This window comes from Rhinopithecus roxellana, chromosome 17 (genome assembly GCF_007565055.1).
Source record: "Rhinopithecus roxellana isolate Shanxi Qingling chromosome 17, ASM756505v1, whole genome shotgun sequence".
Taxonomy (NCBI): Eukaryota; Metazoa; Chordata; class Mammalia; order Primates; family Cercopithecidae; genus Rhinopithecus; species Rhinopithecus roxellana.
In genome coordinates this window covers 48,954,385-49,026,473 of record NC_044565.1, presented here as the reverse complement: position 1 = coordinate 49,026,473, position 72,089 = coordinate 48,954,385, and the positions used below count along the sequence as shown (strand labels likewise).

The following is a 72,089-nucleotide window of genomic DNA, read 5'->3' as shown; positions in this document are numbered from 1 at the left end:
CATCTTTTTTGCATGTATTCCATGAATATATCTAAATTCATGCCAGATAAATGATTGAAGAAAAATATTCTAGGTCTGCATTGACCTTCAGAAGATTCAAACTTCTGCAAGAATCCACGCTTACCTGAAATCCAAGTGTGCATTGGGCACTGTCACAGCTATGGGTCTTCTTTCATCAGTGCCAGGCAAGGCTCAGGCACCCGTGAATGACTCGTGCTCCTGTCCCAGTTTCATTTAAATCTGTGCCATAAAAGAACATATGGGTTGGGCACGGTGGCTCATGCCTGTAATCCTAGCACTTTGGGAGGCCGAGGCGGGTGGATCACCTGAGGTCAGGAGTTCGAGACCAGCCTGGCCAACATGGTAAAACCCAATCTCTAATAAAAATGCAAAAATTATCCAGGCGTGGTGGTGGATGCCTGTAGTCCCAGCTACCTGGGAGGCTGACGCAGGAGAAATGCTGGAACCCAGGAGGCAGAGGCTGCAGTGAGCTGAGATCACACCACTAGACTCCAGCCTGGGAGGCAGAGTGACACCATCTCAAAAAAACAAAAACAAAAAAACAAAAACAAAAGAACATATGACACACCTGTATGTGATTGTGTCCTAATGCAATTAGTTTCAGGGCTTAAGTGATTTCTCTCTTTGTTTTGTTTGGTTTAGTTTAGTTAGTTTTGCTATTTGTCTAGCTTTTAGATTTATATGTTGGCTATGAGAATAGGCACTATGGTTTGGCTACAAGAGAAGTTTCATATTGCTGATGATGTGTTTAATTTTTAAATGAAAATTTTATCATTTATATTTTAGGCTTTGGCAACAGATTTATACATTAAGTCTTGAGAATGCAAACTTAAAAAGAAATTGCAACTACCTATCTGTAATGAACCAGGATATTTTAATCTTGTACAGTCACAGCAAAAATCCAGGATAAATCAAATGCTAACAATCAGACTGGGCTATCATCCATAACTCTGATTTCAATTAAGCCAAAAAACTGCCTCATGTTGTAATTACTTGATATTATAATAAGAAAAATGTTATAAATTTGAGCTTATAAAATATATTTGCATTACAAAATACTGATTTTATCTTTCATCTGCTTTACATTTTACAGATACACTTAATAGCTCATTTGAAAATAGAATCCTCTTTTCTAAAAGTTTGAAAAATATTAAAGGAAACCAATATCAGACCAAGGGTAGTTATCATAATCCGTGTGACTTTTCAATACCTAAAGCAGAAATTGCTGGTATTATAACAACATGTTCATAGCTTCCGGGAATTCATGTTCTAATTAATCATTATTTTAGCTTTTCACATGTGCTCATGTGCCATGAGTTATTTCCAGTTGAACCAGGATTGGGGATTTTCCCTGGGAAATAACCATTTATTCATTGCTTCCGTTGTTACATCGATGATCATAGCATGACAGAGACCACCAAGACTTACCTGATTCAGGTCAATTTAAATGAAATTCTCATCTCCTACAAATCATTTTTTACGAGATTTTACCTTTTTTCTAACCTTCGCTTTCAAGGTATCATATTCTAAAATCTGAAGATTATAGAAGTCTTATAGTATAGAGAACAAGAAGTTGGATTTCCATTAGAAGCACTCTGAATTTTATATTCCCAACAGAGATCAAGGAAGACTGTATCCCCTCCTAGGAGAAATCATGAGTATTTGGGTGTATCTTTTTGTCACAACCTTTGGGGGTGGGATTTATTGGCATTTGTTTGGATGCCAGATGCCCTCCAATTTATGGGACAATTATGTGCCACAAAGACTTCTCTTTATTTGATGCAATTTTCAAATCACTCACCTGATATTCATGTGAGTGGAAAAGCTTTTAAAAATTATTTGAATCTAGAATTTAATTCTAGTTTACAAATATAAACACACAATTTTCTTTGCACAGCTTTAATACCTACTAATTTTCCAAGAACACAACTACTTTTTAATTCAAAAGTAGAATATGCTTTGTGTTATTGGGGATTTTACCAAAAGCCAGAAAACTGAAAAATCACAGCCTCACTGAGACACTGCTGGTGACATTCAAGGGCCCTCTACAACTCCTGTATCATCTGCAATTGTACCTGTCAAATTCAAAAGAATTCTGAATTTGCGTCAGAGTATTATGTATCTCTATACACTTATTATTTTATATATTAATTTCCTTTTATGTCTCCTTAATATTATAGTTAGGTTAAATAAAGAGTTTTAGGGTTAGGTGCGTTGGCTTATGCCTGTAATCTAAACACTTTGATAGGCCTAGGCAAGAGGATCATGTGAGCCCAGGAGTTCAAGACCAGCCTGAGCAACATAGTGAGATTCTGTCTCTTAAAATCAATCAATAAAACAATAATAAAAAGAAAGTTTAAAAGACAAAAAACAACAAAAAAGTAAAGAGCTTTATACAATTGCGTATTGATTTTTAACCTCAAACACAGAAATGCAAAGGATGGAGTTGAATACATACGCACACTCTTCCGTTTACTGTACGTTATTATCGCTGGTCATGCAAGATTCTCGTTTTATTATTTATTCACTTTGATCTTCATAATACATTTCTACCTCCCGTTATCAACAATTTTAATATTATATCATAGGTGTCTTTCTTTTTTAAAATGGGTATTTTTGAAATAATTGTAACTGTGTCAGACTGCTCCCTATTCTTCTTACATTTTCATTAAGTACCACATTTTTAAGACCCCTCATGAGATTATAGGACACCAAAGCACCCAAATTGTGCCCCAAACTGCTGCTCACTCCTCCACAATGTCTGTCTGCAAATGAACCACCTCCTCCCAGGAAGTCGCAGCTGGCTGGCATCACTAACTGTGTTCAATAAACATCCTTGTGCAAGTCTTCTCATGGATATGTGGAAGGATTTCTGAGGGTTATGTATGTGGGGAAAGAATTTCTGGACTCATAAGACACATCTACACTTAAGTTGATTGATTACTATCAGGTTGGTTTTCAAAATGGCTGCACCAACCTGTATCCTCCCTAGAACATATTCCTGTATTGGACATCTCTGTCAACCTTTGATATGATCACCTTTTACACTCTTTGTGGTTTTCTCACCAGCCTAATAGGCTTGGAGCCATAACTTTTTGTATGTCTTATTTATCTAATTATTAATTACTAAAATGTTTCTTCATGTACTTGTTAGGAATTCCTTTAAAATTCAGATATTAATCTCTTGCCAGTTTTAGACATTTAAGTTATTTTCCCTCTTCTCATTTTGAACAGAAAACCTTAATTTTGAGGTAATCAGATTAACCAATCTTTGCCTCATATTTAGTGCTCTGGAAATTGTTGAAAGTTCTCCCTTTCCCTTAATCACACAAACACTGCCTTCCGTTTTTAAAGGAATGCTGTGGTTTTGTCATCAGCATGTAGGTTGTGCAACACAGTTGTGAGCCACAGTCCTGTTGCTCCCACCCCTTCATAATTTTGATTCCTTTGGCCTGTCTCTCGGTCCCTGCATCAACCTAACCCTGCCAGCATTGCAACAGCTTTGTGAGATGTTTGGATGGCTGGCCAATGACAGTGAGCCAATGAGAGTCCATAGAGTTGACCCAAGTACAGATGAGGCAGCCTCAAGTCCTGAAGAGCTGTGTGCATGTGAGTTGTAAAGATAGACCTGGGTGTTCCTGTCTCCATGGAGTCTTATCTAAGCTCTGTAGCAACGTGGCCCAGGCTTAGACAGCTTGAGCCCCAAGTGACCTCCTGGCCGATCGCCAAGGGCACTTGACCGTAGCTTTGGAGAGTAGCCCCTGTGGCTCTGTGCATCTCCTCTGTCATTGTGCTTCAGCAGCTCTGGTGATATGAAATGCAAAAGAGAAATGGCCATTGGTGTCTTCAACTCCCTACGGTCACCTCCAAGGAACTAATAAGACTCACCTTAAATTTTTGTGTCAGACCTCTCCTGTGATTCTTCTCACTCTCTCTCTCTCTGTCCCTGTTGTTAAATTCCCTCATTGCTGCTGAAACCACGTTTAGCACATTTTGCTACTTAGTTGCACACTTTGCCACTTCTTGCTTTCTGCCCTAGGGCTTCTCTGTCACTGCCAAGTGGGAGTCGCAAGGCAACTCCCCAGTCTTCCTGATGCCTGGACTAATCTAGAAGTCTGAAAAAGTTTATACCCCAGGGGGCAACCTGTAAACACAGGAGGATGGAAAATAGTTCATAAATATATCCTCGTCCAACCCTTGCACTGTGGGGGATCCCCCGGGTATCCCCAGTCACCACTGGGAGTAATCAGCTTGGTAGAACACCTCGAGTTTACCTCTACGTCCTTTCTTATTTTACTCTTTTCTGATTCTGCTTTCCAAAAATAAGTGACCTGCATCCATACCCTGCCTGAAGCTCTGCTTTTTGGGCTCTACTGGCTAAGACAGAGGCCTCTGGATACTGACCTTCATATTTATGTGCAGCCTTGGCCCCTGGCTTATCTGCAGATACATCCCATGATTGAGTCACATACATCAAATCTAACGAACAGTTCCCACTATGTAGCCTAAGTTAGACCTGTGTTAGATATTGATGATCTACCAGTGCCAATGAAGCATCCTTATCTCCAAGAAACTCTCACTTTAGTGTGGAAGACAGACAGGCAAATGGGCAGTTACAATGGGGAGGAATCCTTCATGCTATGATTCAGTAAAGATCATGTTCTTTCATCCTGAGCAACGGTAATTTCCACTCACCTCTGTGTGCAGAGAAAGACTCAGATGAGGCTATTTGCCAATTAGTCAGTTAAAATGGAGAAACAGAACATCTGACCAGTCTGCCCTTAGGCAGTACCCATCCATAAGGATATGCAGTGTCCCCATCCTGGGCTCACACAGGCACGGTACTCTTATCCACCAAGGCTCCAGGAACTCAGCCAGCACCCTTCTCATCAGAGTGAACAAGAAACTGCTATCAACTCTCACATTTCACATTCACGATAAAACCTATTTTCCTGGTAAAAATTTATCATAATATAGATGGGAAGACAGGCCCAGGAAGGCCCAGGAAGGAGGAGGGACTTCCCCAAAGTAAACTCGCAGATTAATCGTGGAGTTTAGACAAGAACCCTTGGCTACTGACACAACCTTCTTTCTTTGTTTGTTTGTTCGTTTCTTCATTCATTCATTCATGCAATGGTCTTTCTCTATTCATTTTATCCCTACTGACGCACAGGCAAAATCTCATAGCAACCGAGACAAAGCTCTTTCCCCACGGGTTGGTTGATTGACGCAATCATTCATATCTTTAGCAAGAATAAAGCTTCCTCAGACAATGAGATCAGAAGTCACACTTCAGTCCGACATAAACATCACAGACTCACAAATGCATGACTGTTATTTCTGTGAAACTGTGAGCTTCTTGCATGCAGGAACCATTTCTAACTGGCTGCTGTATCTGCACAGCTGCAGCGGCTGCACCACTGCTGCTGTCTTTCCCTTTCCCCTCTTGAGTCAACAAGAGGCCCTAAGGAGCTCTGAAAAAACCCTGTGGTACTGAGGAGAAGAGCTTGCAAAACCCTAGACAATAGGACACTTGTATCAATCAAGTTTCAAATAAGAAAGAAAGTCACTCTGTTTCAAAGAGAGGAGATCAGTATAGGAAATGGTTTACATAGGCAATGGGAGAGCTGAAAATCCAAACATGGAATGATGAGGTAACCAAGCAATCAGGCACAGGAAGCCACTCCCTAGCCTACGATGCGGAAGAGGAAGAAAAGTCTGCAGTTGTGGGACCACAGAGGTCAGTGCCACCAGGTGAAAATTTGGTTCATGGAGGGCATCTCTGGTAGGAGATGCAGTCACTATGGGGACTCCCATCTTACGAGAAAGAGAGAATGAGCTTGGCTTCTCTCTTCCTCCCACCTTCCAATGTCCCACTAGAGCTTCTCATTGTCCAAACTGAGCTCACCTGGGAGCCTGGGAAAGGTAGCTCAGAGGTTCACAGCAGAGCTGGGAAAGAGTGAAGGATGACATGCAGGAAAACAACCCAGCACCCACAGGTCACTCCTGGCCCCTTCCAGTTCAGACATCTCGGAATTGTCTAATCAGACCTAGCTCAGAGCAAGGATCCAGAGTTCATGGCTTCAGTAAGAGAATTGCCTTTCATCTTGGAAGAGGTGCCAGGAATATACGATTCCAGGCTCTTATGTTTTATAAGTTTGCTAAACAGATGAAAATATGCTATTCTAGACAGTGCTATAATATCCGAGGCACGTGCCTACACAATGGAGGAAAATAAATATTTGTATAAAGAAACAGATTTGGGTTTATAATCTTAAAAGGAAATTTTCTCAGCAAGTAAAAATATAGGCTAACGTATGTTATTAGGAAACAATGTACCTTTATTAAGTTCAGTGTCCTCCAAGCAAAGTCTGGTTTCTCATGTATACAACCATTTTAAATCTACAGTTTTAAGACGGTGTGACAAAGTAGGGTGGAATTTCAGAAAGAAGAAGAAATTTCAGACAGGGATGCAGAGTAAGAGTAGAAGGTGGAGGAAATGATATCCCTTGATTGGAAAGAGGCAGAATTGAGATGCCACAGCAGGTTATGCCTTACGTGATGTCAAGCCATTAAACAACAGTCACACCAGTGGACACACAATTTCAGTGGGAGAAAAAGACAAAGCTATATTGGAATGGTAGGAATGAGAACTGAATAAAAGTGGGACAGAGAAGTGCATGCACATGGACACATACACAACACTCTCTCGATATATATTTTTAATTGGTCATATACATGCATATATGAAAACTAGCATTTATTAAGTGCCTACTGTGTAACGAGTCTACATTAGATGAACTATGTAACTTAATTCTTTTCACAAATATGCGACGTACTTTCCCGATAGAGACATTGTAAATAACGACATTGGGAAGATAAACTAATGGCTTGTACAAGGTCAGGCTGTCGGCAATTCAAACCCGTTTTATATGACTCCAAATTCTACCCTTATCACTCTACATCACCACTTGATAGGCATCTGTTAATATTAATTGAAATAAGGTTTCAGATTTGCTCAGTCTCTTGGCATTAAACTATGGCTTAAACTAATTGTGTACTCTAAAGTAGATATGCCATCACATCCATTTTAATATTAATTGCTGTGGTGCTAATCTGTCAAAAATAAGAAAACTGAAAATCCACTTCAGTTGGAAATTGCAAAGCATTCTATCTAATATTCTAGATTTCACGTGCGTCCCTGTGAAGAGACCACCAAGCAGGCTTTGTGTGAGCAACAAGGCTGTTTCTTTCACCTGGGTGCAGGTGGGCTGAGTCTGAAAAGAGAGTCAGCAAAGGGAGATAGGGGCGGGGCTGTTTTCTAGGATTTGGGTAGGTAGTGGAAAATTACAGCCAAAGGGGGTTGCTCTCTGGCTGGCAGGGGTGGGCGTCACAAGGTGCTCAGTGGGGGAGCTTTTGAGCCAGGATGCACCAGGAGAAGGAATTTCACAAGATAATGTCATCAGTTAAGGCAGGAACCTGCCATTTTCACTTCTTTTGTTATTCTTCTCTTGCTTCAGCCCAGCTGGATGAATACGTGCAGGCTTGGGCTCAGAGGCCTGACACTAGAGTTTGAAACTTCAACATTTATTGAGACTACATACGAAGCTCTATGTGAAATGCTCTCGCATACGTTATTTGATTTAGTTCTCCCAACAACCCTTAAAAGGATGTACTAGCACCTTATTTTATCTTTTCACAAATAGGAAAACTGAGATTATTTCAAGCTCTCCCAAGAACCAAGAGCAAGTAGCTGACAGAGCTGGAATTTGGACCAGCCACTTGACACATCCAGTGGTCTCTCCACCATCCTCTGCTGCCAGATTTCCGAGTCAGTGCCCCCTTTGCCGGTTTGCTCAGACAGCCTGCAATGCCGAGGAAACTGCTAGAGGCTGCTCCCAGAGGCCAGCCCAGGTGTTCAACTCCTGGCCTTGCCTGCTGCACATTATGCTTACTAGAGGCTTTTTTTTTTTAAAGGCGATCTCACAAAATAACCCTATTATTAGTGTTATAATCATTATTATCATAATCCTTTCTCTGAAATAATTTCCGTAAAATATATTTACTAAAGGAGAGGAGCACTTGAAAAAAAAAATGCTAATCCATCCCCTACCACACAAACCCCAGATGGCCTTGTTTTAAGTGGAGGAAGACACCACAATAATAGCCACGATTACCATCAATTCCACGCAGTGGCAGATGTGAAAGAGATAAAGATGCTGGGATGCTCCCATAGAAGTTCAGAAAATCTTTCTGTTTTCCACACAATACAAAAGCATGAATCCGTGTTAAAGAATAGGTTCCATGCAGTCAGATTTTAATCTTTCTTGCATATCTATGCCCCAGATGGCCCCATGTTTAATGGGAGGAGAATAATAGTCACTTTGTGAGCAATTCAGGGGAAATTACAGAAGTATGGTAACTGCCCTGTGTACCTTTATTCAATTTTCTCTCATTTCACTAGCAGCATGAATAAAAAGGGTGGTGCATATTTTGAGCTGAGGGCACCATTTTGACTTCGAAGGAGAGGAGATTCAAACTGAATTTTGCTAAGACCCTTCTATCCCAGTTGGCTCATAACACGGAAGAATAAAGTGAGCCTGTTCCTTGGCCAATGCTTCCCCGCCTATCCTCACACACAAGGTACAAAAGTGAGGCAATGGTGTTTCCTGAGAAATGTAAGTTGGAGAAATTGCCTCATTTCAAATGGTCATTCTCTGGTATTATGTTACTTTGATGCTATTAAACTACCACACTAGCAGGACAGTAAAAGATAAAATGGTACAAATATGTCTTCACATCTCAGATTCCACATGGCAAATACAGCAAACATCAAAAGGTATTTTGCAGATTTTTTTCCCTCTGTCTTTTTAAATTGAAAAGCTTGATTTCCATGAGTACTGCTCAAGTAGACCATATCAGATTTTAGGAAAGATATTTTGGTCCCTAACCTTAAAATGCCTTTTTATTATCTAGGAAAAAAAAAATATAATGTTGAGCCTCCTTGCCCAGGCAGGAGATAAGGATAGAGGAATTGCTAATTGAGCATCTCCATGCTAGTACTCAATGGGGTGGTAGGAGTTGCACTGTTTAATATTACAACACCTCTGGAAAAGTATTACATTCCCTTACATTGCAGATATGATAGCAGAGTAGGGCCCTCACATAACTTACTGAAGACCACATCAGATTTAGAAAGTTGTATTAGCATCCAAGCCTTTTATTTCTCATGTCTGTGAAGTGTCAGCAATAATGGATGCAAAGATCAGAGAAGACCTTGAGTCTTGAACACTACAGCCCCTATGTCAAACATACTGATTATTTAGCTTAGGCATAAAATAACGTTCTCACAATCTTGGAGTTGAATAAAAGGCCTTAGAGATCCTTATTTTCCAAATGAGTAAACCAGGAGTAGAAAAAATTGACACTCTTTGCTAAGGCTGCACACCTAATTAGGGGTGTGTCCAGCTGAAAGTCCACTCTCCCTGATTCACAAACAAGTGCTGCTTCCAGCCATAATGGAATGGGGTACAGATGGCATAAATTCGATTCTGTCAGCAGAAACCCTAGAGCCTTCATCCTGAAAACTCACCCTTGGGAGGCAGGCTTCCTGTCCTGACCCTGTCGTACTCCATGGAGTTAGACAATTCTAGCAAAAGGCAGGCAATGATGGCTTGGGTTACACATTGGTGTCTGCTGTTTCTTTAAAGAGAGTCCTCTCTGTCAGTTTTCATCTTGCCAAAGGGAATGATTACAAAATACCCAACCATTGCACAGTCAGTTTTCTTCAGGGCAACAAAAACTCCACCATTAGTTGTTCAGCTGAATGAGGACAATAAAGGTCTTTTTGAAAACATAAGCATATTAGTTGGAAGTTCTTTCCTTCCTCTCCATGTTGAAATTCTACCCATTCTTAATAATGCTACATTACATGTCATCTCCCTCTTCCATTACATTTGTGCTATGCAATATGGTATCCACCAGCCACACGTGGCTGCTATACCTAAATGTCAATTAATTAAAATCGATAGAATTCAAAATTGGATTTCCTCAGTTGCTCTAGCCACATTTCTTTTTTCTTTTCTTTTTTTTTCAGCTTTTACTTGCTTTAACTTTTACTGTAGGTTCAGAAGCACATGTGCAGTTTTGTTATGTAGGTAAATTGCATGTCACAGGGGTTTGGTGTACAGATTATTTTATTACCCAGATAATAAGAATAATACTCAATAGGTAGTTTCTCAAACCTCTCCCTCCTCCCAACCTCCAACCTTAAGTAGTCCCTAGTATCTGTTGTTTCCTTCTTTGTGTCCATGTATGCCCAATGTTTAGCTCCCACTTATAAGTGTGAGTATGCAATATTGGGTTTTCTGTTCCTGCATTAGTTTGCTTAGGATAATGGCCTCCAGCTCCGTCCATGTTGTTGCAAAGGACATAATTATTTTTATGGCTGTGTAACATTCCACAGGTGTATATGTACCACATTTTCTTTATCTAGTTTACTGTAGATGGGCATTTAGGTTGATTCCATGTCTTTGTTAGTGTGAATAGTGCACAATGAATATACGTGTGCATTTGTCTTTATGGTGGAATGATTTCTATTTGATAATGGGATTGCTGGGTCAAATGGTGGTTCTGTTTTAAGGTCTTTGAAATATCTCAAAACTGCTTTCCACAATGGCTGAACTAACTTACATTCCTACCAGCGGTGCATAAGTGTTCCCTTTTCTCTGCAATCTCGTCAGCATCTGTAATTTTTTGACTTTTTAATATAGCCATTCTGACTGGTGTGAGATGGTATCTCATTGCAGTTTTGATTTGCCTTTCTCTAATTATTAGATGTTGAGCATCTTTTCGTGTGCTTGTTGGCCACATATATGTCTTCTTTTGAAAAGTGGCTGTTAAAGTCCTTTGCCCACTTTCTAATGGCATTGTTTATTTTTTGCTTGTTAATTTGTTTCAGTTCCTTATATATTCTGGACATTAGATCTTTGTTAGGTACATAGTTTACAGATATATTCTCCATTCTGTAGGTTATCTGTTTACTCTGTTGATAGTTTCTTTTACTGTACAGAAGTTCTTTAGTTTAATTGGGTCCCATTTGTCAAATTTGTTTTTGTTGCAATTCCTATTGGCATTTTTGTCATGAAATCTTTGCCAGGGCCTATGTCCAGAATGGTATTTCCTAGATTAACTTCCAGGGCTTTTGTAGTTTTATGTTTTGCATTTAAGTCTTTCATCCATCTAGAGTTGATTTTTGTGCATAGTTTAAGGAAGGGGTCCAATTTCACTTTTCTGCATATAGCGAGCCAGTTATCCCAGCAACATTTATTGAATAGGGAGTCCTTTTCCCATTGCTTGTTTTCATCAACTTTGTTGAAGATCAGATGGTTGTAGTTGTGTGGTTTTATTTCTGGGCTCTCTATTCTGTTCCACTGGTCCATGTGTCTGTTTTTGTATCAGAACCATGCTGTTTTGATTACTGTAGCCTTATAGTATAGTTTGAGGTGAGGTAACGTGATGCTTCAGCTTTGTTCTTTTTGCTTAGGATTGCTTTGGCCACTAGCCACATTTCAATACTCTATAAACACCTGCAGCCAGAGGCTGCCGTACTGAATAGCACAGACACAGAAGTTTTCCATTATCATAGAAAATTCTATTGAACAGTGCTGCTCCAAATGCTTAGGTCACCTTAAAAATCACTGTGTTGACACTTCGAATTATAACGTTTTAAAATGTAAAAGGCCTTGGAAAGCATGGAGTCTAACACTTCATTTTATGTAAGAGAAAAAAGAAAAACTTTGCTAATAGGTGAGGCTGCCACTGAAAAATACTATGGAAAAACCATCATGCCATGCCATGCATTCGTGTCCTGTAAGTAGAGCATGTTTCATCCCAGGTTTGGTTTCCAAAGTCCTTAGGACAAAGGAGCTGTTATTCATTTGTGTATCCTGAAGATCATACACCCTGCTGAGCACATGGTGGAGATTCAGGGAATGTTCGTTGATTGGTTTGAAAATGTTATCAAGTTGAACATTGTGACCTTATTTATAACTCATTTATCACAGTAATAGTATTTAGAGAAAATGAGACGCCATCAAAGTAAAGTATTTTAGCAAACAATCTGTTACTTATTCCGTCACTGCCAAGCTAGACCTAGTTTCCAGAGAGCTACGGATGGACTCTGAACAGGTATCCTATGTCTTCTCTGTGGTACCTGATTATGAATAGATTCCCATATCAGCTCTGAACAGGTACCAGGTGTGTCCATTTAAACTAAAAATAAAGTTATAAGCTCCTCACTGACTGAACAGACCCTTTCTTGGTAAAGGGAACCCCATAAAAACCTTAAAAAAATGAATTCCCAGCCATGACGGGAAAGGAAGTCAGATGTGCCTTATTATAGCCCTACTCCCTTTTGGAGTTCGGGTGCACTGGCCAGCATCAATGCTAAAATAGAGACTCTACAACTGACAAAACAGAGTCTTTGTGCAATAAAACACCAAATTATAAAGAAGACCTAAGGCTGTTTCAGACAAGGATTAAGTCACGTCTGCAGGCCATCAGTCCTGCTACATAGCATCCTTAGGTTAACTTAAAGCATTCCTTTCTGCTGACTCTGTTTTAGATAGAGCCTGACTTCTTTAACCAACTGCAAATTGAAGAATCTCTGAATCCACATATAACATGGAAGCACTTTGACTCTGCAAGATATTCTGCCATTTTGGCCAAACCCATCTACACCTTCCAGGCATTGATTTATGTCCTTGCCTGTAGCTCTTGCCTCCCTGAAAGGTGTAAAACCACTTTGCAATCTGACTGCCTTGGGACCACTTACTCAAAACTTCTCGGGTTTGTGTTTTCCCTGGGCTGCAGTCACTCGTATTGGCTCAGAATAATCCTCTTTAACATGTTTGACAGAGTTTGGTTTTTCTGCTACATTCGCCTTGGCAAGTGTTAGGGTGGCTTTCCCAGGCAAGGAGGAGTTCATTTGAATGGACAGGACACACGTTGAAAGGCACCAGCTAGAGCAGTGGAATTCCAGTCCAGGAGCTGGCAGTGCAGTTCCAAGGAATCTATCAAAGCAAACTACATGGGAAGGTCACACTTAGACGTTGAGGTCAGCAGAGGTGTGCCTCCCTTTCCCTCAGAATGCTGAGAGTTTTCGGGAACAAAATTCCAGTCTCTAGATCAAGAACTTCCCAGAGGGAGGCAGGACCATGACCCAGGCAGAAAATACGATCTAGCAAAAAAAATAAAATAAAATAAAAATAAGAAGAAAGCCCATTTTCAAAACTGTTTTAGCAGATCATTATTCATTTTGAAGAACTAGCTTGACTTAATAAATATGAATTTGCAGCTGCTTCGTCTCTATCCCCGCCTCCCTGCCTCAGCTCAGGGCAGGGCAGGGCAGAGCACAGGGGAGGCCAGGACACAGGACTGGCAGAGAACAAGGGATGGTGAGAGGGTTGGGGCCTCACTGCAGGGTGCTCCGGCCAGCGCCAAGGTGGGGATCTAGGTGTGGGGCACCCCTAGACTCCCCAGTAGGTGCCAGGCTTTGTAGAGAACTTTAGATTTTTCCCCTGAAGTTTTCATAATTTGAGTCTATAAAACAAACTGATAATAGACTAACAGAAAAAAGCAAATATAAAATACAAATATATTTTATATTTAAATACAAAATACAAATATATTTTATATTTAAATACAAAATACAAATATATTTTATATTTAAATACAAAATACAAATATATTTTATATTTAAATACAAATACAAATATATTTTTATTTAAATACAAAATACAAATATATTTTATATTTAAATACAAATACAAATATATTTTATATTTAAATACAAATACAAATATTATATTAATACAAAATATAAATATATTTTATATTTAAATACAAAATGATAAATATATTTTATAGTGTAAATACAAAAATATAAATATATTTTAGAGTTAAATACAAAAAGAGAAAGAGATGTATATTTAAAACAAAAGAGAAATATAAGTTTATATTTAAATACAAATACTTCAATGTCTTCTTTTAAAATACAATTTGTATAATTTCTTTTTTTTTCTGGTGGTCTTACTTGCTATGCCATAAACACACGAGGTAAAGGAAACCAAAAATATTTGACCCCAAATACACTTCTTTGACACATTTTGAGATGACTATTCAGTGAGCCTGCAGAGAAGAACAGCCCTGCAAAGCCGCCTTTTGTGGAGGAGATTTGCGTCGGATCTACGTTGGTGAAATAAACAGCCAGGCTTTCCCCTTGGTCTGGACCTATGAAAAACTAACTCAACCACAGGCTGCTACCTCTGGTTCTGAGAGCAGCTATATATATATATATATATTTTGTATTTAAATACAAAATATAAATATATTTTGTATTTAAATTTATATATAAAATATAAAATAAAAAATATATATTTATATATTTATATATAAAATATAAATATGTTTTATATTTAAATATAAATAAAAATACAAATATATTATGTGCACATATGAACACTGGAGTTACAAAAAAAATATGAAACTCAAAGAAAGGTCAGAATGGTTGAAGCTTTACAACATCCTGAGGTTACAGAAAGGCTAGTGTCTTGGAATGAACAAGACCAGTCATGGCAGAAACAGAAGAGGAAACATCTGGGGCAAAAGTGGGCTTGTTATGCAGATGAAACCTCACAGGTAGCTGCTCTCAGAACCAGAGGTAGCAGCCTGTGGTTGAGTTAGTTTTTCATAGGTCCAGACCAAGGGGAAAGCCTGGCTGTTTATTTCACCAAAGTAGATCCGACGCAAATCTCCTCCACAAAAGGCGGCTTTGCAGGGATGTTCTTCTCTGCAGGCTCACTGAATAGTCATCTCAAAATGTGTCAAAGAAGTGTATTTGGGGTCAAATATTTTTGGTTTCCTTTACCTCGTGTGTTTATGGCATAAGCAAGTAAGACCACCAGAAAAAAAAAGAAATTATACAAAATTGTATTTTAAAAAGACATTGAAGTAGTCAGCAGAGAAAAAAAGCAGGGATGTGTGAGTTCTTGTCATTGCTGTTAATGATTCTATTTTGAGGAGGGTCACCTTACCACTGTGGGTACTCAGCCCTTGCGGCACGTGATCTGGTTTTGGGTGGATGGAGGCCATGCCGTAGCAGCCAGGAGGATGGAGAGCACAGAACCAAACCAACTACCTCTACCTTCTGGTCACAAAGAAATCAGGATAGAGCTCTGACTACGCAGAACCCAGGGCTGGGTTCTGCTGCGCTGCATGTGGGATACCCTGATGCAGGCGTTCCTAAAGAATAGCAGCCATTCCAGAAATTACATCTCTCTCTGGCCTCCTGGCCCCTCTCTATGTAAAGCAAGCAGCAGATAAATGTTTAAATTGAGCTTTAAAGCCATTTCCTCAAAGAGTTAACATAATATGAACCATCATAAAAGGAAAAAAGGACCCATTTATACTCAAATTACACAGGAGTCGCTTGTCTCCATCTAGGCTCAAGAATATTTGCTCTTAAAAGCTATTTTTTCCCCAGAAACAATAGTGCAGGTGCATCGCGCTTCAGTGTGCAACATATTCATCCTGGGAGGCAGGAAGGTGATTTCACACCTGTTTCCTCTTTTTATTTGCTCCTGGCCTGGCTAATTTGCCCAGTGTCAAGATTGGTATGGCCAAGTCTGTCCAGGAGAATTACTGCTTTGCAGCACGATGTCCTCACTCTGGGCATTTGGACTGTGTGATTTGCCGCGTGTCTATTCTGAGTACATCTTTCTGTTTTTCATTGTCTATAAATGGAGCTGATTGGTAATAATAATCTAGAAGAGATTCTGTGTGTATTGAAATATCAGAAAGAGAGAGAGGAGAAAAGACAGTTTTAACTGGCGTATGGTATGCATTGCTAACGGGGAAAGGAAAGAAGAGCGATATTACTCTGTGCTTTGATTGGCTGAAGGTGAGTTACTGCAGAAGACGTCTGACCTTCACTTCTTATGCCTCAAAAATAGACTGCTAACAGTTCGAATATGCCTGCAGAAGAAAGGAGAAAGAAGATGAAAAGAAAATTACAAGTACCTAAATGCCTGTACTTCACTGGGCCTCCTGAATCAGGGAGGGAGGACTTTTCACATCTTTGCATATTAGAAGTTGTGCAACAAGCACAGGGTCATTTATATAACAAGACAGCATGCTGAGTACGTTTTCTAAAAGTACAAATTTGTTTTGTGTGATGGTGACTGCTCTATAAGCTTTCCATTTATTTCAACTCCATATATTCCTCTCATGTTTATCTTCTAATTTGCTCTGGAATAGGATGGCCACATAAATTACATTTAAAAATTGCTTGATTTGAGATAAATGTTAAAATAATAAAATTACCAGATTTATGTGAATTTTAAGAAATCGTATTTCCCTATCCATTACCAGTGGTTAACATTATTCTAGCATTTATATTTTTGAAGTATGATTTTATAATTCTAACAGGAAATGGATATCCTACAGTCTCATCAGTTTCTAAGTCAGCTCTTTGAAGGCACAAATTCCCTAATCAGACAAAAGGCTTTTAAGAAACATTTGATATTTTTGAGTAATGTGCAGGAAATTAATGACTATAAACTTATTTTCATATTTTATGCTGCTTATTTAAATATTTAGAATATGGTTTTAATTACCATGAAACTTTACTAAACGTCCACCTGTCAGTAAAGAAACTGATTATTTTGTGTAGATTTGCATTCTCCTGAAAAAGAAACAGGTGTGAAAACCTGCAGGTATTTATCCACCAACAAAAAATAAAGGATATCTGTGAAATGTGGAGGAAGAAGTAAACATGAATATAATCTTAAAATTGCAAAATCTCAGTATGTGATTCCAAACTCCAAGAACACAAAGATTCCATGGAAGAAGGGAAATGCCTTCTTATCCTTGTGGAACCCTCTCAAATATCAGGAATCTCCTTCAGTTGTATCTATCTATCTATCTACCATCTATCTATCTATCTATCTATCTACCTACCTATCTACCTAGTTATGTTTTTTGATCCCTAAAACAATCTTCCATGATTATTTATGGTAATATATTCCAATTTTATTGATGTAAGAGTTACAGTTAAATTAAGAATCCAGAGTGGAAGTTTCCTTTGAGCCTAAAAGTTCAAGATCAGCCTGGGAAATACAGTAAGACTTCCACTCTTCAAAAAAAAATTGAAAGATTAACTTTTCAATTAATTTAATTTTTTAATTTCAGGTTGCATGTGCCTGTAGTCTCTGCTACTTTGGGGCTGAGGCAAGAAGATGGCTTGACCTCAGGAGGTCAAAGCTACAGTGAGCCATGATGACACCATGCACTTCAGCCTGGGTGATGGAGTGAAGAACTAAGGTTGAGCAGTTTTCCCAATATCTCAATGATCATAAATGGACTTTCCTTATTTGCTGTTAAATGTCTGTGAAGTCTGCTGCCAGTCTTCTCTACCACTCCTCATATTGGTCAATTTATACTTTTCCTCCTTTTTTCTTAGTCATTCTTGCTAGAGGTTTATCAATTCCATTGGCCTTTTCAAACCACAAGTTTTGGATGTTATTGATTTGTCTCTACTGGGTTTCTGTTATTGTTCTTTTTAATTTCATTGATTTCTGCTCTTTTTCATTTCCTCCCTTTGGCCTGCTTTGTGTTTATATTGCTCTCTTATTTCTGGTTTCTTTGATTGACTTGAGCCCTTGCTTTTATTTCCCTCTAAATTGCATTCAGTGGGAGAGAGAAGAAGGTGTGAGCCTGCTCCATCTTGTACAGAACCAGAGCCCTAGAGGTTGGCTTAAGTGAAACATTAAGCAGCATGGAATAATCCTGAGCTTTGGAATCAAATTGGCTTGGGTTCCATTCACTACCTACCTGACCAACTGTGTGTCTTTGGAAAAGCTCTTAGAAGTCTCATTTTCTTGATTACAGTTGTTATAAAATGAGACAAAAATTATTATTTCTGGTGTTTCCATGAGAATGCATATAGGAGAATGTAGAAAAGCTATACATAATTGCTTGTTAGATATTTTTTATTGTTCTTACCCTTATAGTCTTGATTCTTTCCATGGTTCTGATCACAGAGGTTTGACTGTCCATACACATCACCATGACTCACAACAAATCTTGGCTTCTTCACTGCTTGCATCTTGACTTCTGCTACTTGCCTACTTATTTAATATTCAAATGTGTTCAGCAATTATTAATCATCTATTTCATGCCAGGTATTGTGCTAAATTTTCCTCATATGTTAGTTTTTAGTGTCAAATATATTCTTGTGAAAGAAGTGGTTATCATTACAACTTTTCTTTAGAGATTAAAAAAAGACAAGTCCTTTCCAAGGTTACACAACTTGTATGGTATGAAACTAAGATTCAAACCCATGGCAGCTTGGCTCTAATTCTGTGCTTTTCTTAATACACTGCAGCTGCTCCTCATTTTCACCCTTTACCTGTCTGGCTTTCTCAGCATCGGTCTATTGACATCCTCTAAGGGTTTAAAGACCCAGGATTGCTGACTCTAGCCTGGACATCAGTCTCCCTTTACCACTTCAGCTGTGGCCCTGGTGCTCCCACCACCCACCATCCAGACATCAAAGTGTCAAACTTCAGAAGCATGGCAGGCCCAGTGAATTCAAGGTAGTGTCTAATTAAACATGCACCCACTACTTAGGAAAATATATACTTTTTTAATTCCAAAAAGCAAACCTTTTCAACGTATTAAAATTAGAGATTTATATTCATAGCTCAATGGAGAATTGCTTCTTACTATCACCATTTCCATTTCCAGTCAAGGACAAATCTGCTTTTCCTAAAACATAATGTTAATTCCTATCATTCCTGTGTGCATTGTGGGTCTATCACAGATGCATATCCTTCATCATAACGCTTTTCTAAGTAATGAGTCTATAAGCCCCTCGACTCTCCTTCTCCTCAAAGTCTCCCTGAGCCAGGACAGACTTAAGAATGAATCATGCTCTACTTATCCCACTGGCATTTTAGTTCCACTCCACCCACCTCTGCAGGCTCTTTACCTTCATTAAAGTCAAGATGTCTTAACTAACAAGAAATGAGTAGAGCCAGGGCAAAAGATGAGTAGAGCCAAAGCTATTTCCACATGAATCAGAAGCAAGTGTAGATAGGGAGGATCTAGAGATGGGGGTGGGGTTGGGTGGGAGCAGTACTAGAGGCAGAAGGAAGAGATGGGAAGGGAGGTAGATTGAGGGAGACATCACAGACAGAAGAGAAGACCCTCAGCTGAACTCTGGGGTCCCTATTCTTCAGTCAGTAGCTTGGCTTAGGGCTCATCTTCTCTGGTGTCACTCATCTTCTCTGGTGACCCCTTTCCTCCTTTTTAATTAAGGGTTTGGGATTAGATGACCAGAGGGTTACATATGGTCCTTACATCCCAAGCTGTTCTGAAAATAACATGGCTTTATACATTTGCAAGTGTAATAAGAAGTCCCTCTTTCTTTCCACACTGACTATTGTACAAAAATTAAATTGAAATTTGGTTACTGAGAGCCTAAGCCACATTTTCTTTTAGTCACGTCAACATTCTACGTGATGCTTCGGTCCTCAGTCAGTTGACTAAACCCTAATGAACCCATGATGGACTTGAACTGTACTAGAATGACATCCAGATCCCAGGAGAAGGAAGGGACAGAGGGTGAGAATGAGTTTCCTGAAATATTGCTGAGCATGGAGTATCCTCCTATCTGCCTTACTAGCCCTTTCTTCATGGCCCCATGGCCCACTAATTGTGATTTCAGTTAGCCCCGTTTCTCAAGAAGTCATGGGCTATGATATCAGCATCCAATTAATTCCCTCATCAACATTTCTGGGTGGGTGCAGTGGCTCACGCCTGTAAGCCCAGCACTTTGGAAAGCCGAGGTGGGTGGATCACCGGAGGTCAGGAGTTCGAGACCAACCTGGCCAACGTGGCAAAACTCCGTCTCTACTAAAAATACAAAATTTAGCCGGGCATGATGGCACTTGAGTGTAGTCCCAGCTACTTGGGAGGCCGAGGCAGGAGAGTTGCTTTAACCTGGGAGGCAGAGGTTGCAGTGAGCCGAGATCACACCATGGCACTCCAGCCTGGGCAACAGAGTGAGAGTCTATCTCAAGAAAAGAAGAAAAAAAGTTTCCTAGGAACCTCCCCTTAGTCCCACTTTCTTATGCTAAACATCAGGAGGAAAATGAGTAGTGCGCTAGTAAGGTAAGTGACTGACAGACCTTAGTCTCCTTCCTTGCTGTTTAATTTTAATAAAGATTAATACTGAGCTAACATTTAATGGGATATCGGTTTCATATATACAATAAACAGATTTGGCTGCGGAGAGAAGAGGTATTTGAGGCATGTAATTATGTTTGTCGGAAAACCAGATTCACCTGGGAAAAGCTCCAGCTCAGTATCTGAGAGTTGTTTACTCCCTGCTTCAACCCCATACCCACAAGGTTATTAAAAGTTCTAAATATTCACCTTCTTGCAGCAAAATACTGGAGTTCCAGAAACAGTGATAGCTGAAAGAGTCACTCTCAAGTAGGTTTGAAATATTATATATCTTGAAAGAATCATCATAAATCATGGGCCACGCAGCACCGCCCTCCATTCAATGTATAGGCATTTTAGGCCAAGCCAGCCTGGCCTTTCTCTCCCAGGCTCTTTTTCTCCATCATACCCACAATAAGAAGACATACACGAAGGTGCAATGTTATGGACTGAATATCTGGGCTCTTCCAAAATGTATATGTTGAAGCTCTAACACCCAGTGTAATGGTGTTTAGAAGTCGTACCTTTGGCAGGTACTTAGGGTTAGATGACATCATGAGGGTGGGGCTCTTATGATGGGATTTTTATCCTTATAAGAAAAGGAAGAGAGACCAGAGCGCTCTCTCTCTCTCTCTTTCTCTCTGCTGTGTGAGAACAGTCAGAAGGCAGCCACCTGCAAACCAGGAAAAGAGAGCCCTCACCAGGAACAGAATCTGCCAGCATCTTGTTCTTGGACTTCCAGCTTCCAGAACCATGAAAAATAAATGTCTGTTGTTTAAGCTGCCCAGTCTACAGTATTTTCTTATAGCAGCCTGAGCAGACTAAGACATGCGGAATTCAGCAGGAGGCTAAAGTTCATGCTCCCACAGAGCCAACAATAGCATCATCTTCAAGTAGAAACATCCCCAAAATTCATAGTATCCCCATAGTAGAGACAGCTTTCTTTGTGGCCTGACTCAACTGCTTGGGGTGAGTCACTCAGCTCAGCTAGTAGGGACAGAAACATCTTTGTAGGTGAGGTGGGTAGGGGTGGAAGAGCTGTGAGTTCCGCTCACTGGAATCCAGTTGCACACCCACATATCTCAGCCTGGAAAGGCCTGCACCTCCCATGGCTCCAGCATGGAAAACAGCTGCTTCCTCTTCCTCCTCCTCCTTGACGTTTCTCTGTCTCCTTGTCTTGCTTCATAGCATCTGTGCTGCAAGCTTCTCTCTCCAAATGACCTAGGTACAAAACACAACCTCTGTGACTTTCCCAAAAGATCTCATATGGGGCCACAGCCCCCTGGTTCTCTAAAGGGTCACTTAAAAAATCACTGACGTGAGGCAGATTGATGAACAAGAGAAAAGGCATACACATTTATTCTACGCATATACACAGGAGCCTTCAGAATGAAGACCCAGAAGCTTATACACCACCTTGGGTTACAAAAAGAATCGGGGCTTGGATCCTGGTCAAACGGGTTAAGGGAGGTGGGAGAAGAAGCATAGAATTATATTGAATGGCAATACACATTACTAAGAAGAATGATTGGATCCTAGAAACAGAGATTAACTTGTCAATAGTTGTTGTGTTTTGTTTTGTTTTTTGAGATGGAGTTGGAGTGCAATGGTGCTATCTCAGCTCGCTGCAACCTCTTCCTCCTGGGTTCAAGCTATTCTCCTGCCTCAGCTTCCCAAGTAGCTGGGATTACAGGCACCCACCACCACACCTGGCTAATATTTTTTTGTACTTTTAGTAGAGACAGGGTTTCACTATATTGGCCAGGTTGGTCTCAAACTCCTGATCTCAAGTGATCCACCTGCCTCACCCTCCCAAAGTGCTGGGATTACAGGTGTCAGCCACCACACCTGGCCAATTTGTAAATAGTTATTTTTGTAATATCAGTGATCCTTGGAGACAGTGATTGTGCTTGTAAAAGGGTCTTCTCAGGTGTGCTTACATCTTGGTCTTCTTTGCAATAGATAATGAGATAACAGGGAGGGGAAGAAAAAACAATCCTTCTCCTTGGTGGGTCTGGAGCCTAGGCAGCTAAAGGAATGTCAGCTTCTTCCAGAGAGACAGTTGGGTGTGGGTGGGGTCAGAGAGACCTTGAGGCTTCTTCAGTTGAACATGTCAAGATGCCGTATTTTGGGGTATTGGTTTCTGTGCTGCAGCACTGGGTTGTCTGTCTCCCATTACTGAGAATAAACAGAGCAGATCACATGGTCACTAACCCCTGCTCTCAGGCCACCCTTTTCCTCCCAGCTGTCAATCCACACCCTATGCTGCACTCCCATAGCACTTAGGAGGTGAACTGAGTTTCAGAATGATGATGGGCAGGGTGAGCTATTATGGTCTGATGTTTGTGTTTCCCCAAAATTCCTACGTTGAACTCCCAATTCCCATTGAGATGATATTAGGAGAGGGGGACTTTGGGAGGTGATTAGATCAGGAAAATAGAGTCCTTGTGATGGAATTAGTGCCCTTACAAGGAGAGATAACAGAAAGCTTGCTTCTCCCTCTCTGCCATCTCCACCCTCCACCTGCAAACTAGGAAACGGGTCCTCCCCAGACCCTGAATCTGCCATCACCTTGATCTTTGACTTCCCAGCCTCCAGAACTGTGAGACACTAACGTTTGTTGTTTAAGCCACCCAGTCTGTGGTATTCTGTTACCATAGTCTGAGTTAACTAAGAAATGAGCTAAAGGGAGAAAAGCAAAGTCTCCCAGTTCTTTAACAGCAATGGACAGGAAGGATGGCTACCAAGCACCCACCATCTACTGAGCACTTGATGTGCATGAGATCTCTTGGGATCCATGTGGATTTCCTGTGAGGAAGCTGCCGTCATGCCCACTGCAGAGAAGAGAGCACTGAGACTTGGAGAGATCTGCGTATGTATGGGAAGCATCATTTGAACTGAGGTCTGTGGGTCTTGACAGCCCATGCATTTCCTATCACAGGACGCACCTGACACAGTCAGACATACTGACACTATCGGAGGGCATGATGTGTACTGTGAAGTGTTATTTATCTTCATTTGAAAGGGTCTGCTGATTCTCTCTCCTTCAGCCCCACTATAAACTGCCTTTCTTCATCTCTGACCAATTCAGCATAACAGGACGGTCTTGTCTTCTCCAGCCAAAATTCAGGCCCTGGTGATGTTCCTGATTTGTTGTAAGAGACTCCAGTACCCAGGACACTCAGCCTGGTTGATTCTATCACAGTTCATGAATTCACATCAAAATGTACCTTTTCCCCTATAATTAAGTGAAGGCCTGATCTTTTAGACTCATTTATGGCCTCTAGAGCCCTGTTTACAGCCTATAAACCCTTGAATTTCTAGGTGTTCTGAGCACCTATTAAATTTTTTCTTTTTTTAGATAGTGTCTTTTTCTGTCCCCTAAGCTGGCATGTCATGGTGCAATAATGGCTCACTGCAACCTCGACTTCCTGGGCTCAAGCGATCCTCCCACTTTGGCCTTCCAAAATGTTGGGATTGCAGACATAAGCCACAATGCTTGACCCTGTTAAACTTTTTAATTTCATGACGGCTCAGCAATAGAAGCTGGATCCAGTCCCCCATCCTGAGCTAGAGGTGAGGGCATGCAGAGCCTGTGAGCAGGAAGGGAGCACAGAGTGGGGAAACAGCGGGACACAGGGATGCAGGAAAGCACCAAGGGCACACGTGTGACTCTACTCATCCTCTGCTCTTCCCTGAATTCATTCCCTTTCTTCTTCCTTGAATCACTCGTTCATCTGAATGTGGCAGGAGCACACCACTGTGCCTCTTCTCTTCCCTTTAGAAGGCTCTGCCATGGAAGGCACACAACTAGAATGGGAGTCAAAAAAAAGTGTGCTTGAATCCTGGTTCTGCAAATATCTCCCTACCCAACCTCAAGCATGTGGCTTGCCCTCTCTGTCTGCTGAGACCATTGTGAATGCAAGTGAAATCCTCCATATGGCCTCTTCGCTTGCTGCTAATCCCTCTGTCAGCAAGGCTGTCACCATTCTCCAGTCATCCCTGCCTCTGAGCCCTCCTCCCCTGGCAAATTGTCTCCATCATCTTGATTTAGCAAGCCATTCCATCCACCATGGCCAGGCACCACACGGGATAGCAGATTTCCATCTTGCCACCCGGACTTCCAGTACTTCCAGGGAAGACTCTGTGTTAGGGTCTCTCCTTGAGCCCCAGCACCCTTGCTTTTAACTAGCAGGGACCCGTGACTGCCCTCTACTAATTAAGGTTAACCTAAAGTTGCCTCCTTATATATTTTATGTCCAGCCTAAATTTTTAAGTTCTCCATACCTAGTAAACAGCAACCTAGCTGGATGAATAAACAGACTTTAACCTACTCCTATGCTGATCACTGAGTTTTAGCCGATCAGCGGTGGCCAACTGTTAAAACCAGTTGAAGTAAGACAAACACCAAGCTGTAAACAATCCAATTGTTCTGATCTCACTTCCTTTTTCTGTACATCACTTTCCTTTTCGTCCATAGATCTTCTTCCACCACTTGGCTACGCTGGAGTCTCTCTGAGTCTACCTTGAGCCTATTCTAGCTTGGGAGGCTGCCTGATTCATGAATTGTTCTTTGCTCAGTTAAACTCTGTTAAATGTAATTTGTCTAAGTTATTTCTTTTTAACACCTCTAAGCACAAGAAGAGATAAATGAATGGTTGAAGAATGAGAAAATAGTATCTAGGTGCATGCCCTGCCAGAATCTCCATGCCCTTATGTTACATTTCTTGCCTTCAAGTCAAGTGTGGATGCTTCCAAGATGTAGAGAACCCTCTCGCTTAAAAGGAAATAGACTCGGGATCCCTGGGAATAAACAAATCTGTGAAAATGTCCTGTTAGCTCGATGGTATCCTTAATATCTGCTCCTCCTCCCCTGCCCTCAACCCGAGGTATCTTTCCACACTCTGCTCTGTCATCACCTACTTGAGAAGTCCTCCTGTAGCTTGGGTCTGCTCCTCCCCTGTCCTGCCCAGCAGCCTTCTCACCTACTCCTTTGTGCCTTTGTGATTTGTTTTCATCTGCTTTCCTCACTCCACTCTGAGCTAGGGGTAGTCATCATTTCTCCATGAAACCTTAATCACACAGCTTGGTGTGGATCTGCCCTTCACTATGATGCATCCATAGCATCCTGCACTCATTCTATTCTAGTGTTGCTAAAAAATTGCAATAGACATTCACCCAGTTACCTGTCCTTCCACCCCACTGCAGTCTCCACATGCCTGTCCTCTTGCCTGTTGTCTTTCCAGACCTCAGCAGAGTACTAGACACGTACACCTCACTTAACACATGCGTGTTTCTAAATGAACGCGTTCACAGGGATTTCAGAAGTCTTCCTGAGATTCCTTGTGTTTACTTCTAGCTAGCAAGAATCCTTCTAACGATGGTTTTTCCTGTCTCTTTTCCAGTAAATCATAAAATACATGTCTTTCAGCAGATCAAGTTCCTGATACATGCAAGGCTCTCTTTAAATGCCAAAGCAGTACATGAATGAAGGGAAAGTCTAAGTTCTGCCAAAGCAGTACATGAATGAAGGGAAAGTCTAAGTTCTGTTTCTGGTCCTTCTGAAAAGTACCTGGATGGTGTCTCAACTCAATGTAATCACGTTAGGCTGAGCATCACTGAGATGCCAAGGCATTCCAGGAAGAGTGTGGGGTTTACGTAACCTTAGGCTGAAAAATTTATCCTGCCTCAACCCTCATGTCCACCTGAAAGGGTGACATGTTGTTTCTTGTTGACCCTACATATAGATAATGATAAATCTGGAATTTTTGCCATGATACCAATTTGAGGGTCTATATTTTATGTTTACTTGATAACTACTTAATTCAACAAATATCTACTAAAAATATCAAATAAAATAGGAACACCAGAGAAAGTACCAGCTAAAAATATCTGATCGAGAGGGGATACGGTGGCCAATAAAGAGAGACATTCCCTCCCCATGTAGCACGTTCAGTCTTCCAGGGTAGCAGTCATTCAACAAGTAGGTATCAGCCAATGACCCAATTTTTAAAATAATAGTAAATAAAATTATCTTTAGTTGAACGGAAACTTACGATATTGATGACAATCTTTTAGAAAACTGAAATTATAGCTGAAGGTTTTTTGTGTGATTTTCTTCAATAAGGTGATCGTATAGTGTTCATACTGAACATCTTAATTATTAAGAACACCAGATAAAGCTAGGGAGGCTGAGGCGGGTGGATCATGAGGTCAAGAAATCGAGACCATCCTGGCCAATGTGGTGAAACCCCATCTCTACTAAAAAGTACAACAATTAGCTGGGCATGGAGGCATGCACCTATATTCCCAGCTCCTCGGGAGGCTGAGGCAGGAGAATCGTTTGAACCCGGGAAGTGGAGGTTGCAGTGAGCTGAGATTGTGTCATTACACTCCAGCCTGGGTGACAGGGCGAGACTCTATTTAAAAAAAAAAAAAAAAAAAAGTTTTACTCTGGTAAGATACAAACACATAAAATAATTCCATTAACAGTTAAAAAGATGGTGACTTGTTGATATTCATTTTGACTGCTCAAACTGCAAACAAACAGCTAAGGAGTAACTAGGACAGTTACCGTAATAATTGAGTCCTGTTCAAGATAAGCCTATGGCTTCATTTTTATGAGCAGTACCTAGAATTTTGAGAACATGCTTGAAATCCAAAATGATGATTTATTAGATATTTCAACACAGTTTTATGTCATTATTTGATATGTCATGACAGAAAATATGCTTAAAGAGTTAGGTTGATAAAATGGATTAGATTTTGCAAGAATTTGTACAATATCTTTTATTTTTCCTTGATATTTAGGAAGCAACTATTCAAAATAGACTCTTTTCTAAAGGAAATACATTGTTAAACTACATTTTCTTTTAAATATTAATTAAATTGAACTGAAATTATATTTAAATATTATGGAAAAGATAGTATAAAGCATGCAAATACATTTTTAAAAGGGGAGAAGACCACAATCCCAGCATTACAATAAAATCACATTCATTTTGGCATCTTTTCTCCAGTCTTTTATATGAAGAAACAATTTTAGATCGTGGTATTTATAGCAGCATGCTACTATTTAGGTTTTTATCTGAATAATTATGACACATTTTTAAATAATTTGAAATATCTATTAGAATCGTACAGAGAAATCTATTCCCTTCTCCCAGCTTCCTCAAATGGAAGCATCTTACATGACAGGAGCACCAGATCAATACCAGGAAATTGACCTTCATGCAATCTACTGATTACATTGCCTTATTCAAATTTCAACAGACTTTATAGGCACCTGTGTATGTGCCTATATATGTATGCCTGTGTGTATCACAGACACATACATGAGTGCCTATATATGTGTGTATTTTTTCTTTCTATATGACAGATTTTTTTTCGGGGGGGGATGGAGTCTTGCTCTGTCCCCAGGCTGGAGTGCAGTGGTGTTATCTCTGCTCACTGCAACCTCTGCCTATATATGCATGTATTTTCTTTATATATGATAGTGTTTGTTGTTTGTTTGTTTGCTTGTTTTTGTGAGACAGTGTCTTGCTCTGTCCACAGGCTGGAGTGCAGAGGCCTCAGAGCTCAACAAACAGTTCAACTTAGCCTGACTTATACTCCAGTCTGTTGAGAATTTCTTCTGCACAAACATCACATGGCCTAGGGCGAGCCCAAAGGACTGATGGGCAGCAGAGGAAGCAATAGCCAGGCCTTCTAGAAGTCAAGTCACTGCTATTGACAGCATTTTGAGGCACTTGATTGGGATAATACAATTGTCCCATTTTAACGTTTCCACTGTTGTGCCAAATTAAAGAGCTAACTCCTGCAAAGGAGTGAAAATCAGGTGGGATGGCTCAAGTTTCCTCTGTCCTTCCCTGTGTCATACCTCCCAGACAGAACTGGGGTCTTCAAAAGCTGAATCTCTGTAAGTTGTGGATTCCTCCAGTGCTTTGCTTTTTTTGTTTGTTTGTTTGTTTCAGACGGAGTCTTGCTCTGTTGCTAGGCTAGAGTACAGTGGCACGATCTCGGCTCACTGCAACCTCTGCCTCCCGGGTTCAAACGATTCTCCTGCCTCAGCATCCCGAGTAGCTGGGATTACAGGGATGTGCCACCACACTTAGCTAATTTTTGTATTTTTAGTAGAGATGGGGTTTCACTATGTTGGCCAGGATGGCCTCGAACTCCTGACCTTGTGATCTGCCCCCTCTGCCTCCCAAAGTGCTAGGATTACAGGCATGAGCCACCACGCCTGGCCAACTTTTTTCTTTTATATATTTATTAAATATGTATCAGCATTATTTAAGCTGTAAAAATCTGTAGTCAACAGTATCATTAGACTGTCTACATACAAAGTGATCTATTTGTTTTTGCATTTTAAATTCATATTAGGAACATTTACTCCTAACTATTCTACTATACCATTTGATATGTATATTATTAATCCAACTGAATGCTAGTATCAGGTCAATTTACTTTTCATAAAAAAAAAAAAAAATGTTTCTATCATGGGCTGACCCAAGTTTGGACATAGTGTGTGCTGTGTGCTTTTCCAGAGCGAATGTGGAGCTGGGATAAAGTGATCCAGTACCTTGCCCTATTTTACCTATCTAAGCTCTCCACAGCCTAAGGATCCAGTAAAACAGTAAATAGACTTGATACATTGGGGCATGTTTTGTCAATTTTAATTTCTGTGTTCCCCAAACTTTCATTTGCTTCCCATTTCCTTCAGAACTAAAGATATACGTTACAATAACAGTAATAACAATGGTAAATACTTGCATAGTATTTACTAATTCCAGGCACTGTTCTAAATGCTTTGCACAGTTTCACTCATTTTAACCTTACAACAGCCCCAGGAGGTGGGTGATAATTTAACTCCATTTTATAGGTGAGAAAAGTGAGTTGAGAAATTTGTCCCAGGTTTACACAACTAGTAAATAAGTCAGTTTGGATTCTCTATCACAATTTAGCTCTAAAATTTATGCTTTTATTAACTAAACTATACTACATCCGAAAAAGATATTCTTAGCTTTAAAGTACATTTTCCAGTGGTCCTTATACAACTTCCCAATCTCATCTCCCAGGACTGTGCTTCCCCAGCCCAGTGGAAACCATCCTCTTTAGACCTGATTTTTCTTCTGCAGCTGCCTGAGCTCCTTCATGATGCAGGCACGTCTCTTCCCATCCTGTTAACTTCTAATGGGAAGGGATTGGGAGAGATAAAATGAGACTCTTCAGAGATGTACTTTTGTGCTTTAAATCAAGTGTGATCAAGGACATGCCATAATAAAATTTCAAGAAGGAATGCCCCAGCAATTAATCGAGTGCAAATGAAATAGTTGTCAATCAGAAGGTGAAGGAAGAGCACAGCTGGGAAGACTTCCTAAAAGAAGTGCTATTTGGCCAACAATTTTAAGATAGAAAAGGAATTCACCAAAAAGCAGTGGGGAAGATTTGTGTATATGGGAAAAGTATTGCAGACATATAGAGCAGCCTTTTGTTTTGTTTTATTTTTATTTTTTTGTAGAGACAGGGTTCTCACTATGTTGCCCAGGCTGGTCTCAAACTCCTGACCTCAAGTGATCGTCTCACCATGACCTCCAAAAGTACTGGGATTACAGGTGTGAGGCACTGAGCCCAGCTGAGTAATCTTTGTCAGCTTGTGAAAGCACAAGCAAACCTGTGAGTAACCGTGTATAACCTGGATTCATTAAATGTATATGTATATTTATATATTTATACACATGTGTGTATGGCCTAGTGAGGCAGGAGAACAGGACCTGGAGGCAGGGAACCTAAGGACTTTCAAGAACTAAATCAAATGGAAACACTTCAGCTATGATAGGAAATATCCTCTGCATTTACATAGGGTATACACCAAGTAAATGGCTTTGTAACTTGACTTCACTATTCATTTATATCAAGTAAACAATGGAAACCTCTAGAGGGTATTTAAACACCAGAACATTCTGTAACAGGGCTCTTGAGCCCCTATGCTCACACCCACTCCCACCCTGTGAAGTGTACTTTTGTTTTCAACAAATCTCTGCTTGTGTTGCTTGCTTCTTTTATTGCTTTGTTTGTGCATTTTGTTCAATTATTTCTTCAAGACACCAAGAACCTGAACATTCTCCACCGGTAACACTGGTATTGTGACTGCTACTGTGTATGTGTGTATAATTATAGATGTACACATGCGTACTTCGTGTTTCCTCAACAACAGTCAGCATCTTCCTGTTTTTACTCCCCATGTCCCTTGGTCTAGCATGATGCTTCATATGCAAACAAGTGTATTAGTCCACTTTCAAGCTGCCAGAAAGTGTTGTCTGAAATTGGGTAATTTATGAAGAAAGGGGGTTTAATTGACTCACAGTTCCACACAGCTGGGGAGGCCTCAGGAAACTTACAATCATGATGGAAGGTGAAGGGAAAGCAGGGGCATCTTCTTCACAGTCATGGGGTAAGAAATTCAGGCAAGTCTCACATGGCAGCAGGCGAGAGAGAGAGAAGGGGGAAGTCCCAGACATTTATCAAACAACCAGATCTTGTAAGAACTCCCTTGCTACCAGGAGAACAGCGTGGGGAAATCACCTCTATGATCCAATTGCCTCCCGTCAGGTCCCTCCTTCAATACCTGGGGATTACAATTTGAAACGGGATTTGAATGTGGACCCAAAGCCAAACCATATCAACAAGGCTTTGGAACTTAGCATTTATTTTGGGAATAAGCTTTTATTCTCTTCATACAGCGTCCTTGAGTATACCTCTGAAATCTTTGAGTAAGAAAGCAGAATAATATGGGTTTTTTATATAAGTAAGATTCTGAGCCTCATGAGAAAATTGTATCTGAACTATCCACAAATATTCTGCTATTTTAATAAAACGGCATGCCTTTACCAGTCTACCTGCAAAGTAACTTTCAAGGTAAATCCTGTAGGCTATAGGGATTTTTGAATGTTCTTTTAACTGATTATCCTATTATATGCCCCCTCTTGCTGTGGCAATCAGTGTGATACATACCATCACAATTAAATATTAACAAAAAAATTTACAAGAAATAAAATGATTTAGTGGATGCTTCCTCTGTATAGCAGTTTGCAAAATGTATTCTGCTGTGGGCTTCTGAAATAGATATTTTATGAACAGGTATAAAATTCACAGGCCTGTCACATACAATTGCTACAACTGATTTGTTAAATGGCTGCCATTTTCCTTGGGAAAATATTTGTGTTGTTTTTTCTGCTGATAGTAAAGTTCCATGCCAGGAAGGCATTTGCTCATTCCTTGGAGCTGGCCTCACAAAACAATTCACAGCAAAATTAAAGCAACTTAAGAAGAAACTTGAAAATCAGAACAACCATGTGCTTAAGCAGGAGAAGATCCACTAATCTAAAACGGAGACAGAAAGCCCTAATTAAATGCCAAACCAAACCAACTCTTTTTTCCTTTTTCTTTCTTTTTTTTTTTTTGGAGAGATTTTTAGCCTTTTAGTAATTCTCTTATTCTTAGAAACAAAAGAGAGGGAGGTGCAGAGCATGGAGCTCTGCAGACAAAATATCCCAACTTCCACCTTCTATTCAGCAAAAGGGACTAGTAGGAAAAGAGGATTTTACTCAACTTATACATACGGATTGTTGTTTTAAATTACTGACAACTGTGCAGGAGAAAACCTACGTAGAATGCCTCCTTTTGACTTTCTCATTGGGAGCCTTCTCCTGCCAGTCAGATTCTGGCCCAGAAGTCCCCCCTGGCAGCTGTCACCCTACAGATTTGCAGGGATGAACTCTGTTACCGGGCCTCCGGTGGAAGTGAGAAGGAAGTTGATTTCTGCAGAGGAAGACAAGGAGATGACAGGTTTCTTTGATAGATGTTTGAATTTTGTTTTTCTAGGGCAAGGCAACTCATTTGGTGGACATAACAGGCAATCTGGCCTCCACACAGACAATCCAGATGGTTGTTATGAGTTGAGAGGAGCTGGCCATCGGGAGGCTCGGGCCAGCTCTTTTATTACAGGCAATCTTCTCCCCACAGCCTGCAGGCTGCATGGCTTCCTCCGAAGGACTGAGTGTTTAAAAATTCAAACATCCATACGACTTACGACTCTATTTTTAAAAATTAAGTGCTATATAGAAGTATGCTAAATGCAAGACTGTGCCATCTTCCTAAGGCAAAATGCTCATGAGTTTGAAGCATGGGACACATTAACATAGAGCAAATCCTGGCTCTGACCTTAGCTCACTGTATGGCCTCAGACCACTCAAGTCTCTTCTCTGGATTTTATCCATCTCTAAACATAAATGGTCTTGGGTCCCTATAAGTTTTGACAGAAAATGATAGGTTTAATTCAGTAAGTCTGTCTCAATTTGAATCACTGGGTTTTTATTAGTACAGTAGTCTCTCCTTAATTGCAGGGGATACATTCCAAGACACCCTGTAGGTGGCTGAAACCACGGGCAGTACCGAACCCTATTGCCATCAAGTGGAACATGTTTCAGTTCATGTCTTCTATCCACAAACGTAGAGCCTTTTTCATCTTAACTAAGCACTTAACACGCACTGCAGCTGTAACTTTTGCAGCTTGAGGTGTGACAGCAAAACTAGCATGAATTTCTTTTTTTCTTCACAATTTCATGAGTAGAAGACTGAATCTTAGCAGCCTCAGCATACATTTTTTTTCTTTCCTGAAGCCGAGAACTTCCCTCTTTTCACTTAAAGACAGCGTTCTACGGCTTCTCTTCGGTACATCGACACTGCCAGCATTACTACTCTTGCGCTGTGGGATGGTTATGCAGTAAAATCAGGGTGATTTGAACACAAAGCACGGTGGCATCATCATAGTCGATCTGATCTCTGAGGTGGATGCTCAGTGAGTCATGAGTGGGGAGCGTGGATAGCGTGGATCCACTGGACAGAGACTGATTCACTTTCCAGGCGAGATTTCATCACATGACGCAGGACAGCAAGCAAAGTACATTTCTGAATTGTTTATTTCTGAAATTTTCCATGGACTATTTTAGACCACAGTTAACCAAGGGTAACTGAAACCTTGGAAAGAGACCCCTCAAAGCGAGGACTATGGCATGCACTAGATGCCGGAAGCTGACGGGTACATGCTCTCAGGGAACTCAAAAAATGCACTACTATCATCAATATTTTACCCGTGATACTAAGTGTAATTTTTAAGAGTGTGAAGTCAAAAAAGAGGACTTGAAAAACCATAGACATTCTGAAGCACTGACTAGTTAGAGGACTCAATCGGCACTTCCAGAAATACCTGGAACCCAATACAATGCTAAACAATCCAAGTGCTAAGCTAGGCTAAGCCAGCTTGGGAAGAGGTGAAGGTGAATTGGGTGCAGAACGTGGGAATGCAGAAGGAGTTAGAGAAGCTCTATTTGAAAATGCAGGAGCTGAATCTAACTACAACTTCCTTTACAGGAATGAAAGTGGAAGCGTATCCAACTGGAAGAATAAGTCCAAACCAAGGAGATTTTGAGAGTCAAACTTAGGGAAAACCAAGAAGAAACTAAAAGTCCAGAGATTGAACCACCGAATGTAAGAACTAATCTCCTATTAATAGAAGGAATCAACATGTTCTTTCCAACAGACCTGTAGCCTCTGATGGCACACGGTGTCACTGAGGTCAGCTGGGTGGTCAGGTGTTTGAGCCGCCTTGAAACACCAGTAGCAGAGGAAAAGAACTCCTGCTGCACCTGCTGGGGGCTGTGGGGTTGGGGTTTCCCACTTCCCGAAGCCCTGGAAATGGGCACCCAGACATTTTCCAGAATCCTTGAGATAGACAGCCTGGAGTTTTCCAGGCCATTCCACAGGTTAATCCTGCTGGCTGATTCCGCCACACAGGAGAGTTTGCCTGGGAAGGGACCCCCAGTGGTTGCTACTTTGACTGATAAAGCAAGCCCAGGAAGATGGTTGAGAATGGTTTGTGCATTCTGATTATCTCTGACATTTTTCCCAACTCATAGTTGGAGCAGAGCTACAACAAAAGTATGCATGTTGCTAATGCAGACATCCTCTTGGCTCTTAAGGGCTGAATTCTGTACCTCCACATTCATATGTTGAAGCCCTAACATCCAATATCTCAAAATGCGACTGTGTTTGGAGACAGGGCCTTCAAAGAGGTTGCTGAATTAAAATTCGGTCATGTGGGTGGGCCTAATCGAATCTCACTTGTGTGTTTATAAAAGGAGATTAGAGCACAGACATGCCGGGGGAAGACCACGTAGGGAAACAGGGTGAAGGAACTGCCTGCAAGCAAGAGAGAGGCCACAGAGGGAACCAACTCTGCAGACATTTCGATCTCGGGCTTCCAGCCTCCAGAACTATGAGACAATAAATTTCTACTGTTTAGCCACCCATTCTTCATACTTAATTACAGGGCCCCTAGCCACCTAATAGACCAGCATAGGGTCAAAAAGCTATCATGACCAAGTGCCCACACTGGGTCAGCAGTTCCAGAAGCAGTATCAGAATCACCTGTGCAGATAAAACTCGGAAGTCCAAGAAAGAGCCATTGGCACACAAACAGGACCAGAACAGATCAGGGAACCAGGTGATGGCCTCTACTGTCAGAAATGCCTGTATACAGTACAGTCAGCTGACCAGAGGGTTCTCAATCGTGGCCACACATTTGAATCACTTGGAGAGCTGCTAAAACCCATGACACTAGGTCACAACCCAGACAAATGAAATCAGAATCCCTGGAGGGTGAGACCCAGGCATCAAGATTTAAGGTCTCTGCAAGATTCAGATAGGCAGCCAAAGTTGCCAGCAGCTGGCTTAAAGAGAGTATAAGGCTTTGTTACAGTATCTCAGCATGGATTACATTTCAATTTAGCTCTTTGCTATTATTCTTATCCTCTGAAATGTTTACACCACACAATGGCCTATTACTGGCTCTGAATTTTATATCATACATCACATAATAGATTCCTCACTTAAGTTGTAGACATAGGCAAAACTTTTCTTGTTTTCGATGTAAGATAAAGGGAGAGAATGACTGGATCAAAACAAAAATAAGATAATAATACAAAATAAGTCATGGGATGGCATCACATTTTAAGAGTCTTCATTTCTGACAAAAGCACAAACTTACTTGTTGGTGGCATGACTTTTGCCATTTTTCCTTAACTGTTTAAGCTGGCAGCAATTGTATAGCTCACTGTACAGGCTAAGGCTGTTTGATGCCTTTCTTTTTCAAGCTGTGTCAAAATACCTTCAAGTAAAAAAGATGATTTGAAAGGTATAAACCTAACAAAAGTAATAGCACAGATACAGTTTCTGTGTTTGGGCAGATTTTAAGACATTTCTATGTATTTTTCTGACACAATGGATCCTACGGACTGCCATAGACATAGATTAGTCTGATTTTAGGCCATCGCTTTGTAGCATTATGCAGCTTTTATCTGAAAGACATTTCAAGAGGGGGAGCTAGTTAGCTAATTAATTAGAGATTGTGACTTCAATTTTGCAGACAAGAGATACTTTCCGAGTTTAAGGATATCTGTGTCATGGGAAGTCTCCTGTCCTGTTTCTACTCTGCCTTCTCCATAAAGCAGGCTGATTATCGGGACTCTCACACAAGCCCAGCGTGGTAGCTGATTAAGGCTTGAGAAACAAAAAACAAATAGGATTCCTAATCATGTGTCTCATAGAAATGGAGCTACAAAAACACAAAGAATTGCCATTACACCCTAAGTCACGCAATTTAGAGCAACTCAGGAAATAGGTGCGTATAAGCAAACCATGTGGTTAAAGTCTTTGGACCTGGTTTGGAGCAAAGCTGTAGGTGATTTGTCAAAACCATCTGCAAAACCAGATTTCTAACACCTCCCTGCTGTGTATCGCATTTCTGCTGATGTGTGGTGCTTCCTAAGATGGGGACGTTAAGCACGCAGCAACTACAGTCATTTGTTCTCAGAGGTGAGTGCTGCAGTTCTTTTTATTACTTTTTCTCTTCTTTACTCTATTCCTCGCCTCTCTCCAGACATTCCTGAAACCACCTATCAACTCTCCCCTCACAGTCTCCCTTTTCTGTCTGCGTTTTTTTTGGAGCCCAAATCTAACTTAGATGCTTTTGTGGTTTTTCTATTCACTTTGCTGTTTTCTCCCTTGGTTAGAAAACAAATTCCTGCTCACACTCACACCTATGCAAGGGCTGCCCTCAGATATAACAGGAGGCCAACTTCAGCCTCAGCCTCTTGACCAAACATTCCCAAGAGGGAAGAGCAACCTGGTTGTGTGTGTGTGTCTGTGTGTGTATTGTGTTTATTTGTGTGAAATGTCAATAGAGCATACTAATAGCTTGTGAACAAGTATCTATATCAAGATAGACACTCCCAATAAATTCAACATGTGTTGAATATGTAACATGAATCACACATTGCTTGTGAATTGTGAGGGATGTAGTTGTACTCGTGTGTGTAGATATGTGTGCATTTATACACATACTCTTTATAGGGTAGCTTATAGCTTGCAAAGTGATTTCAAATACATTTTCTCACTTGATCTAGAAGAGAGAATAAAGTAGAATGTGCACATCTCACTCCACAGGGAACCGCTCTGGTAGGCGGGTCTCAGAGCTAAGGTGCTAAATGGGGCCAGGCACAGTGGCTCATGCTTGTAATCCTAGTACTTTGGGAGGCCAAGGCGGGTGGATCACCCGAGGTCAGGAGTTTGAGACCAGCCTGACCAACATGGTGAAACCCCGTCTCCACTAAAAATACAAAAGTTAGCCGGCATGGTGGAGGCAGAGGTTACAGTGAGCCAAGATCACACCACTGCACTCCAGCCTGGGGGACAGAGTGAAACGCCGTCTCAAAAAAAAAAAAAAAAAAAAACAATATGGTAGATGGAGTATGGCAGTTTGTGTTGGAATTTTGGCTTGGCAGAATTAAAGCCTAAAGTGCAGGGCCCAAAAGAGCCAGATTTGCAACCTTGCTTCACCACTGCCTAACCAAATTGCCCTTGGGCACGTTCCTTAATCTCTCTATGTCTCTAAAACAAGAGGAAAAATCTGTCTCTTAATTTGTGCAGATTGAGCTACTATGTGTAAAATGATAACCATTATTGCATTATGTGAGCATGTACTATTAAATATAAGCAATCATCTGTGAAGCACTTTGAGATGCACATTGTCTAGCATCCCTGAGCCACCTTGGCTGTCCCTTAGCAGTCCCCAAGAGTCCTTTTCTAACATGGGTATGCCAGGGGAATTTGGTTAGTTCAGGTGGGGTGAGCACAGTGAGGCAGGAACTGTGTCCAGTGGTTACTGGGCAGCTTTGCACCTGGAGCTATCACAGTTAGTTTTGTTGCACAAATATGTGCTGAGCACTTTTCATTGGTCAAAAGCTAAAGAATAGTGTGCTTGTAGGCAAGCAGTGAGAACTAAGATGGGAATAGCAAGTCACGCTCCAAACTTGGGTGGCTTTCAAAGTTGGGAGAAAGCCTGATGTTTCTGAGGACAGGGCTAGAAATGGGGAGTATCCAAGCCTGGGCAGTGGATGGGAGTTGCTCATCATTGTATCACTGCCTTGATGTGTTTGCACCCAGACTGGAGTTTCTGCAGCTCTAGACACAGGAATGTAAAGGAGATGATATAGAGTTTCTGTTGTTGCTGCTTAATTTCTTGAGCCCCAGCTTCTTCAACTTCAAAATGGCAATAAGCCATATTATGCTTTATAAGGGATAGTGAAAATTAAATTGAATTGAGGTTATAAACCACCTATCATGGTGCCAGGTACAATTTGATGCTTAATAAATATTCATTCTTTTCTTACCTTCCACTCTTCCTCTTACCTTTTGATATGGTTTGGGTATGTCCCCACTGAAATCTCAACTTGTGTTGTATCTCCCAGAATTCCCACGTGTTGTGGGAGGGACCCAGGGGGAGGTAATTGAGTCATGGAGGCCAATCTTTCCCGTTCTATTCTCGTGATAGTGAATAAGTCTCACGAGATCTGATGGGTTTATCAGGGGTTCACACTTTTGCTTCTCTCTCATTTTCTCTTGCTGCCACTATGTAAGAAGAGCCTTTCATCTCCCACCATGATTCTGAGGCCTCCCCAGCCATGTGGAACTATAAGTCCAATTAAACCTTTTTTGGTTCCCAGTTTCAGGTATGTTTTTATTAGCAGTGAAAACGAACTAATGCATTTTTCTTCTTCCTCCCTCTATCTCCCCACCTCTGTCCTCTCCTAACCCTGGGCCACTCAAAGTCAAAGTTCATGGGAAAATTACCCAAATCCTATGCATTATGTGATGGTTCTGAGCATGACAACTGGCACAGGGAAAGTGACTGGCTCATTGTAGTTGATGTAGAATGTGCCTGTCGTGGAGTGGGGGTGTATGGACATGATGATGCTCTACCCAGGTTGCTCTTCAGCAAAGAACTAACTGTCCTTGGGGCTGGGGACATTGGTGGACTACACTTTTCATATGAACAAGAGGCAGGGACATACTAGGTAGAAAAGGGTGGGATCCTTGACAAGGCTCCCACCCTCAAGCCTAAGCCACGGCCCTAAATGAGAACTTCAAATCTATTTTCCCACCTGAATATTGCCTTTTGGCTCACTACACCCCTATCCTGTGCCCATAAAAACCCCAAGCTCCACTGACAGAGGAGCAGAGTGGCATGGCAGAGAAGGACATACACACAGAAGAGAGAAGCATCTGAATGTCGAGGGGAGATGATTCAGCTGGACATTGGAGACTTCTTTGGGAAAGGAGTTTGGCCAGGGATGGCTGACCTCCAGGGAAGACTGCCTTCTCACTCCATCCCCTTTCCAGCTCCCCATCCTGCTGAGAGCCACTTTCACCATTCGATAAAACCTCCACATTCACTGTCCTTCAAGTCCATGTGGCCTCATTCTTCTCAAGCACCAGACAAGAATTCGAGACACACTGGGTATGGGAACCCAAAAAGGCTATCACACTGGCCCTTTGTCCTTGCTGTTGGAGGACAGCTGCCCCACATAATAAGGCAAAAGGCCCACTGAGCTGGTAAAATGCACTCTGGGACATCAGGGGTTGCAGACACCTCCTCCCGGACAGCAGAGCTAAAAGAGGATTGTAACACACTTGAACACTGCCGCGAGGCTTGCACAGGGCCTGCTTTTGCTGGAGAGACGCAGCTGACAGTTCCAGCATTCACTCACTCTGGATCCTGCTCCTGTCCATGGCATGTTCCCTCCAGTAAGGGGTTAAGCTCAGCGGCCAAGTAAACAAGCCACATCCCTGTCACAAGTCCTGTGAAAGGGTCATGGGAACCATCCTGTCCCATCTTCAGGGATTGCCTGGGCTGCAGAGAGCAGGCCCAAGATCTTGCCTCTTCTGGGGAGACCCACATGTATGACTGATCCATGCCAGGTGTTAGGGTAGTGGAGTAATAAAGCTTTGGTTATCTCAATCTCACTCAGACACTCTTCTGAAGAGCCACGTGAGTCCCTGAGCTTCCTAAAACGTAAGTAAGGCTGTCTTGAGCCTGCATGGAAGATAGCTTTCCCCTCTGCCCCTCCTGCTTTCTCCTGTCCCTTTGACTTGTGCTTACCCCAACGCACTCCTTGATAAACATCCTTCACTTTAAATCTTTATCTCAAGGTCAGCTTCACTAGCTCACCCAGCTGCAGGTGGTTGCATGGAACTCAGCCCTTTGCATAGTTAGAACTTGTTCTAACTTGCATAGTTAGAACTTGTTCTAACTTGCATAGTTAGAGCAAGAGGCAAATGTGCAGAGGGGAGAGCCCCCGTTGAAGTCTCTGGATGCACGATGTGAAGCCTGCTGCACAAAGAATTTATGGCAGCAAAAGTCATGTATACTATGAGGCTGAGAGAGGACTTTGAAGCTGTCCTGTAGAGGGACAGTGCCACATAGGTGCCTAGCAGAATCATAAATACATTTTTTAGGCTTTTATGCAAGACTCCTTATTGCAACTGAGATAATTTTGGCTCTAGAGTCCCCTTACCCCTTTGAGCTTTAACTGGAGGACAAGTGAATGGGGGTCCCTAGCCTTACCATTTTTGGAACTTGTATCTTTGGTTCTGGTGGGCTTTTCTGAAGGGCAGAACAGAAACACATGATAAAGGTGGTGTTGAGACTTCAAAAGAGATCTTTACAAGTAGAACAGGGCCAGAACCCATGTTAAGATTAAACTTTAAGGCCAGGCACGGTGGCTCACACTTGTAATCTAGGAACTTTGGGAGGCCAAGATGGAAGAATTGCTTGAGGCCAGGTGTTCAGAACCAGCTTGGGCATCATAGTGACCCCTTATCTCTGCTAAAATAAAAATTAAAAAACTTAGCCAGCCTTGATGGTGCACCTTTATAGTCCCAGCTACACAGGGGACTGAGGAGAGAGGATTGCTTGAGCCCAAGAAGTTGAGGGTATAGTAACTTATGATTATGCCACTGCATTCCAGCCTGGGGGACAGAGCAAGACACTGTCGAGAGAGAGAGAGAGAGAAAGAAATGAAACTTTTGGAAGGAATGAGAGTGATCACCAGGGAGTGCTTCTGAGGAGGCTTGCTCTGATGGAGCTAATAAAGTGCCTTTACCTACTATGGATTAAGCATTACAATCCAAAAATCCAAAATATGAAGTGCTCTCAAATCCAGAATTTTTTGAGCAGTTACATGACACTCAAAGAGAATGCTTATTGGAGCATCTCAAGTTTCAAATTTTTGGATTTGGGAGGCACAATGGGTAAGCATAATGCAAATATTCCAAAATCTGATATAATTCAAAATCCAAAACACTTCTGGTCCCAAGCACTTTTGTTTTATTTATTTATTTATTTATTTATTTATTTATTTATTTATTTTTTGAGGCGGAGTCTCGCTCTGTCGCCCGGACTGGAGTGCAGTGGCCGGATCTCAGCTCACTGCAAGCTCCGCCTCCCGGGTTTACACCATTCTCCTGCCTCAGCCTCCCGAGTAGCTGGGACTACAGGCGCCTGCCACCTCGCCCGGCTAGTTTTTGTATTTTTAGTAGAGACGGGGTTTCACCATGTTAGCCAGGATGGTCTCGATCTCCTGACCTCGTGATCCGCCCGCCTCGGCCTCCCAAAGTGCTGGGATTACAGGCTTGAGCCACCACTTTTATTGGTAGGACTTTATTTTATTTGTAGGGTAGTACAGATTGAATATCACTTTTGATAAGGGATATTCAATCTGTACTACCCTACAAATAAAATAAAGTCCTACCAATAAAATGAGTTCTATGCTTAAGACTGAAAAGTTATAAAACTTTATTCTTTGTCTAGGAGAGACAAGAAAGCTGTAGGGAAAGGGATGCAATTATTGTTGTTGGTTTTAACCTTTTTGAACTCAGTCTGATTCACAATGAGATTGATGACAGTGTTTATTGAGCTTTTCCCATGTGGCCAGCAATATGTTAGGTGTGGCAGTCCTGGTAACAACCTAAGAAGTAGACTTCCCATTTGACAGATAAGGAAACCGAAGCTTGGAAGGATTGACTTGCTAAACGGCACAGACAGAGGAAACGGCAGCAGTGAGATATGCCTCTGGATGGTCAGTCTGGGGCTTGCCCTCTTCACAGTAATAACAGTAGCCACCCATAGGGGCCTGGTGAGGACTGGAGACAACACATGCAAAAGAACCAGCAGATTCTCGGCTCCGTGCATTCATACGTGTAAGAATGTCATGTAAGAAAGTGCCTGGAAAAGGGCGGCCGTTGCACATTCCTTTCGCACCTCGGAAAACTTCATTAAAGAACACCATGTAGCCAAATGGTTAGCCCGATCTGATGTGTGACTGAGAAATGGGTGATGTCCTCCTGGCCTGAATTCAGGAAACTGCATATCAGGGGAGCAGAGCTAAACTCTTAGGGACCCCCAGAGTGGAATTGCTTAAAGGCTAAATCACCCCCACACCGCACGCGGCTCTCGTTACAGTTAAGGGCACAGGTTCATGTGTGCGTGCACACTGTGCGATCCTCCATGGGGAAGGGGAGCAGCAGTGCTCCCAAGGATGAAGCCCTTCCAGCCGAGCCCCCATTGGTAATGAACCTGACAGAGGAAAAGATGCTTCTGTTTTTGGGGAAAGGGACATTATATGAATCCAGGACACTACCAGAATACAGCCGTGTAAGATATATCAGTACATTCATAACTGTGCTCCTATCATCCATCCAACAAAATGAATGAAATTAAGAAAGGAGCAGTCATCATAAGCCATATCTACTCAGAAATGTATATTTAAAAGCAAGCTGCCTTGGACAATGCTTTGCTCATTAAGATTCTTTTTAGGTACATTGTTTACTGTGTAAGCCCTGATTAATTTACAGGTTTTCTTTTTGCCTGACTCATAATTGCTCTATGGAAAATACAATTTTGGAAAATACAAGATTAACTACATAGGACTGGTATTAACAGTAATGGACCCACTGAAGGCGAGTCTTACTCTTCACTCAATGAATGTCCTTCAGTCTCTCTAAATTAGATGGAACAACACCTATGACTTTGGGGCCCATTTAAATAAATTAAAGCCAGAAATGAGTGTGCTAACTTTGCTTGGATCCAAACATTCATCACTGTTTTCCTGTCTTCCCTTTTTACCATTCAATTCAACCCGACCTTTAGAATTTTTGTCCCCCAAGCAGAAATCAGATGATCCCTGCGTATCATCCTTGCATTAAATGTCTACCATGCACTAAGCACTAGGAAAATAGGAAGGAAACAACACCCAGGATCCTTTTCTCAAGTAGCTCTCAGTGCAGTGGGCTTAGCATGGAAACAGAAGCAGCAAAGATGTTGTGGGAATTGTCTGTATAACCTGTGGCATGGCTGTTACTTAAACCCAATTAAATGGATGAGAAAGTTGAGGTTTAGTAAAGTTAAGGAACTTCCCTATGTCCATAGTTAGCAAGTACTAGAGACAGAATTCCAAACCAAAGCAGTCTGCTTGAAAAGCCCAGTTTTGTCCCACCCCTTCCCTGAGCCTTTGGTCAAATGGGAGAGAACAATGTATAAAACTGGCTGTGGCCCTTGGCTGACCTCAGATCTAGTGGTGGCCTCATACCCAGCATGCAAATTCTCACAGGGGTTCCTTTGCTAACTACTTCATATGAGAAGGCAGCACCATTCCTGTGTCATGTATGAATGCAATTTTCCTAAGATATTTTTTATTTTCTGTTGCTTGTTTTTAAATAATTAATGCCATTGTAAGAGCAGCCTCTCTTAATTTAGGAGGGCATTTCTGCTCTGAATTTCCAATTCCAAACATTTCAATTTTCCACCAAGACATCATTCCTGGGTTTGGGATTCCTGAATTTTCTCCACACAGAGGTGACTGCTTTCAGTGGAAAAGTTAGCAAAATTGCATTGTTCTCCCTGAAGTATCTATGAGACTAAAACAATGTGACTGCTATATGACATGCTGTAGGCATTCTCAATACAATTGGAAAATGCAAAAGTAACTGTGATCTAACATCTCAAACTGGCTATGGAATGATTTTCCTGTGGTCATGTCTGGACCAAAGAGAAACAAGAAAAGCTGGAGTCACACTACCAAAGGCCAAAGCTGAGCAACAGAGCTGTGGAGTCAGCTGCCTGGGTTCAGCATGCAGCGCTGCCGTGGACAATCTGTCTCTCTTGAATATATGACTTACCAGTTTTACTTTCAGTCTCTCCATTTCTAATTAAATGAGATGCAATAATACTGGCACCTTGCTATGATGTTTGCAATTATTATTTCTAGGAAACAAATTATTATTGTTACTCAGTATCTGGTACATCAAAACTAAGCCAGAAACATTTAAAAAGAACAAAAGTATCATTTCTACTTAATTCCCAGGTGTTGGGAGAGTCAAGGAACAACATCTATTGTTTGAACAGCATAATCCAAAGTTGAAGTGGGACAATATTCACCACCGTAGCTTGATGGAATTAGCTTTTCAAAAGATCAAATTTATTTATTTAGAAACTGCCTTACTCCCTTTTTATAAACATGTGGCAAATCAACAATGATGATGACCTTCTTTTAATTCAAAGCATCCGTTCAATCTACAATCTGCTCTCCTAGATGGATTTTAAGAGTGGGGGTTTGTCTTCCAACTACTGTTCCACTGTCAATTAACTATCATTTCCTGTTCTTATTAATCAATAAGATCTTTTCCACTGCCTTAGACTATTCTTCATTCAACATTTGTTTTTTATCTAAAATGTCCCAGGCTTTTCTAAGCATCAAGAGTAAAATGTCTTAGAAGAAATAAATCAAGTCAAGTGAGTATCACAAACCACTCAACTAGTGGCCAAGTCAGAAATCTAAATGATGTTCTTGAGGAATCTTCCTCCACCTCCCCTTTACCTATCCAGTCATCCATGAACCTTGCTGTAGCAGCTTCTGAATACCAATATCTCTTGGGTTCCCCTGCTCCTCTCCATTTCCACTTCTGCTCCTTTGGTCTGGACCCCTGTGGAGTTTGAGAGAACATCCCAAGTCTGCCCTCACCTCTGACACCAACTGCAAAATTAAGGAACAGTCCTTAAGGCTTCCCTACCTTCAACACCAGTTGCATGTTTGGGAGTTCCCAAGACCACTCTTCATTTTGGTACTTCACTGCAAGTACTCACAGAACTCACTGAAAGTGGTTATACCCTTAGTTACAGGTGAGTACAGCTAACCAACACAGATGAAAGTCAGCCACAGGAAGCAGTGCATGGACCAGTCCAGAGGGGTTCCAAACATGGAGCTGCTGGCGTGCCCTCTGGTGGATGGTGGGCAGCCTTAGTTCTCAGGTAAGACGTGTGATAACATGCAGAGAGCATTGCCATCCAGGGAAGTTCCCCTGAGCTTTGGTGTCCAGAGTGTTCACTGTACTCAATCACATGAAGCTAATTGGCCTCTCCTTTCATTGATCTCAGTCTCTAGTCCCTTGAGGGATGACTTCGTGACCCAAAGACCTCACCTGAAATCACATTGTTAGATCCTCCAGGTGTGAGCCAAGGCCCCCAAACAAACAGAAACCCTCCTATTGGTCCTATTGGGCACAGTATTCCCAGAGCCTAGAGATTCCTTCCCAGGACCTGATGACAAGTGTCAGACTTCTTTTTGGAAAGAGTAGATTCCTTACGTAAAACACCTAGTCTTTCACATGGAGTCACACAATATTCTTTCCACTGGTTTCTCTGACTCCAGGCTTGCCTCTCTCCAATCCATTCTCCATCTCTCTAATAAATACTTATTTTTAAAAGCAAATGTGATAAGGTCACTCATCCATTAGCATTTGCCTGGGAATTCATTACTCTTAGGATCAAGTTCAAACCCCTTCACGTGGCTTAATGGCTGTAAGAGACAAGATAAGCACAGAGTACTTGATAAAGATGGAAGAATCAGAAACTACTACATATTTTATTTTTTTAAATATAAAGAGTACTGTTTAGAACATTCCGGAAGAAAAAACTATTATCTACACAAAATGCTTGGTCAGGAAATCCAGCACGTAAGGAAAATTGGCAACAAATTGAGAAAGGGATGAATCAATGGTGACTAGAATAAGGCCTTTTTGATGATAGCTTTTTCTTTGCTAGGACTGACATCAGAGTATGTGAAACCATTTATCAGTATATCAAAGGCACTGACAGGGAAAAAAGCAGAATGGCATTGTACAAGAAAAGATGGGCTTTGAAATCAAACAGACTTTCAATGGCAACTGTGCCATATACTATATAACCTTGAGCAACTTGCTGAACTCTTACAGGCCTTAGTTTTCAGATCTTTTAATGCCTTTAGAAATGCTTCTCTTATGGATTTGTTGTGGTCAAGATGCAATGAATTCTTGTACTTTTTTTTTTTTTTGAGATGGAGTCTTGCTCTGTCGCCCAGGCTGGAGTGCAGTGGTGCGAGCTCAGCTCACTGCAACCTCCACCTCCTGGGTTCAAGTGATTCTCCTGCCTCGGCCTCCTGAGTAGCTGGGATTACAGGCAAGCACCACCACACCCAGCTAATTTTTGTATTTTCAGTAGAGACAGGGTTTCACCATGATTGGCCAGGCTGGTCTCAAACTCCTGACCTCGTGATCCACCCACCTCGGCCTCCCGAAGTGCTGGGATTACAGGTGTGAGCCACTGTGCCTGACCAAATTCTTGTACTTTCTAAAGATTCTAGTGTATTTGAAACAGTCCTAGGCCTTAGAGAAACAGCATCGAATAAGAGAAACCCAATTCTTCTTCTCATAAAACTTAAGATCCCTCGTCAATACACTTGACAGAGAGTGGGCATTTAAAAAAATTGTTTGGTTTGCTGATTCTCAGAGATCTTCCAAGTGAACACTCATGTCCAGTCCAGTCTGGGGGGTGACCCTAGTCCTTGACATGGGGTAATGGGGACAGCATTTCCTGAGGACTTCACAGGAGGCAAATCTATGTCAGATGTTTTGATGGCATGGAATTCGTAATCTACAAGTAGGTTTTTAAATCATGTGTTATATAGTACACACTTAATTTTTTAAGGAGACTGAAGCAGGAGAAAAACAGGGTCCTCAGTGGATGGTGACTGGCTTTGGTGGTCTACAGCCCCTAGAGCCCATGGGCCACCTTGACACAGAAAGATCTGTGCCTGCCATGACTACAAAACATGTAATTTATGTGAAATAGTCACTAACTTTGGATTGGTGTTCTGAGGGCGACATTTTTCCTTCTTTTCTGCATTTTCAATATTTTGTCATGATTTTGAGTAATATTTTCATGATTTCATAATATTGCTTTAATATTAGCAAAGATAAAGCAGACTTCTTAGTCAAAAGTTAGTAAAAGTGATTCAATTGTTACGTTAAGAGTAACAGCATGGTATTAAGGAGGTAAGAGTGAAATTTGCCAGATATTGTCTACTATGAAAAGTGTTGTTTGATTGTGTTTGATTCTGGGGCTATGTATTTGCTAAGAAATATTATGGGGTGGGGTTATGGACTGGTCCTGCCTCAGTGACTGTCATATGGAAGAGCTGAAGTTTAAGGAGCAGGAGCAGAAGAAAGAGAATAAGGAAGTGCAGTATTTAAGGAGAATGGACTTCAGAGTCAGAAACCTGGGTATACTGCTCTGCTTACCAATAAATCAGCTCATGAGCTCAGCTGCATTTCTATACCTCTGATTCAATAAGAATTAAGTAAGGAAATGCCACTTCATGTATGTCATGTGCCTGAAACAAAGTATCTGAAAAATGTTAAGGCAACTCTGCAAAAACTGAGTGAGGAGCAATCCTGGCAATCCCCTCTGCAGGGGGCAGGTGGAGACGATGCCTGTAAGTCAGGCTGCAGAGAGCTTCCATTCAGGTCAGATTCTGAAAGGGAAAGAACTAGAGTCAACACAAAGAACCCAATGATTACAGTGAGTGAGTGAAGGCTGCTGAGGTCATTGTGAGTAATTCTGTTCATATGGCCCATCAAACATGTTGGAAGGAGAAAAGAAAAGCAATCTAGCTGCTGTTTAGAAATGGTCAGGGGGATAGAGAGATCACATCTCTATTAAAAATATAAAAAATTAGCTGGGCGTGGTGGTGCACTCTTGTAGTCCCAGCTAGTTGGGAGGCTGAGGTGGACAGATAGCTTGAGCTGGGGATGTTGAGGCTGTAGTGAGCTGTGATCATGCCACTGCACTCCAGGCTGGGCAATGACAGTAAGATCCTGTCTCAAAAAATACAGAAAACAAATGGTCTAGGGGAGCTAAGGAGAAACCTCTTCCTGGACTCTCCATGCAGCTGCAGAGGGACTGATTTTCATATCTGTGAGGATGAACTTCTTTGTCCCCAGATGGAAGGAAACAGCATTTTATTAGATTGTTATGTTAACTCTCCCAGGCTGTGGCTCATCCTAGGTCATGCCTGTCTCAGTCTTCCCTTGGACCACCTGATTTTATGGTCTCTATTTCAGATGAATGGAGAAATGAAACTGGCTTTTGAAATGATGTTTCTGTGCAATATGTCCACAGTATTTGGAAACCTAGAATAAGGATTTAATGGTAAGCAGGGTCACTTAGCCTTAGATGTACATTGCTTGGTTCTTTTGCTATTGCCATTTTCTTCTTTTATTCTTACTCTGTGTGACATTTCAGCTTCGTTAAGGATTAAACATGTTAAAAGTAATTGCAAAAACCACAGTTACTTTTGCACCAACCTAATACTTTACTTGATGGTTAATTTATCTCAATTAGATAAACATTTTCCCCAGGTTTCTTTTCCAATAAACAAATTTATCCAAGAGTGCCAACGCACAAAATTAACCAGTTCTGAATTGATTCGTGATAACAGTGCCAGATCCAGGCCTTCCCCAGGGAAGCAGTCTCCTCTCTGGTACCCTCCCCAGTCACAGTGCAAATCCTGACTGAATCTCCAGTCAACACCTCTCTCTTGGCCACAGAAATGGAGACATCTTTCACCAGTCGCAAGGCTCCGTCCAAGGACAGCAGGGAGGGCTCCTCCTTCTGTGTGTTCTTTACACCAACCCGGGCATCTGGCAGGGGCCAGAGCAGCCCTAAAGGAGTCTCTCTGGGAGGTCTCCACCAGGTCAATGCTCCCTGCCCTTCTTCATCAAAGGCTCTGATGGTGATGCAAGCTTAGCATGAAAAGAAGCACCCGGAAAACAGGATCATAGACAGTGTTGCAGGAATGGCCCCTGCAGTCAGGACCTTATTAATGGAATATTTATGCATCTTCAATCTTGCTTCAATAATCTTTGTCAGGGCAAGACAGTCTCCACAAAAACCACTGCGTCCAGTGATTGCTGAGTCTGTTAATTTCTAACACTTGGGGCTGTCCTGGCTGTACATTGACAACCTTTCACTCAGTGTCTGAAGCGACCGTTGAAAACTCTTCTCCAGCAATTGTCAATATATATCTCTGCTGAAATCACAAGGCACAAAGGGGCAACTGCAAAGGGGTTGCAGCACTGTATGGTTCCATCCTCTTGGGTCCTGAGTACCTGGCTGCAAAGGACAACACCCCACAGCTGTGCCTGTGACAGCCATTAGAATTCCTGCTGTCTCACAGTGAGATGGAGGCCCCTAGACAAGCATTCCTAAGTGCTCCAGTCATGGTATTCATCATTAGCTGGACTGATTCCTTCTCCTCAGATAAACCACAGGCCATGAAAGCAGGTAATGTATAGACCATGATACAATGCAAAGGGCTGTTCTAGAGGTATGTACCAGGTACAGTGTCACTACCTAAGGGGGAAGCATCGATTCTGTGTGTGAAAGTTAGGGAAGGAGCACAGAGAGGGAGATTCCTCAGTTCAGTTTTGAACGATGAGCAGAAGCTTGCATCTTTGCAAATGAAAACATACAGGTCTGTGCAGAAGCACCTTGATCCATGAAATGCAAGCACTTTCACATGTCATGTATGGAGAATCTGAGAGAAAGCACAGAGAGAAATGAGGCTGGGGTGCCAGAGGCCAGCCCGTGGAGGAGCTTGAATATATCAGCTGAAAGGAGGTTGGCATCATCTTACAGTCAATGGAGAGCCAATTAAAGGTTTCAATGGGGGCAGGATTATAATGAAGCTGCTGATTAAACAAAAGAAAATATGCCATATGAACACCAAAGATGTCTTCTTAAATCCAAATGCATTTTTTTAAAACCAACATTCATTTACCCCTATCTCTGAGTCAGGCCAAGAGGTACAGCAAACCGCACCAGAGAGTGAAGCCCATTGCCTGAAGGGCCTCACTTTCTAAACTTTGGGGGATCTGACAAGGAATAAGGGGCAGGTTTCCTATTAACTTCTTTAATTAGCAGACAGCCTCATCTCTGAACTTTGCTAACAGCCACAAGAGAATAACTGTGTTTCTAGAGAACCCACCACTTCCTGCTCCTAGCTCAGATGTCGTGAGTAATGGCCTCCCACCTGTGTCTGTGAAGTGTCTTTCCTGTTTTAGGCTGCAGCCAATCCCTTGGCTCTCTGTGGTATCCCACAGCCTGCATGGTATCGCCTTAATTTGGTTAGGTTCCCAGATCCCAAAGAAAGAAAAAGTTTTGCAGCCTGTGGTTGGTGATATCAGACCCACAACTAGACTTCCCCTGGGAACAGGCCACTGAGCTGGGATTCTAGGCCTTTAATATTTTCACAGCATCACACTGCAAGCTTTCTCATGGTATTAAGTTTCTGTGGGATTGATGATCGTTTGCAACAATCCTAGTTACCTACCTGTGACTAAATGTTTCAGCTCTGCCCTAGTCTAGGATGGCAATGAACCCATCATGCTTGGTCTTGGATCTAATGTGTAATTAAATTTTAGTCTAAATGTTATAATTGGAATTTTTTTTAAAAACCAGCTGTGAACTCCAAAAGACAGTATAGAACGGTAATACCATCCCATTCTCATTCTCTCCCCATGTTATCTCTCCAAATCCAGAACTCAGACAAATAAATACAGTTTCCATAGAGAGGGTATTTTTCTGTTTTGATTTGTGGAGTCCAGGTTTCAAAAATGCTCCAAGTTTCTTACAATCTATTTTCCCCTTTCTGTCTGCCTGTCTGTTTGAGAATCCATGATTTGCTCCGAGTAAAGGATGCTATCACAATTGTGAAATCTTAAATTACCTTTGCTTGGCAGTAATCAAGATGGCAGTAGTAACATATTAAGAATGTTCTCCCAGTGGCAGTGAAAAGAATGCGTTTTCAAACAAGGGCTTGCAAATACGAGGACTTACTATGCCAAAGTTGTGTGGAATTGGGGATGAGATTTTCTTATTTCTGGATGTGGCATTAGGCCCTTATTGAGATGCCAAAATGGATTGCACATCTACCAAGCATCAGACACTTTGCAGGGGGCTTTGAACATAGTGTCTAATTTAATTGTGCTAACAAAACTGCAGTGCAGGTATTACTATGCTTCTTTTAAAGGGATATCCCTTGAGGCAGTTAAGGAACATTCCTGAGATTATATTGGGGTGAGCTAGGATTTGAACCCAATCTGACCTCAAAAGCCATAATTTTCTATTTCACTGGTGTTTTTGCTTCTTTTTGTTGTTGCTGTTGTTTTGTTTTGTTTTCCGTTTCAGAGATAGCAATCCGTGTTTCCAGGCAAAGACATTGAGTTCTGAGGACACAAGGAAGTTCACCAGATAAATGTTGAGGGAGGGGCCTGGTGGAAGATGACTGGATTATGGGGGAGGATTCCCCCATGCTGTTCTCATGTGAGTGAGGGAGTTTTCACAAGAGCTGATAGTTTCAAGTGCGGCACTTCCTCGCTCTTTCAATCTCTCTCTCTTGCCTCCATGTTAGACGTGCCGTGGTTCCCCTTTGCCTTCTGCCACGATTGTAAGTTTTCTGAGGCGTCCGTAGCCATGTGGAACTGTGAGTCAATTGAATCTCTTTTATTTTTAAATTACCCAGTCCCAGTGTCTTTACAGCAGTGTGAGAACAGACTGATACATCCCCAAACACTGACACTTCTCCTGGTTAGAAGGATGCTGAAAGACATGGGATGTGGCTTTTGCCTTTCTGAAACTCCCAATCGAGTGGAGAAGATAGATTTATACATAAATAATTCATTCATTTGTTCATTTCTTCAGCCTTTTATTCATCACTTACTTTTATGCCTGGGATTGTAGTAGGCATGGGAACAAACACATCGAACAAGTCAGACCCGGCCCTGCACCCAGGGAGCTTGCAGAATAGTGGAGGGGATATATATATCAAATAAACGTAAGCCAGATAGATACCAGCTGGGATCACCACGCCCTTGAGATCCAGAGAAGTCCTGCCCAAATGCACATCTCATCAACCATGAGAAGCCCTTTGTTTTCAAGATCTCTGTAAGTCCTGGGAATTTTAGCTCTTCTCATCACCTTTGATTTCTAAAGGTGTTCTTATTCTTTACTTTTCTGTTGGGGGCCTGTTCTTTCACATGTCCCTGAAAGCAAGCAGGGACATATAGCCCAGGCCTGATACTTTCTGGAAGAACGGCCCCTCTCACAGAACTCCTCTGACGCTGCCCTGCAGAGGACGTTGTTACCATTCCAAAGACAACCAAGAGACTTAGAGCTGAGCATTAAACTCCCTGTAGTTGGAACAGTTCTCTTCCTTTTCTGGCATCTCCAGCTTGGTCTGATAAATTACTCAAGAGCTTTGCTCATCTCTGTGCTCTCCCATCTCCCGATGAGCCCCCAATTCCAGCTTGTGGTTTATAATGACCCATATTTTCCATCTCTTCTTGTACCTCCAACTCACGCTCTTAGGGCCCTACCTGCTGTCTCTAAGTGTCTGATCTGTGCAAGTTCCTAAACAAAAAAAAAAAGCATCCTTCATGAAGCATATTTATGTGATGAAGTAATACTGTTTTTCACCCCAATATGTATAAAGTTACAAAACTAATGATATACTTACTGGTGAGAGAATGTGTAGGATGTCATGAGTGGTAATAAGGTGGATCAGTTAGAATAGGATGGGACCTACAGGGGAACCCGACAAGCGGAAGCTAACTGACCTGGCTGGAGGGTGGCAAAGTTATTTAACCCCACCCCACCCCATATGTGTTGCTGGTCAGTAAGGATCACTTTTAGTCACTCAGGAATCCAGGCTCCTGGAGGTGCTGTCTCAATGCACACTTCTGTAATCACAAGAGCTGAGATGCAAAAAGAGCATAGCTCACCACACACTAATTCATTTGCTTTTTCTTTCTTTTTTCCCTTTCTTTCTTTAATTTAATTTAAAAAGTTTTATGAGGTATAATTGACATACAAAAATTGCACATATTTAATGTATACAATTTGATGAGCTTGGACACATACATATACTTGTGAATCTACCACCATAATCAAGGCAATAGTCATAACTATCATCCCCCAAAGCTTCCTTGGGTCCGTGTGTGTGTGTGTGTGTGTGTGTGTGTGTTTATAACACTTAACATGAGATCTACCTTCTTAACACATTTGCAGGTGCATAACACAGCACTGTTGAGTATGGGCACGACACTGTACAGCAGACCGCTAGTGCTCAAAACGCCTGCATAGCTGTAACTTTATGCCAATTAAACAGCAATCCCCCATTTCTCTTCCCCCCGGGTCCCTGGTAACCACTGTATGTTCTCTGCTTCTCTGAGTTTGATTATTTTAGGTACCTCATATAAGTGGAATCATGCAGTATTTGTCCTCCTGGTTTATTTCACTTAGTACAATGTCCTTCAGGATCATCCAGTGTTGTCACAGATGACAGCATTCACTTCTTTTTTGAAAGCTAAATTATATTCGATAATATGTATATAGAAAATTTCTTATCCATTCATCTGTTCATGAACATTTGAGTTTATTGCATACCTTGACTATTGTTAATAATCCTGCAATAAACATGGGAATATAGAGATGTCCTTGAGATCCTGATTTCTTTTGGGTGTATACACAGAAGTAGAATTGCTGGATCATATGGTCACTCAGTTTTGAATTTTTTGTAAAATCTACAAACTGTTTTCCATAGTGACTGTACCATCATACATTCCCATCAACAGTGTATAAGGGTTCCCTTTCTCCACCTCTTTGCCAAAACTTGTTATATTTTGCTTTTTTCGATAATAGCCATTCTAACAGGTGTGCTTTAAATTTGCATTTCCCTGATAATTAGTGATGCTGAGCACCTTTTCAGGTACCTGCTACCTATTTGTATGTTTTCTTTTGATAAATCTCTATTCAGGTACTTTGCCTATTTTAAAGGCTATTTCAAATTTTGAATTTTCATGTCTTTGCTCTGGAATTGCCTTAACTCTGGGTACCAAGAGCACACAATGAGAGAATTACAGTCTCTTTAAGAAATGGTATTGGGAAAAATAAATATCCACATGCCAAAGAATAAGGTTGGATCCATATCTTACACCACACACACACACACACACACACACACACAAACTCAAAATGGATTAAAGACAAATGTTTAAAACCTGAAACTGTAAAATGTCTAGAAGAAAATATAGGAGAAAACTCCATGACATCGGTTTTGGCAGTGATTTCCTGGATATGACACCAAAAGCACAGACAACAAAAGTAAAAATAGACGAGTGGGACAAGGTCAGCTAAAAATAGACAAGTGGGACAAGGTCAACTAAAAATAGATGAGTGGGACAAGGTCAGCTAAAAATAGACGAGTGGGACAAGGTCAGCTAAAAATAGACGAGTGGGACAAGGTCAGCTAAAAATAGACAAGTGGGGCTACGTCAACTAAAAATAGATGAGTGGGACAAAGTCAGCTAAAAATAGATGAGTGGGACAAGGTCAACTAAAAATAGACGAGTGGGGCAAGGTCAACTAAAAATAGACGAGTGGGACAAGGTCAACTAAAAATAGACGAGTGGGACAAGGTCAGCTAAAAATAGACGAGTGGGACAAGGTCAGCTAAAAATAGACGAGTGGGACAAGGTCAGCTAAAAATAGACGAGTGGGACAAGGTCAGCTAAAAATAGACGAGTGGGACAGGGTCAACTAAAAATAGACGAGTGGGGCAAGGTCAACTAAAAATAGACGAGTGGGACAAGGTCAACTAAAAATAGATGAGTGGGACAAAGTCAACTAAAAATAGACGAGTGGGGCAAGGTCAACTAAAAATAGACAAGTGGGGCTACGTCAACTAAAAATAGACAAGTGGGACAAAGTCAACTAAAAATAGACGAGTGGGACAAGGTCAGCTAAAAATAGACGAGTGGGACAAAGTCAGCTAAAAATAGACGAGTGGGGCTAGGTCAACTAAAAATAGACAAGTGGGGCTACGTCAACTAAAAATAGACGAGTGGGGCAAGGTCAACTAAAAATAGACGAGTGGGACAAGGTCAACTAAAAATAGATGAGTGGGACAAAGTCAACTAAAAATAGACGAGTGGGGCAAGGTCAACTAAAAATAGACAAGTGGGGCTACGTCAACTAAAAATAGACGAGTGGGACAAAGTCAACTAAAAATAGATGAGTGGGGCAAGGTCAACTAAAAATAGACGAGTGGGACAAGGTCAGCTAAAAATAGACGAGTGGGACAAAGTCAGCTAAATATAGACGAGTGGGGCTAGGTCAGCTAAAAATAGACAAGTGGGGCTACGTCAACTAAAAATAGATGAGTGGGACAAGGTCAACTAAAAATAGACGAGTGGGGCAAGGTCAACTAAAAATAGACGAGTGGGACAAGGTCAACTAAAAATAGACGAGTGGGACAAGGTCAGCTAAAAATAGACGAGTGGGACAAGGTCAGCTAAAAATAGACGAGTGGGACAAGGTCAGCTAAAAATAGACGAGTGGGACAAGGTCAGCTAAAAATAGACGAGTGGGACAGGGTCAACTAAAAATAGACGAGTGGGGCAAGGTCAACTAAAAATAGACGAGTGGGACAAGGTCAACTAAAAATAGATGAGTGGGACAAAGTCAACTAAAAATAGACGAGTGGGGCAAGGTCAACTAAAAATAGACAAGTGGGGCTACGTCAACTAAAAATAGACGAGTGGGACAAAGTCAACTAAAAATAGACGAGTGGGGCAAGGTCAACTAAAAATAGACGAGTGGGACAAGGTCAGCTAAAAATAGACGTGTGGGACAAAGTCAGCTAAAAATAGACGAGTGGGGCTAGGTCAGCTAAAAATAGACAAGTGGGGCTACGTCAACTAAAAATAGATGAGTGGGACAAGGTCAACTAAAAATAGACGAGTGGGGCAAGGTCAACTAAAAATAGATGAGTGGGACAAGGTCAGCTAAAAATAGACAAGTGGGGCTACGTCAACTAAAAATAGACAAGTGGGATAAGGTCAACTAAAAATAGATGAGTGGGACAAGGTCAGCTAAAAATAGACAAGTGGGGCTACGTCAACTAAAAATAGACAAGTGGGATAAGGTCAACTAAAAATAGATGAGTGGGACAAGGTCAGCTAAAAATAGACAAGTGGGGCTACGTCAACTAAAAATAGACGAGTGGGACAAAGTCAACTAAAAATAGACGAGTGGGGCAAGGTCAACTAAAAATAGACGAGTGGGACAAGGTCAGCTAAAAATAGACGAGTGGGACAAGGTCAGCTAAAAATAGACGAGTGGGACAAGGTCAGCTAAAAATAGACGAGTGGGACAGGGTCAGCTAAAAATAGACGAGTGGGACAGGGTCAGCTAAAAATAGACGAGTGGGACAGGGTCAGCTAAAAATAGACGAGTGGGACAGGGTCAGCTAAAAATAGACGAGTGGGACAGGGTCAGCTAAAAATAGACGAGTGGGACAGGGTCAACTAAAAATAGACGAGTGGGACAGGGTCAGCTAAAAATAGACGAGTGGGGCAAGGTCAACTAAAAATAGACAAGTGGGACAAGGTCAACTAAAAATAGATGAGTGGGACAAGGTCAGCTAAAAATAGACAAGTGGGGCTATGTCAACTAAAAATAGACGAGTGGGGCAAGGTCAACTAAAAATAGACAACTGGGGCAAGGTCAACTAAAAATAGACGAGTGGGACAAAGTCAGCTTAAAATAGACGAGTGGGGCAAAGTCAACTAAAAATAGACGAGTGGGACAAGGTCAACTAAAAATAGATGAGTGGGGCTACGTCAACTAAAAATAGACGAGTGGGACTAGGTCAACTAAAAATAGATGAGTGGGACAAGGTCAACTAAAAATCGACAAGTGGGACAAGGTCAACTAAAAATAGACAAGTGGGGCTAGGTCAACTAAAAAGTTTCTGCACAGCAAAGGAAACAATCAGGTTACAAAGGCAACCTAGGGAATGGAAGAAAACGAATGCAAACCATGTATCTGATAAAGAGTGAATCACCACATTGATTCTTCAAGTGATTTCTGTGCACTTCTCAGCGAAGGCGTTGCCGCTTTCCCAGCCATGCCCTTCATCAATGAAGAAGGAAGCATCCACCATGCATGAGGGACAGCAGACAGCTATCAACAGTGACCTTACTGGTCACAAATACTACATTCACTTTTTATTTTCCACTTGCAAATACTTTCACTCGTTCTCCAAAAGAAACCATCCAAAGCCTACTCCTGGGTCAGGCTCAAAGTCCAGGAGCTTATGACTATTTTACAGGCAGGTCTGGCTACAGCTCTTTTTGCTTTGGAGATCTATATACTGACCAAAAACAAACCCAATGAAACAAAACGCAAAAACAAAACAAACAAAAACTACTTTCTTCCCTACAAGCAAAACACGGTGATGGAAGGACTACATAATTTCAATGAACACTCTGAAATCCTCCTGACAGACATTGCTTTTTAAGATTCTGTTCAACTTCTTGAGCCATTGTTCAAATTGTTTCTTCTTTTTAATTACCATATTGACCACATATGAGGAGGTCAATAGGAAATATCTGTCTTTAGGGCTGCACAGGTTTCCCAGCATGCTCTCTCCCTAGAGAAGGTTGGGGGCCCAAGCCTCAACTTAAGTCCTGAAGGGTCAGTAGCTTTTAGACCACACTGGTGGATCTTCAAAAATACAACTCTTTCAAATCTACTTTGTTTCAGTAGTCACATTCAAAATTATTTTTCAGACATGCATTTTTGTTTCACTAAAGTTAATTGCTAGTATTTTGAGCCTATCAGTTTCATGGAAGAACCAAGCCAATTCTCTTTATACCTGAAACATTGTGTCTCATTAAAGTAATTCAGTAAAATGTTGGTAGTTTAACAAAGAGGATAATGACCTTCTTGATTTGTTCCTTGCCTCAAGACTGAATTTTCATCAATCTGAGTCTGAAAGCTTGGAGACTGAGAATTGGTTATATTTCTCAAGCCTTCAAGTCATTGAATTAGGAACTTTCCATTCCTTTTCTTCCTGCTTGTAAATTGAACAATTTTTTTTTCTGATCTCATCTCTTTTTCATTGACCTTTGTCCAATGTAACCATTAGCAACCAAATCATGTTACCAAAGTCTCTCTTCCCATCTCTTTGCCTAAAACTATGCTCTTATTACAAACTGATTTGTCTTCCAACTTACCATGGATGGCAGTTTTCCTAAGTGTTTCACTACAACCTAATATGGATCACCATCCTTACAAATGTTAAGAGTTTTCTTTCTGCTCATTGTCCATCCTAATGTCAATGTCACATAGTTTAGTGTTATTGTTATGAATATATTCCTTCTTTGGTACCAACTGTTCTGCTCCAATACTACACAATCCAAAAAACCAAGCAACTTAATGATAAAAAAAAAAAAGTTTATTTCCCACATTACATGCCCATTACACGTAAACAGTGGTATTCTGTTCATCATAGTCAAAAAAGGATCTGTACTGGTGGTTATCTCATCATTGACATATGCATCTAAGAGCTCAGGGGTTGGAGAGGAAAGAGTATGTAAACAAAGCGCCAGCTCTGAAAGTTTCCACCTGGAAGTGACAAGTGTCTCTTCCACTCACACCTCATTGGGAAAAGGTGAGTCACATGACTAAGCTCTGAGATACCTATAGGTGAGAAGGGATTGTCCTCTCCCAGAGAAAAGTGGTACATATTTTTGAATGCAGAGGGTACATAAACTAGTAGGAAGTGTTAAGAAAGATCTTTTCATGGGCATTTTTAACCAGAAAAATAAGTGGGTGTTAGTACTTTCAGAAAAAGGGTCAACATGTGTTATATACCAAAGACAAAAGGAAACAGCGCAATCTCAGAGAGAAAGCCAGTTCGGCATGAGATGGCTCAGGGATTGTTGGTGGGGCCAGACAGTGGCACAAAGTCACAGTGCTTTAGTAGAAAGACACAAAAACTACCATGGGGAAGGGAAGAGGATGTTCAGATTTCAGGAGTTTTGAAGGTTTCTTGGAGAAGTAGGACAGTAGACACTGACATTATTTTGCAGACAGTCTTATTTGGGAACTTTTGGGGTAAAGGTTGGCATTTTCTTGAAAGAAGCATGCCAAATAGCCAAGCCCTGCTGTCCCAGGGCACAAAAAAATTGCCAGCAAAGTTATCACCAGCCCAGGAATTAGCAGCCGATGTAGCAATAGGGCCAGGACTTGTGTCAACACACGTTAAAGCTCTCTGATGGCTGGGTATAACTTTAAATTGGCTTGGATTCATTTTAAACTCGTGATCTCAAACGTTAACTGATGCTATATAGTAGTAAAAAAAAATTATGTTTTCCCTGTACTAGTTTTTCAAACCTTCTTGTTAATCAGACCTCTACCCTCCATCCACATGCACCCTCATGATCATTCCAAATAGAGGTCGTCAGGCTCAAAACCCCTTATACGCCTACCGCTAAGCCAATGACCTCTCTCTACACGCACCAATTCATCTTTTCCCTTGCCTGTCAAAACAGAGGTCACCATGAACTCTCACTGGATTATTGCAGCAGCATCCTAACAGTGTTCCTAATTTACTTTTCTCTAATTTGTTCTACAACAGCAGTAAAAGTAATGTTTGTTAATTACAAAATGATATCATATTACTGTCCTATATAAATCCTTCCAATACTTTTTTATCCTCCTTACCATGACCTTCTCACCATGACCATCTTACGACAACCTTGTTACCATGACGTTCTCACTAGGACCTTCTTATCATAAACTCACCATGCTTACGATTCCAGGCAAGATCTGGCCCCTGCCTGTCTCACTGACTTCATTTCCTGCCACACTCCTGTTTGGTCAGAACCCCCAGTTACAGTGGTTATCTTTCTGACTCTCAAGCATAGAGCTTTATGGTTTTGGTTGTTGTTGTTGTTGTTGTTGTTGTTGTTGTTGTTTTCTTTTCGTTTCTCTGGGCCTTTACAAATGCTGTTACCTATACCGATAGTGGTTTCTGTTTACCTTTCATTTAACCGCTTCTAATTCTCGAAGCTTGGCTCTGTTTAAATATCACTGTCTTGAAGAGGACTTCCCTGACCAGAGGAAAACGACTTTCTACTTAATATTTTTAAAAACTTATCTCGTTTTTATTCATTACACAATGCAACTTGCCAATGTTTTTATTCAGTCGACTTTTCTTTACTCTTGCTGCTGCAGAGTTTTTGGTTTTGGTCTTGGTATCTCCTCTTTAAGATATGGAACCAAAAAGGCAGGAACCAAGTGTCTTTCTCACCATTTTGTACTCAGTGATGAGTATGCAACCTGGCACACAATAAATACTTGTTGAATAAATAAATCACAGGCACATAGCCCAAGGAAAGGACTGCTCCACTTTCACATCTGTACCAATCAAAAGAAACTGCTAGAACAGCTTCAAGACTGTGGAAAACAATAGACTTAGGGCTACAAAAGTAACAGTGATTTCTCTTCCTCCTTGTTCTCTCATACTGCTTTTAGGGTTATCTCCAAGACTGAAATGAATCTCATACTGACAAAACAGATGCTTCCAATCAGTAGAAGTTTCTACCAATTCTTCATGTTACTCAAGAATTAAAGGAAGCTTCCATTTAGAATGGCAGATAATGTTCCTTCCATCTAATTAAAATACCCATAAAGGCATATTAAAATGAAATCTATCAACACAGTAGGTTAAAGATAAAAATGGACAATAGACTCAAGAAGGGGCAATATTTCCCCTACATATATCTTCTATGTGTGTAGGTACCAAGAAATATATTCTTGGACTAAATATCTCACTTTCTATCCTGCATGTCAAAATAAGCCAGATGGCTCCAAAAATGGTAGGAAAAGACTTTTGAACACTCTTCTGTTGCCTGCCTCTTCTTAGGGATCTCAGGGTTTGTAGTGTCTGTAAAATGAGCCAAGATACAACCAAACAATAAAAAATAAGTAAACAAAAACAAATACTGATGAACAGAGACAGAGATCCTCTTGCTGAGTGAACACGCTACCTAAGTGGCCCAGGGTCCCAGGCCTGCTCACGTTCCCCCCGTCTATTCCCATTCAGGCTCCCAGCCCATGAGACAAGGAAGAAAAAGAGCATGAGCAGAGTAGCCTTGCATCTTGGGATACTGGCCTTCTAAGAAGAATGTTTTTTTCTTTTTTGTTAACTTAAGGAACTAGGCAGTGGCAGAAAAAGCTCATAGGCAATGGATGCAGCTTGTATTCACTTTCTTGTAAAAATCAGCTCAAAAAAGAATTGCAGGATGCTTCAAACTCTCTCCTATAGTCGAACAATGACCAATTGGAATATTCAAACTCAAGCTAGCAAAATAAAACTGATGAAATCCTTCAACCAAACATAAATTAAGGGAGTGCTATGCACTTCCATCTGAACTTAGAATCATATAGGAAAGACATTAGTCCATGGATAGCTAAAACCCAGGAGAGGTCCCTCATCTAGTCAGAGATGAGAAACACACGTGTAGCTCTGAAACAAATGGAAACTGCATACGTAAACTAAATAAAAATTAAAATTAAAAAAATGCCTCTCGTTACAGTTATACACCATAAGGGGTGCTGCCAAATTTATACCCAGAGTTAAATTCATATCCTAAACTACCCTATTTATCACAGAATAACAAATAGATATGAAACAGAGATTGATTTCAGAAAAATTTGAAAAATAAAAGACAACTCTAAGGAAAACCAAAAGAATGAACTGAAAGTGAATAAAACTAGTCAAAATATAGAACATAGCAAAATAGATCAGAAATTTTAAGGATCAATCTTTTGAAATAATGAAAATGAAAGGGCAAATCTATGACACAGAAAAATAGAAGTATTAGAAGTCATAAAGTTCATATAATAATAGTGAGTAATAACAGTAGTGTTTGAAACCTGAAAGACTGTCAGATACGGGGTTAAATGCCAATTACTTTCACAATCTTGTTGTATGGATACTTTCCTGGATATATATATATATATATATATATATTTTTTTTTTTTTTTTTTTAATAGGATTTTGCTCTGTCACTCAGGCTGCAGTGCAGTGGATCACCATAGTCTTGACCTCCTGGACTCAAGCTACCCTCAGTCTCCTGAGTAGTTGGAACTACAGGAGCATGCCACCATGTCCAGGTAATTCTTTTATTTTTTTTTTTTTTTTGTGGAATTGGGTCTTGCTTCGTTGCCCAGGCTGGTCTTGAACTCCTGGGCTCAAGCAATCTTTAGTCTTCCTGTTTCGGTCTCCCAAAATGCTAGGATTACAGGCATGAGCCACCATGCCTGTCCCGGATATTTTTAAGTTGCCAAAATAGTAGAAAGAATGAGTAGAATGCTAACAAGGATAACACTATGGATTTTTTTGTTTCAAAATTTAATAAAGGATTAATTGTAAAATATTTAATAAAATCCAGAGCACAAACACATGGACTGCTACCCAATTAGTTTTATAAAACTTCAAAAAGATTTCTATCAAGATTTGAGAATGCACAAAAATAACAATTGTGAAAAGAAAAGCCTTAGACGAATTAAATTTCATGGAGGTTAATTGAGTAAACAATGATTTGCAAATTGGACAGTTCCCTGAACCAGAGAGACTCTGGTGCTGTTGGGTGATTGGGGAAGATTTAAGGACTGAAAAAGGGCCAGGTGCAGTGGCTCACACCTGCAATCTCAGCACTTTGAGAGGCCGAGGGGGGCAGATCACCAGAGATCAGGAGTTCGAGACCAGCCTGGCCAACATGGTTAAACCCCATCTCTACTAAAAATACAAAAATTAGTGGGACATGGCAGTGGGCACCTATAGTCCTGCTATTCTCAAGTCTGAAGCAAGAGAATTGCTTGAACCCAGGAGGCGGAGGCTGGGTTGCAGTGAGCTGAGATCATGCCACTGCATTCCAGCCTGGCCGACACAGCAAGACTCCATCTTAAAAAAAAAAAAAAAAGAGAGAGAGAGAGAGAGGGTGAGACTCTGTCTTAAAACAAAAAAGACTGAGAAAGGAAATCCCAGGTACAAAAGACAGAAGTGAGGTCAGAAACAGCCAGATTGGTTACAGCTGGGCAGTGTCTTACTTGAACTTGGTTTGGACAGTTGGCTGCCTTTGATTGGCCAAAACTCAGTAATGGGCACAAGGGTATGTTCCAGTCTGTTTACACATCTAGTTAGGTTTCAGTTCACTATGTATGAATAAACCTTCAGGCCGATTTTAAAATATATAAGGAGGCAGCTTTAGACTAAACTTTTTCAGCAGAATTTAACACTGGGAATTAAAAGTAGGCTATTAAGCTAAAATTTTTGTGTTACTTTAAAGCATGCAAAAATACATTTGTTCATCATTAATTCAGTATAGGTCCAAGGTCTTTTCTTTGAAATGTCTACTGATCATAATTGTGCATTACATGTTGAACAAGTAACCTATCATGTACATTTCAAGTGTTGGTATTTTGAAAGTGAAAAGTGAATTTAAAGACATTTACAAAGCAATCCACATCCAGAAACGTCGTGATGCTGCGTTGGAGAGGCTGTGGGGCTGCCAAGAGAGCATGGAGGTTCCACTAAAATTCAGACTCTGGAACAGGCCCTATGTAACCAGTAAAACAGACGGTTTTAGCCGTCACAGATGCTCTGCAGCCGTATAGTGCCTCTGAACAGCTAATAGTGTGAAAGTGTGGGGAGAAATGAGAGCTCAGCCAGAGTTCCTGAAGGCCAGCCCTATGATATCTGTTCCCACCACAGCGGATGGCTGTTCCCATATCCAGCCACAGTGGGGTTCCAGCCCCTCTGTGCAGGGGAGAAAGATGTGGACCCTGAGGATGCTGACAACCTGAGTGCAGAGCAAGGTTGACCAGGGATCTGCATGGCCTGTCCTCAGTAAAGACAGCCTCGAGAGGACCCGAGTGAGAAGGTCACATTGAAAAAAGGGATGTGACCAAGGGACAGGAGTACCCCGGTGCTACATCTTCAACTGCCTGCTGAGGAGCCTGGGAAACCCTCCCCCACGAGATGGCTAGAAGACAGGAGCAGCAGATCCTACTGAGATCACTGAGCGCCTGAGGCTGGGCAGGATGCAGCTGAGCAAAGGCTGGCTTGGCAGCTCTACGCTCTTCCTGTTTAGTCATCCAACAAGAAGAAGGAAAAGTGAAACTCTAGCAGTAAGATTTTTCTTAAAAAAATGGCAACAAAGACCTTTCATTGTTCTATATACAACCAAATAAAGATGTAAAGAACTCATTTAAAATTTGTATTTAGTCTTTTCAAGGTGAATTTTTCAAAGTAAAAAACTACAAACACTCTTAATGTCTAAAATCAAATTTAAAAAATAGTTCTGAATGTTCTAGTGAATGAAAAAAGGCAAGAACCAATATAACTGGAACTATTTGAAATAATAATTAAAAAACAGTCCATTTATAATTCAAAGAATTTACTTAGATTATACCTTAGATAGCCTAAGAAAATCAATTGAAAAAATATTAGACTTAATAACTTCGATAGGCAAAGTAAACAGATAAAATATAGATACAGATTATTCAATAATTTTTTGAGAAATGAACAGTAAGCTTTTAGAAAACAAAATGAAAAAAAAAAAAGACCCTATCCAAAATAGTAATAGAAACATGAAGTACCTAGCTATAAATTTTGTAAGATTTATGTAGAAAATATACGAAAACAAAAATATTTCTATGATCTATAAAATACAAATAATACACAGGGATTTATTATAGTTTGAATGGAAAAATTGAATACTATAAACAATTTTTATAACAAGCTTTAAAAAAATTCTTCCATAATTAATTTATGTGATTAAAATAAGTCAGACCAAATTGCTAATGATAGAACATTTATGAGAATGAAATAAACCACAAGCTGTCATCTTTGCAACCAAATGGAGAGTGATAGAAGAAAATGGAAAAAAAAAATACGTTACTGATTTTTGTAGAGAGATGGAAGCATTGTTTAAAATAACACGCTAAAACATGCCTGGAAATCCATATCCACCCTGACTGCCTATGAAATGAGCTAGAGAATTGTCCTTATTTTTATTTTCTAAGCAGATTTGAGTTATGTGACTGTGTCTGTCAATTGCGAATGAAAGAACGTAATTACAACTAGCTATTAATTTATAAAGCTAAAATCTGGCCTCTATACCAGCTGAAATGCTTGCAACAATGGAAGTGTCCTGTTCTGAGATGCTCAACACTGTGGCCACATGTGGCTACTGGGCACTTGAAATGTGGCTGGTGCAGCTGAAGAGCTGAATTTTTTAATTCTATGTAAGTTAGTGAATTTCAAATTAAATTATATGGCTGGTGGCTACAGCTTTGGACAGGCCCACTCTATAATGATAAAATCTTATAATTAAGGTAATAAAAGCTGTTTTTGCATTACAAATTAGAAGTAACTTTGGAAACCTCTTAATGTTGGAGAGCATGACATGTGAAAAGAATTCTCTCATTTACCTGTAAAAGCTCAAATCTGTACACATTTGCAATCTTTTCTTAGAATAATATGTCAATTTTTATCAAGTACAAAACTTTAGCCCAGTAACTCTGGAAACTTCTAGGGAATCCTATCAAAATAGTCAAAGATGTTGATAATAATTTGTGCATAAAAACTATTAATACCACATCCTTTATGATTTTAAAAGCATAAAATACATTAAAATGACAACAAATAGAAATAATTACCAATTAAATGAGTAAACAATGGAAGTAATGAAAATTTGGGAACCTGGAGAAGATTAACTATTATACCTTCACCTAAAGTCAAGTTTACAGGAATCATTCATTAAATTACAAAATATTTACAACATAGCATTTTTAAAAAATACAAATATCTCTCTGTATAGACATATTATATATAATATATGTGATTATATTATACATAATATATCATGAATATTTTATCAGTATGTCATATATTAATGTTATATTTATATATTAACTAATATATATTTTGTTAGTATAATGGAATATATTATATATAACATTACATGCCATATAAACATATTAGGAATACATAATATTCGTATTCATCAATATTTCAAAATAACTTATAGAATATGGAATTTTAAAAAAACTTGCTTCACATTTGTTATAGTTTGTCCACTTAAGAAGTCTTCAATAAAACAAAAACACTGTAAATGAAATTAAGCCCTCACACTTTAATAGTAGTTTTTCATTTACAAAATATCTTCACATTTCTTTTTTATCTATTAAGATAAAACTTAATGTAATTAAATTATTTGACCAAAATTACGTATTTTTCCAGTATTATAGCCCCAAAGAGAATTCAGCTGTTATATCTGTCATTTTTTAAATTGGTGTTGAATTTAGTAAGATCTTAGAGGTGGCATGAGTTTTTTTATTTCTGAGTTTGCATCTTTGTCTGATAAGCTGCAATAATCTAATAAATAATTCAACTACTCAAAAATAAATTACACAGCTATTTTATTTTTATTTTACTTTTTGTATAAAGAAGGGTCTCATTATATTTCTCAGGCTAATCTCAAACTCCTAGGCTCAAATGATCCTCTTGCTTTGACCTCCTAGAGTTCTGGGATTACAGGTGTTAGGCACAGCACCCAGTCAACACTGTTAATTTAGAGAGTCAAATTCATTTTATAGTCGAAAGGATGCTTTCTACTTTCATGTCTTTGGAGATACTTTAATCCCTGTAGAGTATGTTCTTTTGCATGTTTTATAGCTTGTCTGTGCTCAAATTCTCTAGAATAAAAATAATGTATTAAATAGATAAAGATACAGGCATAGACACACAGATTGTTATGGGCAAACTTGCACCTATGCTTATTAGGTAAACATTTCCTTCAGTACTAACCCGGCAATTTTTACATTCGGTCTTCAATGCAATTAAATTGAAGCTGGATTGATTATCTGAATCACTTTATTCTCTGAGGAGTGATCAATATATTTTAAGGACAGGGTTTACCACTACTTTTTTACCTTAGGATCAAACTTGTTAGTAAATGAAAGCTTGGGATTGTCATGGTCCTTTACCAAAAATAACTCAAAGTATTTTATAAAAATCATCTCAGAAGTTATTTCCAGTACTGACACCATGACTTCTTTTGAGGATAAGTCCAATTTCCAGATGGAGAAGATTTACTTAAAGCCTCAAATTATTCTGTCATTGACTGTTAAGGTTAGGGGAGATGATGAAGAGCGGATGGACTAAGCTTGTCACATTACAAATGAGAACACTGATAACCCCAGCTAGAGCAATGAGGTGCCTAGGGTCACCTGAGTGCCAGAAACGGCATTGGGAACCAGCCTTTCCAACTCTCTGCTTGGTGTTTGTTACCAAAATGCACTCACAAGAGCAAAGGCAAACCAACTCACCTTTTCTAAGTTCCAGACAAACACAGTTTTAATCAGCTCTCTAACTAAAAACATCTCTCACAACAAAATGCCATTTACTCGGTTGAGTTGCAGCATGCCTTTTGTTTGAGATGGAAGAGGATGAAAGCTTCTAATTGGACTTTTTCAAGTATCACATTTCCAAAAATCAGTAAACGGTGTTAATAGCCTGGTGTCCAATCTCGTCTATCATTCACACAAAACAGAACAATTTTTGTATCTTCAGATTAAATGTTCTTTGAAATAATAGTGTTAATATTATTTCCCGCATTTGTATGCAGCTTTTTATAGTTACATGCATTATTCCATTTTAGGGTGCTTTGTTTGGCAGCAATAAATAACTAAAACAGAAAGGGGTCCGGAAATAGGGCATTGCTATCACAAAGACCTAAGATGTATATACTCTTGGCTTTGGGAAGGGGCAGTGGTGGAGGCTGACACCACGGTGAGGAGCTTGATAATGGAGGCTGGAGGTGCAGTAATGAAACTGATAGAAAGCTTAAAAGATGATGACCCGTGTTTTATAGTTATGAAAGAAGTGGTAAAACTCCTGGGAAATAGAAAATGTACCAAATTAACCTATGCATGCAGATAAGATTTCTAGGCAGAGTATTGAAAGTGCCAATTGGCTTCTGTTAGCTCCGTATGAAAAGATATGGGAAGATAAATATGAGCTAAAGAGAGAACTATTCAGTATGCAAGAAGAATTTCCAATTCAGACTTACTGGGTTGGAAAATCAAACTGTTTCACATTTCCAGGCTCTCTAGCTGGCAAAAGACTCTCAAAATAAGAAATGGCCTCTGGATAAAGAGTAAATCAAGGATGTGTTCTTAAGATCCTTTGTTAAGACCCTGAAAAGACCTCTGCTTAGAAGACTCCTTCAGCTAGAGAAAAATCATTCTAAGACTCTTAAAAGTGTTATTTCACTGCAGCTGTACATATGGCCTATGGTTCTCCCCAAAAGAATCATGGGTGTGGTTTTTGGGACATGGAGTGAATCACAATCAGATTTATAAAATGCCCACAAACTTTCTAAAGGAGTTGTATAAGTTTGGAACAAAAGAGGTAGAAATCACTCAAAAAATAAAGATGCTCTTGAGCTCTCAACTTTCCACAGGAAACAAGGAGGCTCTTCAGGTGAAAATATGACCTATTTTATATAGGAAGAAATACATGTTTCAGAGGTAAGAATCCCAGAGGATTTCTTTAAGAAACATGGTAAACCATTCACCAGAGAACTACTTTCAAGGGACAGAATTGACCCTAATAAAGAAAAAATTTCTGTGGTCAGACACAGGTTCCTTACAATATGTGATCAGCTGGATTTCAGAAATGCTATGGACCAGTGACCTCTATGTTCTTCTTGTTCCTCCTCCTTTTTAATAGGAATGTCTATTGCACATATCCTGCCCTTGTCTCACCATCATGTATAGATGTGTAGAAGGCCGATAGCATGTTTTTTTTTTTTTTAAATTCATGCATCTCTGAATCAAAGCGAGAAGCCTAATCCATACCTGGGCTGATGTAGGTAATAAGAGCAGTGGATTTTAAGCTCAATGCTGTGGTTTGATGAGTTTTTAGGGTAATGAGTATGTTTTGCACATGGAGAAACATGTACCGTTGGGGCCAGAGGCTAGATTATTGCAGATTGTTACACTAAAGTTGCCAGGTGAATCGCATCTCCCGGTATCCATGCACATGTGTAATCATCTCTCAAACTGATGCTGGGTTTGGCCATGGATATTGTTCTGGCCAATGGGGCATCAGCAAATGTGATGTAAGCAGACGATTAAAAAACTGCTATTGTGCTTGGGGTCTTGCCTTTCTGGAGCACTGCTGACTGCATGTGAAAGAGGTCCAGCCCAGACAAGTCCCCTCAGGGATGAAGTATCACAAGCAGAGAAAGACTCAACCATCTCACCCTCCCCGTTCAGCCCAGTTCAGCTGAGTGTGTCATGTTAGATAGCACATGTGAATCCGGCCAGAAGACTGACAGCCAACCCAGAGAATCATAAGAGATAATAAATCATTGTTTTAGCAATGGACTGGATAAAGAAAATGTGGTACATATACACCATGGCATATTGTGCAGCCATAAAAAGAACAAAGATCATGTCCTTTGCAGGGGCATGAATGGAGCTGGAGGCCTTAACAAACTAACACAGGAACAGAAATCCAAATACCATATTTTATCACTTATAAGTGGAAGCTAAGTGATGAAAACATATAGGCAGATAGAGGGGAACAACATAGCGAGGCCTTTTGGAGGGTGGAGGGTGGATGATGAAGGGTGGGAGGAGGTAGAGCATCAGGAAAAATAACTAAAGAGTACTAGGCTTAATACCTGGGTGATGAAATAATCTGCACAACAAATTCCCATGACACGAGTTTCCCTATGTAAAACCTGTACATGTGCCCCTGAACATAAAATAAAATTTTAAAAAATCATTGTTTTACACACTAAGATCTGAGATGATTTGCTACTTAGCAAGAAGTAATCGAAACAAGAGGTTTCAACAGCAACAGAAGAATCTAGAAAAAAATGAGCAGCATCTTTAACATTATAATGAGAAAAATTATTTTTCACCTGCAATCCTATTTGCATTCAAACCATCAATTAAGTGAAAGGATATAATGATGCCTTCAGACAAACAAGTTCTCAAATTTTTACTTCCCATGAAATCTTTGATGGAACATGGACTACAATAAATAAGGAATTAAACCAAGAAAGAGGAAAGGATGGATTACAGTGAAGAAAATCAAAATGTTTCACCCCAAAATAAACTTCTGTGACATATTTTGAGTTGGGTGTTCAAAGAGACAGCCACCAGAATCAGCCCCCAAAATCTGTCTCTTGGGAGGAGATTTGCATCTGGGGAGAATCTACATCAATGCAGTCAGGTTTTCTCTGACACCTTCCCTTGTCCAGATGTAGGAAAGACTAAGAGTTTGGCATTTTTAAAGGCCCCCCAAAAATTTGCCATCTATTTTCTCTGAGAACTGTGATCTGTGAGATTTCACCTATACAACAGGACCATCTTTGCTCTTCAGGCTTCCTCTTCTCCCTCTCTCATAACTTTTGTCGGGACCCAACCCCAATTCTTTCTACCTCGGGATGGTATACAAGCTTCTGAACCCCATTGGGGGGTTAGGGTAATCACTGTGGTTCTCCCCCATATGTATGTTAATAAATTTTTATGACTTTTCTCCAGTGAATTGGCCTTTTGTCAGGTGATTTTTCAGTGACTCCTCATAGTGTGAAAGTGAAAGCTTTTCCTTGGCTCTGACACCAGAAAAGAAATATCTAACCCAAAAGATACAAAAATATGTGAATAAGTAAATTTCCAGTATGTTTATAAAGAAAATTCCCCTGGGAACAACTATGCACAGGCCTGGCTTATTCGGGGAGGATTACAGAAGACTCCTAGTGGATGTCTTCAAGGAAAAAACCTCAATATGTTAAGAGGAGGTTTATCCTTCTGTCAGGAAGGTAGACCATGCATTAATTAACAGTAATTAGAGATCTAAACGGGTAGAAAGAGACAAAGCATTGGTTCCAAGGGAAAACAAATTCTACAAGAAAGAAAATGATCATCATAATGGACACAAATCAATACACTTTTGGGAAAGGGGGAAGGGACACATCTATACAGGCATGTACACATATGTCTGCATTGGAGTGGTGTTACGAGAAAGCTGAATCTTCATCTTACACCTTAGGAAGCCATTGGTACCATCTGAAACTGAAGACTTAAGAAATAGAAGTATATGGATACTTTATAGAAATACGTTAGTCAATATATAGTAAATATATTCTACTACAGGAAAAATCAGCTGGATGGGTTGGAAGTGGCCACCTCTTTGAGATGGTAAGAGACTTGAGAAAGGTAGAATTAGCTGTTTTTGTTATAAACGTTATAGAGCTACTTGACTCTAAAAACTATGTGCTTGAACATCTTTGAATACATGAAAAGAAAATGTTATTAACTGAACATCTGTGTTTGTGACTGAAATTCACAATCACTGCAGAAGCTAACCGTTCTTATTCTTCTGCATTAGCTGGTAGTCCAGGGATGCTTTGTAGAGAGGCATAAGAAATAATGGGAGAATAGCAAATGACCCAAAAAACAGAAATTCTGAAAGGGATAGAGGGCAAAATCTTCAACTTTATCAAATAATTTATAGCACATCTAGGCTAAGGAGAACACACTGCAGGGCACAGAAGCTTCAGTCCTAGTTCATGAACTTACAGAGCTGGAGGATTTTGGTGAGCAACAAGGGAGGTAGATTCTGAGCACGGGCTGAGGTTGTTCCTGTGCACAGTCTGTAACAGGATGCCTGAAATTAGAGATTGAACAGAATTTATGTAAGTAAAGCAAATTCTATACCATGAGATTTTGAGGAAAGGGATAACTAAAATTTAACTGCTGGAAGAGGAAGACAAGTAGTCTTGAAAGCATGGAGGATGGGAGAAGTAAAGAGAAAAAAAGACCAAGAATGCTAGAAAAGAGATTAATAAAGAATTATCCATGAGCCCAGAGTCCAGGTGAAGGGCCCATGGAGGACAGCAACAGCTGCCACTCAGAGCTCTCTCTCAGTTTGCAGTCTCTATTACAAAATGAGATCATTTCAATTAAATAAGTGTATGTGACATAATCATGTGCTGCCACCCCTTCATTTTCT

General features: G+C 40.5%; 1 long non-coding RNA gene across 2 annotated transcripts; it reads left to right on the top strand.

The window, feature by feature from the left end:
* The first annotated feature begins 36,138 nt into the window (after positions 1-36,138).
* Positions 36,139-62,092, top strand: LOC115894334. Of its 2 annotated transcripts, XR_004054442.1 has the most exons (5): positions 36,139-36,243; positions 44,939-45,073; positions 48,202-48,289; positions 48,688-51,463; positions 62,048-62,092. It is a non-coding gene; the product is annotated as an uncharacterized LOC115894334 (long non-coding RNA). The 2 variants fall into 2 exon arrangements; XR_004054441.1 differs by having other exon boundaries at positions 48,202-51,463.
* The last annotated feature ends 9,997 nt before the right edge of the window (positions 62,093-72,089 follow it).